Here is a 72,089-nt window from a genome sequence, read left to right on the forward strand (position 1 = left end):
TCGTTGTCTACCGCAGAGGCAAATTATGTGGCTGCAACCAGTTTTTGTTCTCAGGTTCTTTGGATGAAGACACAACTGATGGACTAAGGGTACCAGATGTTGCGGGTACCAATTTATTGTGACTCAGAGAGTGCCATTGCAATTTCTCACAATACAATCCAACACTCTAGGACGAAGCACATTGAATTATGGTACCATTTCATCAAAGACCACATACTTAAAGGTAACATCAAACTAATTTTTGTTCCCACACACGAGGAAATAGCTGATGTTTTCACAAATGCACTTGATGCCACTAAACTGAATAGTTTTCTAGAAATGTTAGGAATGATGAATCCTGACCTGCAATTCCTCTTGAATTGATAGCTACCGTAGTCCTGTGAAGAACTTGTCTTTTTTTTGTTCTTTTCAAAATTCTTGCAGCATTTTCTTCAATGCGGTTCTAGAACAAGATATTCATCATCTATGTACCGCAATCACATATGATCTATATATTCTTTGGGTCATTAATTCCTTTATTTCTAACTGTTTGATCATGTGTTTCCTCAGCTCAAGATACCTCAGCCATCCATGTGTCAGCCGTAGTTTCACTTCACTGCCTTCCACTACAGTCATCAGAATCCATCCGCATTCACATTAAATGATCACTTCATAAATTCCATGAACTCTATGTGCTATTTAAGGTTCTTCATTTAATAAAAATTCTTCATTAAATAAAAAAAAACGTTCATTTTGTAGCATACAACGTTTCAGTTGCTTTCAAAAATCACTTTTCTGTGTCAGGCCTATTTTGGACTATAAAACAAATAAATCTTTTTTACCATAAAAGAAATCTTTTAAGAAATTTTTTACCTTAAACGGTCACATCTCTTAGCCCCCAAGCTGTCTAATCCGTTTCAAATTCCCCCTTTATTCAACGGATTAATGACCCCTTACCACGCGTTCCTCTAACATGTGATACGCCTGACAGTCATTAAATGCCCCATTTTTGAAAATAAATATTTTCTTTTTGATTTAATTTTATGTGTGGCCTATAATGGTTAAAACCCAAGGGTTTTTTACCATTAACAGCTGTAAATAAGGTATATCGAAATCTTTTGAAATCCAGTGCTATATTACACTCTTTTCCCTCGCAAGAAAGCTTTACGCTTTCTGAACCCTTACGACGATCTTGAGCACTGGTTTTCTGCAAGTTCTAAAAACCTTTTTCAAAATGGTGAAATCTAGTATCTCCAAATAGCAATCCAAAGATTTTAGGTCTACTCGACCAACTGGTTCTGAATTAACAATTAGAAATCAATCCCCGACGATAGCGTCTAGCTATTTCAAGGCTGTGTTTGAAGATCATCCGTCATACAATGAGGCGATTCGTTTAATGATCAAGTACCTGTCATCTCACCCACTGTTTGGTGCGTTCAACTCCTTCACTGATGTCGTTCCTTTATCCATTTTGTTCAAATGTGCATTCTCCGCTTTTCGCCCAAGCAATAACCCTCAAGAAGTTCACTTGACCCCGATCAATGAATCTTTTAGTGATCCTGACTAAAGCCAAGTTTCTGGAAGCAATTAACCTTCTAGTTCTTCCTTCAACCGGAATTTACTAACCAAGCTTCAATGACATAACTTCAAACCTATACCAGATGGTTTATTAGAAGAAACTGAAGGGAATTGGGGAATTCAAGAAAAAACCAACTCCCTACGGTATGACAATATGTATGTCGCTTTGTCATCCGGAGTCTCTCTGGCAGACCCGGAGGCACATACAACATGAGACTCAAACAGCTTGAACTTGTATGGAGCATTTTTATAGGCAATGTAGTCAACTACGGCCAAATTCTCTAGGATGACTTCCTACAATATGTTCCCAAGGAAAATCCTAGAGAAGACCCAACTAAACTCACTTTTGCACACTTCTGGTCTGTCTGCATCTTAGATCTTCACAAATATGTGAAACTTGACATGTGTGCTGACATCAATCTCTTTGCTACCCGCGATTTAAAAAGGTACACTCTCTCCAAAGATCAATCAATTTTTGGACCTCTTAGGAGATTATATGGACACATTCTAAAGACTATTGGACTTGAAACTCGAGAAGTCACAGATCATATTAAGGCTACGAATGGTGTTGACCCATACCATTCCTCCTTACCTCGTCCCACTCATGCTGTTGTTGTTCCTACCAAATCCCAAGGTCCCTTTAGTAACGCAGTTCCCACTTCAACGTTAGTTCCTCATACTGAAGATCCATTTAGTCAACCAAAACCCAAACGCCGAAAGCAAATAGTCTTCTCCAAGAAGGCTCCCCGCAACATAGTCAGGAAGGGTGAAAAACCTTCCAAGAAAGGCAAACACAGGGTTGTTGAATCCTTAGTTGAAACTCCTCATTCTCCATCAGAAACTCATAACGAACCAATTAATGTTGATGAATCCAGTAGTGATGAATCAAAAGATCTCTTCAGATGCAAGAAGCTCAAGCTTACCCCCAACCATAGCCAAATGCATGACCGGACTAATATCGCAGTCCCTCAAAAGACTCCGATAGTCCTTGGAGCCCCTGCAGAATTATTCGCTTCTACCCTCTCCAGCTACTTAGATGCAACAAAAGCATCTGTTTTACTTGAAAATGGAGACACCACCTAGGTTAGATCCCAAGAGGATCCCATTAGTTCGAATCGCCCTAAGGTCTCCAGGGCAGGTCACCTTCACTACTTTGAGCCAGAGGAGTTACGATCCATCCTTCTTTCAGTAACCCATACACTACAAACACATAACCAACTACAGGGCAATTCTTCTGCCCTTTCCATAACCGAACTGAGGCCACACTTGATTACGCGTCAAGGAGACTGAGGAAGTTCAGGAAGTCCTACTCCGTTACCATTACACTTAAGTGGATTAGGCGTGGTGAGCACAATCGTGCCAGGATCCACAAACCTGGGGGACACCCCGGTGCATACACAAGGATTTGACGGTTACGGTTCAGATGACAGATGATTCATGGACTCGGTTTCAATCAAGCACTGAGTCCGAAATCAGGAAATATGAAGCTTTCCACGGGGCATTCCAGGCACGTAAGGCTCAATAAACAAAGAAACAACATCAGAAGGAACAAGAAATTCAGACTGTAGCCAAATACTGGGCAAATGCTTTCAACAACGCTAAGACTGCTCATGACCTTCTCCAGCTTCAAGAATGGATGTCCAGAATGGAAGCTATGGTGCAAAAAGATCAAACTCTTCACGGTGATGTTGGTCCATCTCAGCCTCCAAATGTTGAAAAACATGACTCCAACACTGATGGCACTGCAATTGAGATCAGTTCAAGTCCGATGTTTGGACTTGATGATCTAGATGTTGATGAAACCGATTAGCCTGCTCATTCATATGAATTTGTAATGATTTTTGATGAAGAAGAAGAGTCAAGTGGCACCTAACATTCCACCTCAAAGCCTAAAGAAAAGAAGGAAAAGAAGAAGTTGGCAGTATCTTGAAAGGAATTTCTCTCCGTACAGTCTAAATTCGACCAGATTCTGGCCGTAGTCACAACTACTCAACCACAACAGTTAGAAATTGTTGGACCGCAGTCCCTAGCCGAGCGAGTGGAAAGATTAGAAGCCAGAGAACGTCTGGCTGTAGAGAGAATCTCATTGAAGGTTGAGATGGGTATTCGAGCCCTTGACAATGCTCGTACTGCGGATCACAAACAGTTCCTTTCCACTGCTAAAACTCTTATTCAAGATGTGACAACAATCAAAGAAGAAATCAAATCCACTCTTGATTGTCAAGATACTAACTCTCAGAACCTTGTACAAGAAACGAACAATGCATATTAATCCGCTCTGGCAGTGCTTCAATCAACCATCAATGGCCTGAGACGTTCTCTCACGGCTAAGTGCAGTGTTGACGAGATCTTGCAGTTAACCAAAGAGATTTACAATTTACTGTTCAAAGCCGACGTTCCTTCCAATGCTCAAATCTCAGACCTGATCAAGTCTCAGTTTGATCAAACTTTTTCTAAGATTGATGGCCTCAGACAGTGGTTTGAGGAGCAACAAGTTGTTTCTTCCTCAAAAGGGGGAAATGAACACTCGAATCCTCAACAACATCAATTTACAACAACAATTCCTATTCCAAATTTTGGTCCATCTCAACAAAGGATTGAAACTCAGCAACCAACACCACAACCCTCTCCCAAATCAATAACTCCGGTGCAATCTCGTCATTCTCCTCCTCCACAAACTTCCCCGCAACAGACAACTATGGTTCATTCTCCACTTCACCAACAAACTCCAACTACGTCTCCAAACAATCCTCCTACTCCAGTGCAATCTCGTCATTCTCTTACTCCACAATAAAACTCCCCGGAACAAGTACAACATCAATCCCCTCCTCTTCAAGAAACTCCTCTACAGTTCAAATATTTGGAATCATCAATGTCATCAGTTCACTCAATTGACTCTCCTGCCACTCTTCAAAGGAAACAAGACTAGAGAGCTGCGAAGTTTGCTGAACAGATTTGGAGAGATTAAGGCTTTGACACGACTATGGATGAAACCCTGATTAACTCCTGGGTTAATCCTACAAGAAGATTGCTCGATGAAGACTATAGGCTAGTTTTGACATATTCAGAACCATCTTCAGATAGATATTAGGATATCCCGATATATCCCAATGCCAAATTCTTCACTGTCTTTGAAGCCTTCGACCGCAGTCTTCCTGATGACCAAAGGTTGCCTCTTGATTTTGAATGATTAAACAGATTCCACGCCAAGCATGGATATGCTTTTGAGAGCATATGGTCTAACGATAGACCCTCCGCAGTCAAGAGTTACAAGACAAGGAAATTTATGAGCACAGACTTCATCCAGTACACAGTGACAAGAAGAGGCGACGATTACATCAAGACACAAGCATATTTTCCCTGCATGAACCCTGAGGAAGTCTTTCTGATCGCTAGGGTGTTTCAAATCAAGTCGGAGAAACATCCAAAGATGAAAATTGCATATGAAAATGCTTGTGAATACCTTAAGTCCGCAGCGTGTGACTTCACCAAGATTGATGTGGACATTCATCCGGTTCTTGCTCAAAAATTCAATCTCCCAGCACTTGAACTAGCACCTGTCTTCACTGAAGGATATCAAGGTCGATCCTTAGGAGCAACCAACTTCCCAGAACTAGGATTTGTGTACAAGAGAGCCAATAACGATGTCAAATAATTCATCCCCATCACTGCTATGCACTGCCTAACCCGCAGACAACTTGAAGTCATCTTGACTTCGGTTCAGAGAACGAAGCATACAACAGATGAAGTAAAATTTGAGATTACAAGGAGGATCACATGGTTAGGTGAAGTAAGAAAGTTTTGGTGGTTGCTGATCAAGTTTCTGAAGCTCAACACTTAATGAATGTGAATTTGAAGAGGTCACTTAAGGGGAAAATGTTGAATCAAGGAAGTGACCCTCTTAAACTTATCAATCCGAAATCAACTCCTCTACTGCAACGAATCTTCTCTCTAGAATCACCTTCAGTCTACAACATCTTTTGGTACCACAACCTCTTTTGAAGATGTCATCCGCAACCTTCTCATCCGTAATGAAGACTTAGTTACATTATCTTACTTGTTACTTTACAATGTACTATCTAGTGAACTTTTCATAGTCACTATAAGTCAGAAGTTTATTAGTTGTTTATTCACAATGTAACCTTTTGAGACTCTATAAATAGAGTCCTCACCTTCATGAATCAAACACCTCCACATCTGAATTTCTCTATCTCTGAATTCTTATCTATTACTATCTTTCTTAACTTTCACCCAAATATTAAGATCAACTCTCATATCTCCTTCGGAGCAAGTCTTTGAGAATTCTTTCACTTTAAGCTGATCACATGAACTAACTTGGCTTGAATGCAAACCTTGTTAAGAATCAACTTAGTGTTTACTTGATATATAACTTGTTGTCATTTACATTTCCTTCATTTTTCTGCACTTACACTAAACCACGTCGTGGTTACTGTTCCCCGAACATCTTAATGGGATAAGTCGATTTCTTCGAGCTCAGGGGCTCTAAAGCCCTAATCTGGTCTATTCCGGGGTCTAAATGGATAAAGTTCGAACTTTATCCCTTAAGTCCCTCCAATGAGTAAGGATCTCAAATTCTAAGTTCAAAAAGAGCAAAAGTTCAACATGGCTTAAACATTAAGCTCCTAATCCCTAAAGTCATTTCGTCTAAAACTCAATTTTGATCCCAAATAAGATTTTATGTCATAAGGTTTCCAACTTTATGACTTTGCATAGCTATAAAGTGTCCAAATCATAAACCCAAACATTTCACAATGCTACAAGTCACCGAATGCATGCACGGAGGAAAGGAAAGGGTCAAGATTCTATTTTTATAACTCTAAACACCCGAAAACATCCAAAAAGGCAACTCATTTGGTCTTGAGTAGTCCATACTCGTATAGACCAAAAATATGGGACTAAAAGCACATAAATTATAACATTAGCAAGATCTAGAAAGATAATCATCAAGTTCAGAACTTTATACCTCCTAGGAGTTGCTCAAGAAGTGAACAACTCAGATCTACAAAGCTTGGAGCTCTCTTCTTGCTTTCCAATGGCTTCCTTCCCTCTACAATGGACACCAATCACCCAAATGAGCTCAAAACACCACCAATGGAGATTAGGGGTTGAAATAAGCGAAGTGGGCAATGGAGGTTGATGAGGGTAAAAAGTCTAGGGGTTAATGGTGTTTAAATAGGTTGCAAACCCTAAAAATTAGGGTTTTTCTCCAACAATGACTACCAAGCCGTGGCACTTATTGTCATGTCATTGTGGTCCATCAAAACCCCGTGACCCAAAAAGAATTTCCACGCCGTGGTGGAACTCCACCACACTGTGACCACCTAGAAAGAATTAAACATTTGTAATTTAGATTCATACTTGGAACAGGATGTTACATCAGGGGCATTGGAAATTGAATTGGTACAGGCGGATAAGGGGTGGTTATGAGCAAGAAAAACTGAATGATTTCGAATTTTTATTTCAAAATGTGGTGGTCTACAATAATCATGATCGATTTTGGTAGTCTTTAGATTCGGTGGAGGAATTCTTTGTTCGGGTCACTAGAAAACATATCGAAAATGTTTTAGTGGTGGACTGTAATATCGTTACTAGATGATGTAAGGCGATTCCAAGGTGGGGTTTTGGAGAATTTATTTGGATAGAATCCCAACAAGAATCAATCTATCAAAGAAAGGGATATAAATCCCAACTCTTAGTTGCCCGGTTTGTAAACCTGGAGTAGAATCTATGCATCATGTGTTTTTCCTCTGTCAGGTGGCGATAGACGTATGGAGGTTTGTGGCTATGCTGTGTGGGTTGACATGTCATGTGTTCTCATCTATAAAGGAGTGGTTATCTTGGATTGATGGTTGTAATCTTGCTAAGACTTAGAATCGAAGCTTAGAAGTGATTGTCTTATATGCGTTTTGGTTTCTGTGGCAGCTCTAGAATTCTTATATATTTGAAGATAGTCGGATCAACCTATTTTTATATCATGTGGAGAGATCATCAGTTTTAATCTAAATACGTTAACTGTATGTGAAGGGATTTATGTTAAAAACATCTCTTTATGGGACTTGAATACCTAAAATCATTTTTTCCGTTTATCTGCATGATTGGGAAAAGTAGATCAAGGATGTAAAAAAAAGGGACTTGAATACCTAAAATCATTTTTTCCGTTTATCTGCATGATTGGGAAAAGTAGACCAAGGATGTAAAAGAAAGCTAGATCAAGGATGTAAAAGAAAGCTTAAGTGTTGTTTGGTTAACAAAATGTTTATGAAAGAATTGTAATTTGAATTGAAAAATGAATCTCTCAATAATTTGAATCCAATTCCATATCTTATTTGGATGAGAGGCATGAAATCAGAATTAATTCCAAAGTATGTTTGGTTCGCAAGAAATGGAATTGAAATCTATGTAAAATGATAAAATTATCTTTTTTGTCTGTTTTGCTTAATTTTACTCTATTTTCTAACTTATATGTAAAAACACATTATATAAACTATAAAATAGTAAAATATCGGTCGTGGTGGCAGTAGCGTCAGTGGTGGCGGCGGTGGTGGTAGTTGTGTTGGGTGACGGTAGTGGTGGCGGCGACAGTAGTGCTAGTGTTGGTGGCAGCGATGGCGGTGGTGGCGGTGGCGGTGGCAGTGTGTGATGGTAATAGTGGCGGCGACGGTAGTAGTGGTGGTTGGTGATGGTAATAGTGGTGGCGACGATGATAGTGATGGTGGCGGCGACGATAGTTGTTGTTGCGGTGGTTGCAACGATGGTTGTGATGATAGTGGGGGTGACAACGATGGTAGTCGTGGTGACGACGATGGTGGTGGTGGCGGCGGTGGTGGTGGTGGGTGATGGTGGTGGTGGTGATGACGGTGGCTGTTGGTGGCTAGTAATGGTAGTGGTGACAGTGGCAATGACGATTGGTTGTCAGTAGCAATAATGATGGGTGTTGGTTTTCTGATAAGCAAGAATGTATTTTATAATTTGACACTTTTTTTTGATGAGAATAAATGCTTTCCATCCAACTTTGAAATGAATCTATTTTTCTCCATATTGTGGAAAATTTATTTTATTTAGGAATCCTTTTATCCCTTTAAGTCCAACCAAATCAATGAATTCGAAAGAATTAAAATCATTTCCTCTCAAATTTCATTTTTTTTAGTGATATATTTTTATACAACACAACTGCCTAAAGTAAACTGATAAATCGATAATCATCATGATATTTCAATTTTATGGTTTCATTTATGTTTATGCTATCAATTTCATCATTCATGTAGGTTTCATCGGATCTTTAATAAAGAACAACAAAATTATAAACAAACATCAATGCGCACTATCACTCGATTAATGATGGTATTTGAAAATGATCGGTATATTAAAATACAATTTAAATTAACAAATGTTATCATAGGATAAGTACAACCGAACATTGACCAAAATTTTCATTTTCATTAATATATAAATAATTAGTTAATTGAAATGGCAACTTGAGTCACTATATTGTAGTTATCAAAGTAATGTCAACGTATCACTCTTTTTAAAAATGATTTTATCAAGATAAGTTGAATATATGGTTATTGAATTTTTTAAAAACTCTGTTCGAGAAATTAAAATAATTATACCTATATTTTATTAAACATATCAAACGATTATCAATTAGTTAGGATAGAGAGAATGATATCATAAAAGTTGCACTCCCTTCACTACTACGTAAGTGATACGTTAACAATTACCATAAAAATGTGGTTTCATGTCATACCCAATAAGTGGTGCCACACTCAATTTAAAAGGTTGTAAATAAATATAAAAACATATTTTTAATAAGATCTGACCAATTAACGGTCAGTTGGAATGATAATAGGAAGAAATGTGAGCTCCTTGGTGTGCCACCTTGCCATCTCTACCGCATCAAAACCGCAAGGAAGGAACGGTATTCCAAGCTGATGTGGTAAGGGAGTGCACCCTCTACCGCATCCATTCATTTAAGCCTTATATTAAATGGATTAATAAAATAAGTAAATTAGAGACAAAATGATGAATAAAAAATTGTAAACAATTATTGAAGATGAGTCTAAGTTTTACTATTAGGTTTTCAAGAGTCTCGAAGTTTATTAAACATTTTACATATTAGTAGCACGTCGGAAGAGTTTTCATAGAACATTTTGTGTTATTATAGTATACATTTGTAAACGTTAAATTGTTAGGTGTGTGTCGCGATTTAGTAATAGTCATCATCAATGTAATTTCTATTTCGGTAATAATATAAGATTTTATTTGTGCTGTTGAACGTATGTTCAATAACTGTGATCATTAATTTACATCACACACCTCGGCGTTTCCGTCGGCAGCCGGAGGTATATCATATACCAATATAAACATAAAGTTTGGACGTTTTTGATACATTAGTAGGTATGAATTTAACACGATGGGAGCAATAGTGAAGAGAGTATCGGGGTTGCCGGATACTTTGCCTCCCCCAACAATTTTAAATTTTTATTCATTCATTCTATGAAGAGAAAACCTAGGTATTGAAGTCAATGGTTACCATTATTATAGGATATTATTTGTGGAAACTAATTATCAAATTACCTATTTACCCTTATTTATTTATTTACTTATTTATTTTTATTTTAAATTTTGATTGGCCCATATTTATGCATACAATAACACAATAATTACTTTAAATACACAATAACACAATATATATATATCTTTTGTTCCATGTAGGCTTGCATGTTTTTGTGCATTATTCCCATATACATTTAACACTTCTAAAACTCCATGCATATGTCTCAATAGTATGACACAACCATGTCTCCTGACATCATCAATAAGCGTAATTAAAATTTTGTACCCATTTATTGTTGGGGTAGTGAATCGATATGCCTGTATAATATCAAATAAGTTGCCAACTCTTTTTCTTTCATAAAAAGTAAGTCATCAAACATGTAGATTATCTAAACCATAGGAAGAGTGGCGGAGCCAGTATCAAAGTAAAAAGGTATCCTAATTTTATTTTCAAGATAACCTAAAATTTTTTCTGGTGTACTTGGGCTTCCCCGGTTCAATTTCAATTTTAAACCCAAACCTTAATCGAATCCTTAGCTAACCTCAAGTCTTGTTATATAAACATGAAGTTGAAGTATATTTTTATATTCGAATCGATGTGGGATTCAAAGTAGATATCAAATGAAGTATGAGGATAACAAACTTATATAATAGACAAAAATGGTTGAGTTTACATATGTTTGGCGATGTGTGATAAAATAGCTGGGAAAACAAAACAAAAATAAACAAAAAATATGCAAAGAGCAAGAATTGAACCTGAAAGCTTTACTTTAATAAGGCAATGCCTTAACCAATAACTCTACTATTTGTTTGTGTTTATAATTGAAGGGATACATATATATATATATATATATATATATATATATATATATATATATATATATATATATATATATATATATATATATATATACATTATACCGAAAAAAATTGAAGAATTCGTAAACAAAAATTACACTACCGAAAAAAATTCGAGGGGTATCCCAGGCTACCCGGGATCCCCTTGGATCCGCCTATGCATAGGAACCATTCGTGTAATTTACTCTTCCGTTTATTATTTATTTTACTTTGTTAATTAAATGAATTGAAATTTAATCTAAAAGTATGATGATAGATAAATAAGAAGATATGTATTTATGTTAAGTGTATATTGAAATTGCTCAAGATCCATCATAGGTATGTATAAGATATATGATCTTTTTTTGTCTCGTATGTAAAGATTATAACAACGAAAAACTTGCAAACCGATTTAAATATACAACGAGATCTCTCTAGTCTTAGTTTTAAAATCTACCCTAATAAATGAAAATGTTAGTGCCACTTGTCATTCTCTCATTTAATTGGCCACATGTCATTTTATCAAAATTTTGAAATATATTTATTTTTCACTTGTCAATTACTTCATTATTCATATTCATTTTCATTATATCATTAATTTAGTTTTCATAAATTAAACATATTATAATAACTATTAATTTCAAATTTCAAATTTGAAATTTCAATTTCAATTTCAAATAAATTTACACTTTAAACCTTTGTATTTAACATTTTATTATAAAAACTCGTTTAGTACACGGATCTAACAATTAAACATATAATTTTAATTAATTTATTTTTTGCATGTTTTTTTTCATAATTTTCACTTATTTCATATTTCAAATTCAAATAAAATTTTCATTTAATCGCTCATATTTAACATTATATTTTAATTAACACGTATAATATACGGGTTTTACAACTAGTATTGAGTAATCAACAAGAAAACTAACATGCATGATTGCATGCATCGAACAATGCGAGAACACGCATCTAAATGGTGCTTCAAATGATGATATTGTGCGTATAAGTATATAACATTTTATTATTTATCATGATTTGAATAATCGATTAATTGTTTATGGGGGTCTCACAGTTTGATAAAGACAAACAAATGTTGGCAGAAGATATGAAGTTTAAAAAGAGTTGGAAATTTGAACGGGTTTCGTAGTATTATTATATATTTTGAAAAATTTAATGATAGTAACACTCGTACACATGAAAAACCAAGAAATCCACCAGGGTCACAAAACCCCGTGCTCCTAAATAATCACAAACACCCCCTAAGTTGTCTTCTTTTTTAGTTTAGATGGAAATGACAAAAATAAATTATGCTTCTTCGTTTGAACAACCTTTGGGGATAAAAAAAAATTCAAACCGAAAAGGAAAACAAATGAGAAAATGTCAGAAGTTGTCACTAGTCTTAAGGAATGAAATAAACAACTTTTAGAGCATTTAAAATGACAACTGCACAAAGGAAACAACATTTAGATATCCAGTTAATGCCCGAAATATGTCTTGAAACAACTTAAAAAGGGAAAGTTAATATGGTTATAAGATGTGAACTCAATATCATAATATATATGGGCATATATTCAGGCTGAACAAACATGGATATTAGTAGAGAGGACTAGACAAGAATATCAACAACCTCATCCTACATCAACATCGTTTGGAGAACATTTCAATGATCTTGAAGGATTTGGATTTGGTACCGGGCTTTTAGATTATTAATAATGTAATATTATGATAGTAGTATTCTAATTGTGTTTGCTAATTTGAACTTTTTTAAAATATGTGTGTATGTCAATTTGAATTTTTGTAAATACGAGTGTATTTCAATTTGATGTTTTATTATATGTGTTATCGAATTATAAATTATTAAAATGTATTATTTGAAAATTTTATCACATTTAACATATAACAATGTAATTAAATATTTTTAAAATTATATAAAAACAAAATTTAAAACAAATTAAATACACTTGATATACAAAACCAAACTATATATATATATATATATATATATATATATATATATATATATATATATATATATATATATATATATATATATATATATATATATATATATATATATACTAGCCGTCTACCCGCGCAAAGCGGCGGACGGCGAATAATTTGATCTCTTTAGAGTTAAAACCATTTTGCGTTCACTTCGAGAAATGAATATTAAATGACATCTATTTTTCAAGAGCATTGCCATACCATACTAAGGGGGTGTTTGGATTAAAATAACTTATTCCGGTCGGGAACCTCTAATACGTCATTTTTTCATAAGTTACCCTATACTTACTTATTAACTTATAAGCTAATAAACTAATAAGCAATAAGCTTTTTTGCCAAACACCCCCTAAATGGTTATTACTTCCATTTATACATACCCAAACCACTTGTACGGTTTATCGTCCTCTTTTTTTTTTTTCGTTTTCCTTAATTCCTTTATTAATTTAATGTCCTACTAAGTAAAATGCTAAAATATATAAATAATAGTTTATAAAAATAAACCTTTATTATATCAGGTGTTGTGATTCAAAAGTCGATAAATAGGCATTTGAGAAGGCCAAAATACTCAGGTGTCAACTTATTCATTGTGATTTTAAACCAAGTTTGGTCACAAATTAAAACATTTTCAACGATGGTATGTAATTCAAGGATTCATATTGATTTAGGTTCTCGAAACCTTAAAATATTGAACAAAATCTATATAGAACCTTGATATTATAATAAGGACAATAATCACCGTAATCAGAAAGTCCATGTGATGAAACTTGATATTATAAGGACCAATGATGAAAAATGTTTCATTTTTAGACTAAACAAGATGAAAAATATACAAACTACCTTAATCATGTCAAATCTTGTGTTTTAACCGTTCTTTATTGCAAAAGTAAGATGCCAAAATATACAAACTAATGATAATACAATGCTCTAACTGGCCCTCTTGGTTGAGTTCTTTGAACCTGCAAAGGCAACACATTAAAGAAACATAGTAAAAACCTTTTTAGGAACAAATCTGATATAATAAAGCCTTCACCCAATATATTTATAAGATTAAAATAAAAGTTAAAAATAATGAAATCAATTACAAGTAAGGATTAAAATAAAAACCTGTTAAGAAAGAGCCATCTGCAAGAGAGATATTTGAATCAACATGTATTTTCTGATAGTTTCAAATTTTGAATTATCCGAAATTCAGGGAAGGAGATAGAATTTGTTGAGAAATATAAGGATTCAAAACACAGCTTAAAATTTAATATTATTTTATTGATGACTACTTGTACTATTAGCTTAATGATTTGAACGTCTTAAAAAAATAATATTATTATATTCAATCTATTTTTAGAAATAGTGAGATTTCTTTTATAAGATAGTAATATATATATATATATATATATATATATATATATATATATATATATATATATATATATAACCAAGATAAAACTGTAAAAAATTGTCCATATGATTTGCATTTTTGCGGGTTTTGGTCCAAACCTTGACAATTTTGGACAAATGGTCATTTTGAACATCTTTCGTTGTGGATTTGGTCTATTTCGACACTGAAATGACTAACTTTCCATGCTGATATGTTTTTTTTTATTTAATTAAATTTTATTAAATATAAATATGAGGCCCATACCTAACCTATCTATCTCACTTATCTCCCAAAAAATCAACCCACCGCCATCAAACCACATCATCGACTTTGTAAAGGGTTCAGAGCGGCGACGGTTCTCTCTAATTTTTCTTTTATATACTTTGTCTTCCTTCCCTCTTGGGAAAATCGACTTGTTGATGGCAATGGTGGTGGAAATTCAAGGCGAAATGTGGCTCTGGTGGAGGCTAGCGCACCCTCTAAAAGTTGTCTTCTTTTTTAGTTTAGATGGAAATGACAAAAATAAGTTATGCTTCTTCGTTTGAACAACCTTTGGAGATAAAAAAATCCAAAACCGAAAAGGAAAACAAATGAGAAAATGTCAGAAGTTGTCACTAGTCTTAAGGAATGAAATAAACAACTTTTAGAGCATTTAAAATGACAACTGCACAAAGGAAACAACATTTAGATATCCAGTTAATGCCCGAAATATGTCTTGAAACAACTTAAAAAGGGAAATTTAATATGGTTATAAGATGTGAACTCAATATCATAATATATATGAGCATATATTCAGGCTGAACAAACATGAATATTAGTAGAGAGGACTAGACAAGAATATCAACAACCTCATCCTACATCAACATCGTTTGGACAACATTTCAATGATCTTGAAGGATTTGGATTTGGTATCGGGCTTTTAGATTATTAATAATGTAATATTATGATAGTAGTATTCTAATTGTGTATGCTAATTTGAACTTTTTTAAAATATGTGTGTCTGTCAATTTGAATTTTTGTAAATATGAGTGTATTTCAATTTGATGTTTTATTATATGTGTTATCGAATTATAAATTATTAAAATGTATTATTTGAAAATTTTATCACATTTAACATATAACAATGTAATTAAATATTTTTTAAATTATATAAAAACAAAATTTAAAACAAATTAAATACACTTGATATACAAAACCAAACTATATATATATATATATATATATATATATATATATATATATATATATATATATATATATATATATAACCAAGATAAAACTGTAAAAAATTGTCCATATGATTTGTATTTTTGCGGGTTTTGGTCCAAACCTTGACAATTTTGGACAAATGGTCATTTTGAACATCTTTCGTTGTGGATTTGGTCTATTTCGACACTGAAATGACTAACTATCCATGCTGATATGTTTTTTTTTCTATTTAATTAAATTTTATTAAATATAAATATGAGGCCCATACCTAACCTATCTATCTCACCTATCTCCCAAAAAATCAACCCACCGCCGTCAAACCACATCATCGACTTTGTAAAGGGTTCAGAGCGGCGACGGTTCTCTCTAATTTTTCTTTTATATACTTTGTCTTCCTTCCCTCTTGGGAAAATCGACTTGTTGATGGCAATGGTGGTGGAAATTGAAGGCGAAATGTGGCTCTGGTGGAGGCTAGCACACCCTCTAAAAGTTGTCTTCTTTTTTAGTTTAGATGGAAATGACAAAAATAACTTATGCTTCTTCGTTTGAACAACCTTTGGGGATAAAAAAAAAATCCAAACAGAAAAGGAAAACAAATGAGAAAATGTCAGAAGTTGTCACTAGTCTTAAGGAATGAAATAAACAACTTTTAGAGCATTTAAAATGACAACTGCACAAAGGAAACAACATTTAGATATCCAGTTAATGCCCGAAATATGTCTTGAAACAACTTAAAAAGGGAAATTTAATATGGTTATAAGATGTGAACTCAATATCATAATATATATAGGCATATATTCAGGCTGAACAAACATGGATATTAGTAGAGAGGACTAGACAAGAATATCAACAACCTCATCCTACATCAACATCGTTTGGAGAACATTTCAATGATCTTGAAGGATTTGGATTTGGTACCGGGCTTTTAGATTATTAATAATGTAATATTATGATAGTAGTATTCTAATTGTGTATGCTAATTTGAACTTTTTTAAAATATGTGTGTATGTCAATTTGAATTTTTGTAAATATGAGTGTATTTCAATTTGATGTTTTATTATATGTGTTATCGAATTATAAATTATTAAAATGTATTATTTGAAAATTTTATCACATTTAACATATAACAATGTAATTAAATATTTTTTAAATTATATAAAAACAAAATTTGAAACAAATTAAATACACGTGATATACAAAACCAAACTATATATATATATATATATATATATATATATATATATATATATATATATATATATATATATATATATAAAACCAAGATAAAACTGTAAAAAATTGTCCATATGATTTGCATTTTTGCGGGTTTTGGTCCAAACCTTGACAATTTTGGACAAATGGTCATTTTGAACATCTTTCGTTGTGGATTTGGTCTATTTCGACACTGAAATGACTAACTTTCCATGCTGATATGTTTTTTTTCTATTTAATTAAATTTTATTAAATATAAATATGAGGCCCAAACCTAACCTATCTATCTCACCTATCTCCCAAAAAATCAACCCACCGCCGTCAAACCACATCATCGACTTTGTAAAGGGTTCAGAGCGGCGATGGTTCTCTCTAATTTTTCTTTTATATACTTTGTCTTCCTTCCCTCTTGGGAAAATCGACTTGTTGATGGCAATGGTGGTGGAAATTGAAGGCGAAATGTGGCTCTGGTGGAGGCTAGCGCACCCTCTAAAAGTTGTCTTCTTTTTTAGTTTAGAAGGAAATGACAAAAATAACTTATGCTTCTTCGTTTGAACAACCTTTGGGGATAAAAAAAAAATCCAAACCGAAAAGGAAAACAAATGAGAAAATGTCAGAAGTTGTCACTAGTCTTAAGGAATGAAATAAACAACTTTTAGAGCATTTAAAATGACAACTGCACAAAGAAAACATCATTTAGATATCCAGTTAAAACCCAAAATATGTCTTGAAACAACTTAAAAAGGGAAATTTAATATGGTTATAAGATGTGAACTCAATATCATAATATATATGGGCATATATTCAGGCTGAACAAACATGGATATTAGTAGAGAGGACTAGACAAGAATTTCAACAACCTCATCCTACATCAACATCGTTTGGACAACATTTCAATGATCTTGAAGGATTTGGATTTGGTAACGGGGTTTTAGATTATTAATAATGTAATATTATGATAGTAGTATTCTAATTGTGTATGCTAATTTGAACTTTTTTAAAATATGTGTGTATGTCAATTTGAATTTTTGTAAATATGAGTGTATTTCAATTTGATGTTTTATTATATGTGTTATCGAATTATAAATTATTAAAATGTATTATTTGAAAATTTTATCACATTTAACATATAACAATGTAATTAAATATTTTTTAAATTATATAAAAACAAAATTTAAAACAAATTAAATACACTAGATATACAAAACCAAACTATATATATATATATATATATATATATATATATATATATATATATATATATATATATCTTTACTATCTTATAAAAGAAATCCTACTATTTCTAAAAATAGATTGAATAAAATAATAATATTTTTTTAAGACGTCCAAATCATTAAGCTAATTGTACAACTAATCACTATTAAAATAATATTAAAATTTAAATAAACTCCTATAAATCTTCTCTTCTAAGGTTTTGACCAAATCTTTTTTCATCCAAATAAATACTCAACACCCTATAATTTGATCATTTCATGAATTTTCTTTATTTTTAATATGACATGTTTCCAAAAAAACTAATGATTGAATTGAAAATAATCATTCTCCATCGAAAAAAATTAATTGTCGAAACAAACTATTTGTCGCCCGCCGCTTTGCGCGGGTAAACGGCTAGTATATTATATATATATATATATATATATATATATATATATATATATATATATATATATATATATATATATATATCTATAACCAAGATAAAACTGTAAAAAATTGTCCATATGATTTGCATTTTTGCGGGTTTTGGTCCAAACCTTGACAATTTTGGACAAATGGTCATTTTGAACATCTTTCGTTGTGGATTTGGTCTATTTCGACACTGAAATGACTAACTTTCCATGCTGATATGTTTTTTTTTTCTATTTAATTAAATTTTATTAAATATAAATATGAGGCACATACCTAACCTATCTATCTCACCTATCTCCCAAAAAATCAACCCACCGCCGTCAAACCACATCATCGACTTTGTAAAGGGTTCAGAGCGGCGACGGTTCTCTCTAATTTTTCTTTTATATACTTTGTCTTCCTTCCCTCTTGGGAAAATTGACTTGTTGATGGCAATGGTGGTGGAAATTGAAGGCGAAATGTGGCTCTGATGGAGGCTAGCGCACCCTCTAAAATTGTCTTCTTTTTTAGTTTAGATGGAAATGACAAAAATAACTTATGCTTCTTCGTTTGAACAACCTTTGGGGATAAAAAAAATCCAAACCGAAAAGGAAAATAAATGAGAAAATGTCAGAAGTTGTCACTAGTCTTAAGGAATGAAATAAACAACTTTTAGAGCATTTAAAATGACAACTGCACAAAGGAAACAATATTTAGATATCCAGTTAATGCCCGAAATATGTCTTGAAACAACTTAAAAAGGGAAATTTAATATGGTTATAAGATGTGAACTCAATATCATAATATATATGGGCATATATTCAGGCTGAACAAACATGGATATTAGTAGAGAGGACTAGACAAGAATATCAACAACCTCATCCTACATCAACATCGTTTGGACAACATTTCAATGATCTTGAAGGATTTGGATTTTGTACCGGGCTTTTAGATTATTAATAATGTAATATTATGATAGTAGTATTCTAATTGTGTATGCTAATTTGAACTTTTTTAAAATATGTGTGTATGTCAATTTGAATTTTTGTAAATAGTGTATTTCAATTTGATGTTTTATTATATGTGTTATCAAATTATAAATTATTAAAATGTATTATTTGAAAATTTTATCACATTTAACATATAACAATGTAATTAAATATTTTTTAAATTATATAAAAACAAAATTTAAAACAAATTAAATACACTTGATATACAAAACCAAACTATATATATATATATATATATATATATATATATATATATATATATATATATATATATATATATATATATATATATATATATATATATATATATATATATATATAACCAAGATAAAACTGTAAAAAATTGTCCATATGATTTGTATTTTTGCGGGTTTTGGTCCAAACCTTGACAATTTTGGACAAATGGTCATTTTGAACATCTTTCGTTGTGGATTTGGTCTATTTCGACACTGAAATGACTAACTTTCCATGCTGATATGTTTTTTTTTCTATTTAATTAAATTTTATTAAATATAAATAAGAGGCCCATACCTAACCTATCTATCTCACCTATCTCCCAAAAAATCAACCCACCGCCGTCAAACCACATCATCGACTTTGTAAAGGGTTCAGAGCGGCGACGGTTCTCTCTAATTTTTCTTTTATATACTTTGTCTTCCTTCCCTCTTGGGAAAATCGACTTGTTGATGGCAATGGTGGTGGAAATTGAAGGCGAAATGTGGCTCTGGTAGAGGCTAGCGCACCCTCTAGATAATTTTTACAGCTTTATCCAAATTTGTCAAAATTTGGATTAAAACCATAAAAAAATGCATACCACATAGATAATTTTTACAGCTTTGTCTAAAACCAAACTAAAGGGATTAAATGTGACAATACAAACTTATCATCTACAAATAGAGAAAATGAATAGTAAAATTGAGGGTCAAAAATTAACCTTGCAACTAGCAAAAGTATAGGGTAAACATAAGGATCCTACTATCTACACACCATCTCTCATCTAAATTCTACTAATCACCATTTGAAGTGTATTTTTTTTTATCTCTTTTACCGATAATGATTAAAAAATACTTTTTAATTAAATGTCATTATTACAATAGTAATTAAGTAATGATTATTACTTTACTTTTAAATATTAATTATAATATAAAAAAATAATTGTTTTTTCTGGTAAATAACCATCATATTAAAACATATGATGTATTTCAATATCATTTATTTGTTTTGGATTAGTTTTATACTAAAAAAATATCATAAGTGTTTTTGGATTCAAATTTAGATAATATATCGTCAAAAACAAACTATACAACTCACATTTTTTTTTCTTTACTCACACTTCTTTTTTTTTACTTATTTTTTATGTTCATTTTATATCTAAAAGTAGTATATATATATATATATATATATATATATATATATATATATATATATATATATATATATATATATATAAAAGAAATCTTATTATTTCCATAAATAGATTGAATATAATAATAATATTTTTTTAAGACGTTCAAGTCTCTAAGCCTAAAATACAACTAACAACAAATAAAATAATATTAAATTTTAAACTTAACCCATATAACAGCTCTTATCATACGTATCCTTTGACTTGACTTTTTCTCTATGACTTTTTCTATTTGAATTGTCCCTTAATCCGCGACTTTGTTGATAGAACACCTAACAAGCATCATAAAATCGCCGCATATATATGTCAACCTGTAAATCGTCAATATATCGGGAGAAAACCTAAAATCACAATCATCGACATCACCGAATGGTCTGCCCAAACCACCGCCACTCAATCGGACCACCATCTCACCACAATATCTCCACTAATGCACAACATAAAACCCTGGCCTAGAGCTCATCGCTGCACACCTACTGCAAGAGGCTGAACTCTATCTAAGGTTGTTTTTAGGTTTGGAATGTCCCTCTCTAATCTGTTTTGGGCAAGGAACAGGTAATCTATGTTTATTGTTGCCTCCTTTCTCACGCAAGAAATCCCTAACGGATCACCGGTAACGACTGTGTGTTTGTTTGTGTATAGGCCCGAGTCTTGGCCATCTCCTCATTTCAATCTATATCTAGGCAAAAGGAATTGAATCTTGGCTATCACTTCTCAATGCGACGAAAGTTTGATAGTTTTTCTTAATATTTGTTACGGTTCGACGACGATGGATGGAGCTCACAGGCAAAAATTTAATCGGTTCAGGTATTCATGCTTTGTAGCTTCTATCTAGAATTTATATTCAAGAAATACGACGTAGCTTTAATGGTTTTGGTTGTTGTTATAGATATAGGAGAAGCCATCAAAGAGCCAGGGCTGATTGTGAACGTAAGTATAAAATTTAAGTGGTGAATCCATGAATCAATTTATGCTTTTTAGTGATTTAATGGGTTTAAGAACCTTGGATTTGTTATTTTTTTTTTTTGGCAAATTACAGATCATGCACCCCAGTTGTTCAGCATATTGCCTTAAATAATGTTTGGTTAAGTATGGTGAAATTTTCAGATAAAGTGGATGAAGTGGTTATAAGTCAAGAGATCTTAGAGCCGATCTGCCTATATCTTACGAACATGAAGAACTACGACCCTTTTCCTACTTCTGAATCCGAATCTTTGAAATCTCCCTTTCGGATCTGTATGCAGCATTGGTGATTTTGATTTTTATGTTATCAATGATTCATGTAAGGGATCTGATATATGATAATCTTTCTTCATTATTGTTGTATTTGCTATGCGTGAACTTAAACTTAGTAATAATGGCTAATTTATTTGTAAATTTGTTGTTTAATATGTATGATCAGGAATGGAGGGAGAAGAGCATACTAAAACTAGCCCAAGCAAAAGTCAATGTAACCCAGGAATGATGTTAGTCACAAGCAAATTGGCCTGGTGATGTTTAACAGCTCACACATCATGTTTGTTTCTTAGATGTGAGTCACTTTAAATTTAATAGAGTTTTTGTTTCAGTTTTTTTTTAATGAACACCAAGGATCTTATCTTATGAAGAGACTAGAGACAAAACATAAACAAATAGACTTTAAGGTAAAAAGAGGGTTGAGACACATGATTTTTCAAGTAATAAATATCTTTTACTTTTAAATTTAGTTATCATTTTGTGTATAAAAATATGATTTTTTGTTATTTATAATGCATTGTATCAAATATATAGATATAAGATAAAGGGTTTTTTTTTTTAATATCTAATCTAATAATAGCTTGCATTGTTCTTGACAATAATCTTGTAGGGGCTGAAGAGTTAGAAGTGCTTTGTGACGAAGTGTAATTTTTGCAGAAAAATGTTGGTTTCTAACGTAATTATTTTTGGCAAAATTTACCATTTGTAATCTACCTTTTTCACATACTATACTATTACTTGAGATCTTATTAACTTATACACTTAATATGTTTATGTTGTAATTGTTTGTACTGCAAAAAAAAACTTGATTAACAAGAATGATGTGTTCATAAGTGCTCCTGCATGTTGAATATTTTGGTGGTGTTTTGAAGAAAAATAAAAGATTTGCTGTCTTTGATACTTTTTATTTTACTAATTATTTTTGGCAAAATTTACCATTTGTAATCTACCTTTATAATATTTTTATAGTTTCAAAATCATAAATATTAAGTGTTCATGGTCTCTTGAATTTGAAATAAAATATAATATGATAATATTAAAGAATGAAATATTACAAAAGCCAGTGAATGATGTTTTATATAAAAGCAATTAATATGAATAGTTAAAGAAAAAAAAAACGCTAGCACTTAGCTTCACTATTTTCCAAAGAAAATTAATCACCGTTATGTAACTCCTTGCTCACAAGATTAATCACCGAAATGAAATTATTCCCTTCGTGCCAAAATTCAAGAAAAATATTGAATTTAAACAATTACAAATTTTGGAAAATGTTTTTTAGTTTAATTCTAAAATCTGATATTTGAATCCGAATGTACAAATTCTTTTCTACAGTTTTTTTATTTATTTTTAAATTTTACATAAATTAAGTAGGAAATTTTCATTTTCGTCATGATCAACTTAGTAACTCAAATAAGTTGGGGTATATATTTTTATATTATCAAATTTTGGATAGTTATTTTCATTTTAAAACCATATATTCCAACTCACCGTATAAAAATTTTAATTTGCATGATGAAACAAGAAGAACTACCCGATTGATATTAGTTTTTTTATTTTTTATTTTTATATTTTTTCATTGCAATGTATAACCCAAATAGTTATTACTTTTTTTAATCACAACAATAATGTATATTTATTTTTAAACCAAACCATTAACGTATTTTCTTAAAGGAAGGGATTGGATGACCATCAAAACGAAACAAATTTTTGGACGGAAACTAATCGTTGGAATCAAACAAATTTCGCCGCTGCATCGCACGGGTATCCTACTAGTATATATATATATATATATATATATATATATATATATATATATATATATATATATATAGCATCGTTCAACAATAAAAAATGATTTCTTTCTATTTCTTTTGCATGATTCTTAACGACACATTTCTTTTTTGACTTACATTTTATTTTCATTTAATATTTAAAAAAGGACAATCCAATAAATACAAATCAAATATATTTTTTAGTTTGCAAAATAAAAAACAACACAAGAAAAAACTAATAAAGGATATGGCATGCATTGGTATTTCTTATAAATTATAAAAAAAAGCAAAAAAATGAAAGATAAAGGATATGCATGCATTGGTATTTCTTATAAATTATAAAAATATCAAAAAAAATGAAGGATAAAAATTACATAGTGCATGTGTTGTCACATTTACATCGATAAAAAAATTGTCTCAAAGTATATATATATATATATATATATATATATATATATATATATATATATATATATATATATATATATATATATATATATATATATATATATTGCAGGTATTAAAGTTATAAAAATAAGAAAAAGAAAAACGATATTAAATCAGCAGAACAAAGGTAGCTCCAATTTCTAAACCATAAATTAAAAAGCAATGAGAAAATTGACGCACTTAATTGTAATTGAAAAATAAAAAAATATAAGAAAAATAACCAATTAATATTCACGGCTTTAAGTCTCAATATACAACCATGAATACCTAATCATGAAACTAGACTGATGTGCAATAGGTGTTTAATAGGATGATGCGTAAAAAGAAATAACCAAAACATAATTACAAGAGGATTCCGGAGTTCCTAAGGATTTATTTGATTGTGGAAAACTGTTTTCATTTTCTATGAAAATGTTTTTAGAAAATAGAGTGAGTTTTCATTTTCAATTTTCAATGAAAACGCGTTTGGTTGGAACCAGTGGAGTTTTCATTTTTCATCTTACAAATTTGGAAAACTTTGAAAAATTATAAAAATCACTTTTATAATTTACATACAATTTGGAAAACTAAAAATTCCATTTTTTCAGAAAACTTTGAAAACTGAACGAACCAAACTCGTTTTTAAAATGTTCGTTTTTCTTTGAAAATTTTTCTAGAAAGCTTGAAAATTTTCCCCAACCAAACGCCCCGTAAATTTCGCCAAACTAGAAAGATGAAATCTATAATTTAAGCAGTTATTGTTTTAAATATATTTTTACAATAAAATAATAATAATAAAATAAAAAATATTATTATTATTATTATTATTATTATTATTATTATTATTATTATTATTATTATTATTATTATTATTATTATCTTATAAATAATACTTTTATGAACTTTCAACCTATTTGATCCCTACCGTTTTTATTGGATCTTTTTGTAGGTCTGGCAATGGAGCGAGTTTTAACCATGATCCGATCCAAACCCTTAACAATTATATGGGTTTGGAACAGAGTTTTTGATCCGTTTACCCGTTAACGATCCGTACCCGCTAACCCTTTTATTAAAAGGGTAGGGTATGGATCATCATTGATCTGCTCCGTTTGTAACCCGCCCCATATAAATTCTAGAAATATAAATTTTATATTTTATATTACCTAAAGTTTACATTAAATTCCAATCAGAAGTCCAAAGAGAAAAGGCTAAAGATTAAATTGTTTTTACATAGGACTCGAGGACTCAACTTCTAGACTTCCAGTCTTCTCCCAAGAGTCATGATTTCAATTCATTTATATTTGATTATGTAATCACCAATTTCATTTATAAATCAATAAGGTCATTTATCAACCGAAAGAAAGTTTGTAATTGCTATTCTCTATCAATGCAATCGGCGATCAAAAACCAATTGGAAATAACTAAAATAATGATTTTAATTTCAATAGAAAGTCCTCGAGTACATAATGTGTTTTCTAAATCAAAACTTAGTTTTATTTAATGAATGTGATTTTATGATTTAAGTAAAATGTGTTTGATTATTCAAAAAACCTACGGGTTACGGGACGGGTTTGGATATCTGCTGATTCGGTTATGGGTTTGATTATTCAAAGCCCTGCGGGTTACGGAACGGGTTTGGATCGAATTTTAAAATTTGTTAAAAGGGTTTAGATCAAGGTTGATTCACTCCAAACCCGTCCCATTGACAAGTCTATCTTTTTGATTCTATCATTTAACTAAAAAATAACTTAAATCCACTTATTGGTAAGTAAACGAAACGAAACTGACACGCTAACTTTTATTTGTCATTGGCAGAAAACATTTTAAATACCTAACAAACAATAAAATAACTCTATTAAATTAAACGTTACTATTTTTTTTTCAAATGAAATGGTGTCTAGTCTACATTTTGCATAATCAATTTATGATGATTAAAGCAAAAGAGGGAAACATGAATGGGTTGGCAGTAAGTGGACGAGGTCAAACGTCAAAGCATTATAGAAAGAAAATGTCAACATGTTTGGGTTGGGCACTAACCACATATGTCGTACTACATACGTACGTATCAGGTATCCAGGTATCAGGTATCAACTATGAACTTAATTTCAAATATAGGAAACTTACATTTCAAACAGTAATTGAAAAAAAAAAAATCACTTTTATTAATATTAATGCACGCGCATCATCTATGAACTTAATTTCAAAATCATTTCATTTCATTATTATTTTGACTTAGAAAATTAGACTTTTTGTATTGGATATGAAATGGTCTACCAAGTAATAGTTAGTATTGCATAAGATACATATCATATGCTAGGTTTGAATCTGATTACATTCGTTAGCAAATAATTTACATCTTGAATCGAACATCTCTGGTAGATTCTCACTATACCATATGAAAAATAAATCTATCTTTTTTAATGTTTTTAGTAGTATGTTTGATTTTGACCAACTAAGTTTATTAGATTTGCCTAAACTCTTACATATATTTGAACTGGATTCTAATAAAAATAGTATTATTATAAGTCCAAACATATATGAAGTAAGTTGTCTCATAGAGGTAGGTTGAAACATAGATAGCAAGGAAATGAGTTTGTATATGAAATGTTTGGATGGCTATGTTGAAGGAAATAGTTGTTTATTAATTAAAACAATTATACAGTTTTTATAATCATGGATATTTTGGGGGAGACTTACAGTTTTATATATGTACTATGTAGTACAATTTTGAGTTGAAGGCACCTATCATGATGAATTGTTATAATGCATGCCTTTTTTTATATATATAGTTGAGCCGTCTATTTGAAACTTTTAAATAATCCACAAAACTTAGATTGCGGAACTACGAATTAGATCAAATCAAAACCAACAAAATTATTTAAAAAAAAAAGAAAAAGTAAACATGTTTAGCAGGGCCGGCTCTATGTATTGAAAATATAAGTTAGGGCTTAAGGCCCCATTTTGTAAAGGGCCCCACTTAACCCTAATCCGCTAATGTCGATTATTCCAATATTCCATACCTTCTCAACTTCTTAATCGTTTCTACATTCGCTCATACATTACACGCCTCAAATTAAAACGACGACTACACTTATATTCTTCTTCCTTCCTTCTCCATTCTCCTAGACTTGTACTTTGAACCTCTGATTGACTAGTTCTATGGAAAGATTCTAGGAGACCTCTCCAATCTTGTTCTTGAACTGTTGAAGAGTGAAAGAAAGGTTGCCTGATTCGGTGATTCCTGAACAACTCAAATAGCTTATGCCTTCTGTTCTTCTTCCTTATCTATTCTCGGCTTTTTTGTAGACTCTAATAATTTAAGGTATCTTCTCATATCTATGGGTTAATTGCAAATTTTTCCATTATTCGTTTCTGTTTTCACTTTATTCCTTTTATTCTCGATTTTTTTCAGTTTGATTTTTGATTTTTGAGTTAGTGTTTTCACTCATTTTTTGCGTTGTTGATATCTTTAGTAATATTATCGAATGTTAAAGGTTTCTAGCATCATTACAAGGTATTACAACTTATATGATACCTTAATCTCATTTCACTTGATACCTTAATTTGTTTACATCTTGTGTTTTTGTGAATTTGTGTTTACTGAATTGTTTGTAACTCCTATAATCCTGCAAGTTTAAGTTCTCCATTTAACTAAAAACTGAAAGTTTAAACTAAAAAAGAAAAAGTCAATCTTCACTTTTATATTTTTTCTATTACAGAATATAGAATTCGAGTTTTCCAATTTTGAGCTTTCCATTATCATCTATTCTCAAGGCAATGAGTATTTCTATTAATACATAATCCATTACTTCAAGTTTATAGTTTGTTCATTTGTAGATGTGTCGGTGATTATTTATTGTTCTTATTAATCAAATAACTAATAATCAAGTCTAAGAGAAAATACGAGCCAGGAGCATGGATTGACTTATAGACTAGTGTAAGTATAGTAAAGGCTAAAGAGCTCTAAATTTTTAGTTCGCTTAGAGCCTCCAAATTGTTTGAGCCGCCCCTGATGTTTAGGCTTTGACCAACCAATGTAATTAACAAAGCTTAATCTATAAAAAGTCAACAAGCATATGCTCTTACCGTAGTACTACATGCGCGTACTTACATAAATATCACATTTATAATACTAATCCAGTTGCAAAAAACGTATGAAAGTTAGCACATTAAATAAATAAATAAATAATAACGACCAACTATTAGTTTTATTTCAATTCCACAATGATAAAAGAATATATATATATATATATATATATATATATATATATATATATATATATATATATATATATATATATATATATATATATATATATATATATATATATATATATATATATATAGGGAAAAGTGAATATACTTTTAAGGGTATATAAGCTTAGGTACCCAAACCCACCATAATACAATGTTTTGTTTCATATATTCATTATAATGTTCTTAAACTTCAACCCCTAACTTGATTTACGTTCAACATTTCCAATATTTCTCCATTATCTTCCTCTTACATTACATCTTTTTGTCGAACATTACTAGGCTATATATATTATAGTTAAAAATGAAAATTATGTAAGAGAACAATAAATGTGAAATTTATAAATATCTTCGAAGTAAATCAAGTTAGAAGTTGAATTATAAGAACATTGAACAATTACAATGTATAGATATGATACAAAATGACGTAATATAGTGAGTTTGGGTACATATGCTTATATACCCTTAAGGGTATATTCACTTTTCCTATATATATATATATATATATATATATATATATATATATATATATATATATATATAAAAGAAGAATGAAGACAATAAAGCAAACCTATTGTTGTTATTGGATATTGTATTGTGAAATGACGTTGCCTCTTCTGCTCTACTACAGCCGCACTGCATAACTTTAATTTAACAAAACTTCAAAAATGGTCCCTGTGGTTTCCGAAAATATCAAGTTTAGTCCCTAAGTTCAAAAAACCTCACAGTTGGTCCATGTGGTTTCAAAACTTTTAACAAATGCTCCTTCCGCCTAACTCCGTCAGCTTTCTACCGTTAAGTGAGGGACATTTTCGTCATTTCAATACATAGGGACCATTTATGAGGTTTTCTCTATTTAAAAAAAAAGAAAAAAAAATTATTATTTAATTAAAGGGCCCCACCATCTCTCTCTCTCTCATAACTTCCCGTGGAACCGATGTACAGAAAACTCTTCGCCAACCAAACACCATTTCACACTCTACACGATTCCTTTTTCCGAAAATTGATTGAATCTGATGAATAATACCAAGTGTAAACAGGATTCGATTGAAAGAAGATGAAAAGCAAACAAATTACAGATTATAGAAAGGATAATTGATGAAATGTGTATGTGTATGTGTGTTGAATTTAGATTTTGAGTGGTGAGTGGAAGATGGAAATGGAAGCCAGAATATTGAAAAGAAGGATGAGTAATAAGTAGGAAAGGGAGAGTCTCTGCATCTTAAGTTTCTTGGGCAGAGTTTCTATTACGAGGTCAATGTATATATTTATTTATAGCAAAAATCGGTTGACAGTAATAGAAAATACTTAGTAACCCAGCAACATTCATGTATAGAAGATAAGATAATAAACACCAAACACATCAAACACAAAAAACAAGGTAAAATCTTATAATCAGCCAAACACCATATCAAAAGAACACTAACAGAGCTATCTATTTCAACTTACGGAGATCACCACCACGAAGACGAATAACAAGGTTCAAATTGGATTCCTTCTGGATCTTATAATCAGCCAAAGTTCACCCATCTTCCAATTGCTTCCCTACAAAGATCAACCTGTATTTGATCAGGTGGAATCCCGTCCTTATCTTGAATTTTGGTTTTAACGTTATCAATGGTGTCGGAGCTCTCAACCTCCAAGGTGATTGTCTTCCCTGTAAAGGTCTTAACGAAGATCTGCATACCCCCATGAAGACGGAGAACGAGATGAAGCATGGATCCCTTCTGGAGGAGACGAGATCGGGTGGGGAACTCACCGAATCTGCAATACGAACGACAACGGCAGGTGGAGCTATCGTATGCCGTGTTTGGGGATTTCGAAAGATCTAGATGTTTGGAGACTAGAATTGCAGATTCGGGAGAAATCCCACATGAACTGATGAGGTAAATGATTGTAAATGTATGTTGATTTAAGGAACCTGATGTTTTTGTTGTAAATGGGGACGACTTGGACGAGGAAGAGGATAAGAAGCCATAGCAGCGCAGTTCGTGGTTAATATGAGGTCTGGCATGGACTAAAAATTTTCTACGTACGAAATTAAACACCATTGCAACTCAGGATTAAGAATTTCAAAATAGCACCCTATATAATTGATCATTGGTGTACCAGGATGCGATGATATACGAACCTTGAGCACTAAACCCTATTCTTTCTTCTAGAGAGAGCTACTGAGGCTATGCTGAGAGAGAGAGAGGGTGGGGCCCTTTAATTAAATAATTTTTTTTTCTTTTTTTTTTTAAATAGAGAAAACCTCATAAATGGTCCCTGTGTATTGAAATGACAAAAATGCCCCTCACTTAACGGTAGAAAGCTGAAAGAGTTAGGCGGAAGGACCATTTGTTAAAAGTTTTGAAACCACAGGGACCATCTGTGAGGTTTTTTGAACTTAGGGACTAAACTTGATATTTTCGAAAACCATAGTGACCATTTTTGAAGTTTTGTCTTTTAATTTTTAATACCCCAAAACAAAACAAATATTCAATTTTTCATCAGTAGATGATATTTACATTTTGGTAATTTTGTTTACTTGTTCTTCTGATGGAGGTGGCGAGACGTATGAAGCAGCATCAATGATCACCTTCATATACCATTATATTCATTTCAATAAAATCATAATTTCTGTATTTTGTACAGAAAAACTAAATAAAAGATTATTGTTTTTGGTACCTGTAGTTTCTCCAAGGCATCCTCGATGTTACCCCTGAAGAGAAAAAAAAAGTTTAGGAATGAAAACTTGTTGTGAAAAAATACCATCGGATAGAATTTAGCTTTTTGGTGTTCTGGTCTTTGTGGAGGAAATCACAAGCTCCCCATCTTTGTTGATTCGATTCTTTTCCTGATCAAACAACATAAAAGGTATTTTTTTTAATAAATATTTTAGCTAGGCATGCCATGATTATAGATAGTACGAGAAAGAATAATAATGGAGTAGCAGTTCTAACACTAACCATTTGTAGAATTTTTTTTCTCTGACCATGATTATAGATAGTATGTGTGTGTGTGTTGTGTACTGCTCTTGCTTAAATAAAAAGTAAAAGCCATGGTTCTTAGAGCATAAGGCGCCAACAAATAAGCACAAAATGATCCCCTTTTAATAGCATCATATTCATATGATTTAGAATTAGATGCTCTCATGGACTTCCATTAAGAAGGCAAAAAGAAGTTAATCAAGGTGTCAAAATGATTAACCCATTTGAATACCTAATATTTAAAATACACAAATTTGTACATGCATCAAGTAAATAAAACTCGGCATAATTAATGTATATTTGTGTGTCCATATCCATTCATGACTACATTACATAAAGCCCAAGTCCAAATGTTTTGAAGTGGAACTACACTTCATGATGACATAGGTAATCATCCCTTCCCTTTACATCATGTGTGTAAATTGTAATACATTTTATGAATTGCATTATTAAGAAAATTTCTTCATCCTTACCCACTACAAGTCCGAACACATACCTAGGATGTTTATAAATGTGTTACAATCCTTAAGAATAAGTTATCCTCATTGAATTCAACTTGTATTGCCATATTAAAAAGAAAGCCATCAAAAACAATCTTTAATTCCCTAAATCACATGTCCACACTTGACATTGAAAACTTGGTTATAGGCCTTAACCAATGTGGTAGTAGTATCACAATGAATATATAGAGTTAGGTGCAATCGGTTTTGGCTAAAATGGTCTAAAAAGTATGCATGTCGGGATAGGGATGACTGAGATAGAGATGGGGGTTAAAGTCCTTGGTAAAGCTCGAAGATGAATTTCAAACAAAGGCAAGGCTGATTAAATTAATAGGTCACAATATATTTTTAATGATTAGAGCATTACCTAGAGAATTTCAAACAAATACGTGCTCCATGCGTTCATATAACATAAAGACAGAGCGCTAACATATAAAAGGAGAATACCAACATCATCCATGTAGTTGCATCCCTTGTAGCGGTTGCCTCACATTGACCCAATCACACGTTGTATTTGTATGTGCACTTTATGTAATCAGCTCCCGGATATCTCATCACAAGAACATAAGATTTATGTTTATGGATCAATCTTTCAGCATATTGCATCCTAGATGTAATTACTAACGAACAAAATACGCCTAAAATAGTTGGACAACTCAAACTAGTTGCTACTACCTCACTAATTACATCTTCGTAATCAACCTTTTCCAGTCATTCCATTTCATGAACCATTAAAACGTTCCGTTTTACATCAGCTGGTGAGGAGATATTTTTACAAAAATTAAGCTCATAACATAAACAGCAAAAATAATTTATCCGATTAGGAAATATAATTTAATTATTAGAGTAATCTTAGGGATAGGTTCATCGCCTCCAACAGCCCTCTCAATGGCTTCTTGCAATCGCTGTTGAACCTGAGACATTCGTGCGGACGGACGCCTTCTTATTATCATTGCCATCGGAATCCGAAGCCGCGGCACACCGGATCCAAGAGTAACTGATTGGACGGGAAATGAACCGAAGCGAAGTGGGAACGATGCAAACGAGTGTGTATCAGGTGCGGATAGAAGATTGTAACTGTGATGGCCGGAGAATCTCCCCGACAACAACTGTGGCGGTGATTCTAATTGCCGCCATCCAGAAAAACAGAATTTCAAATTGAACGTCAACATTTTTTCATAGACAGACGACAGTAGTCAGAGATTATCGGGGAACCTTACAAGCCACTAACCAGGTTTAAAAGATAGGGGTTTTTTGTGAACCGGTTTTACAAAACTACTTTAATTAGCAAACTTATTTGTTCTCACAAATGGTGATCATGAATTGTCCGTGAAGTTATTTAATTTTGCAAATTTTTTCGTTTTGAAAATATTGTCGCAAATTCTTTCAACTTGTTCTATGTTGTTCTTTCAATCGAGTTTAGAATAAATAGTATATAGTCATGGAGGGGTATGGGATGTTATGTTAGAATCTATAAGGCCTTTCTTGAACCTGTCATTAGATAGGGCGTTCATCAGTTCACATTCAATGCTTTTTATACAACCAATCCAATCCAACTGTCCATTGGATGTTTTGTAAACAAATCAAATCCAATTTTGCATAGTCAAATGAACCACTTCAATTGGATATTGAATTAGATCGGTTTTATTTGTTGGATATTTCTACACACCCATCCGTATAACCCTTTCTAGGTTGCTTAATTTGGTTGTGTGAAAATTCCCTTTAGGAGATCATTAGATCATGATATCTTGATTATGTAAAAAACTGTCTAGATATTGTTCATTACATGTATGATGTAACAACAAATGGTCACCCAATATCACACAAAATTGAGCTTTCCATATCAGATATACAATCATGTTTTAACTTGTTGCCAATTTATGCATACACAAAATGGTAATTTTTGTAACAAATTGAAACATTTGTATAAACAAGTAAGAAATCCACCCTTTGCAAGAAACAAACAGCATTGACTATGCCAGAATCACAAACATACTCAGATACAAGTTTCAACATATATATATATATATATATATATATATATATATATATATATATATATATATATATATATATATATATATATATATATATATATATATATATATATATCTAACATATAACACTTTATACCCAAAAACAACAACCTACTCAACGTCTCCGCCTAGGCTTTGATGACTGTGCATGCTCACCTACACCCAATCGTCTTCTCCCACTTGAACTTGAAGCCAGTGCCCAACCACCCCTTCCTTTCCAAGCCTCTTCAAACCCATTAACTTCATCTGCCAACCATATTTAATTATTTACATTTGGTTATCAATCATATTATAAAAAAAATGAATTACAAGAGATATACCTTCGTTGATGTTATGCAGTGTTTGCATTGTATCCACCTGTCCATCTGATTTTAGATGCCTTGAAACAGTGTGACCCTAACATCCCAAACACCTTATTATTACCTTCCCATGCATAATAATATAATATATATAAAAAAGACAATCACAATTGCAACAAATTAATAATACCTTATCATGGATTCCTCTTGAAATTCTATGAGCTGCCTCACCACTTACTGAGTCAGCTTCTTTATATTCTTCAAATCTCACCTGAACTCCCATATTAAGTATATAACAACACCATTAAAATATTAGAAAAAGGGTTACTTATAGTTTACTTACACCATCACTTCCAGCCCTTCTAATGGTAGATGAAGTATAATATGCTCCATTAGAACCTCCATATGTAACACTGGAGCTTTGAAAGGAAAAGCTATGAGCTTGTGGACGTGAGTGTGTATCACGCATCACACTCAACTGATTTCCATGCTGAGCTTCTAGTTGTTGTTCTTCTTCATCAGAGTTGAGTTCTTCAATGATTGGACCCCTGGAAGTGTTTGGCATGTGGTCATAAAGTGTAGGAGTGTGTGCATGTGCATCCATGAAAGGACTTGTTCCATTTGGAGGGAATAAGCTTGACCCAAATGGAGGTACACCCATGAATGGACTTGGCTGAAACATTCCATTTCCACCAAATGGTTGTGTGAAGAAAGGGTCATCAAATGGGTCTCTTCCCCCAGACCCAAATAGGCTAGGAAATGGCATACCCCCAAAACCAGAGAAAGAGAAAGGATCACCTCTTCCTCTTCCTCTCCCTCTCCCTCTCCCACCTTGCATCTTCTTTAAACTGTCTACCTGAAAAAGAACAACTTTCTTCAGATCTCTCCATCAAACAATACAATCACCTATGATGAAAGTGACGTGCTAAGACAAAACTGTTCATCTTCAACCTATTTTCGAATGTTTTTTGTTATCGATCAGGCACAAGCATTAAACAATCTAAGAACCCAAAGCGGAATTGTTAATTTTGCCTGATAACAAGTGTTTGCAGACGAAAACTGTTGATTGTTAATTTGTTTTTTTTTGTTATCAATTTAGCATGACTCATGAGAACCAAGTTTTTTAGTTTAATGAAGCAAAATTGATTGTGCGAAGGACAACTAACGATTTCTAATCTATAAATTTGATCATCGTGAAAGGTTTAACGCAAAGTCGAATTATGTAAAATCATGCATGCAAAGAATTAGAAAAGAAGCCATAGAACTATAGTAATCAAAACCCTAGAGAGATGATGATAACAAAAAAAGCATGCAATTAGTGGTTAGTACGAACGAAGGAGAAAGTTTGTGGTAGTAATCGGCTATGAAAATTAATAACTAACAGTTCGCTTCTGCGAATTTGAAAGAACAGCCTTTCTCTCCAACAATTGATCATCATAAAGCCATTACATAAATAGGAAAAATCACATAAAGAACACGTAATATTATCAATTAGCATACGGTTGATCTAAATCGCTTATTATCATTAAAAATACAAGTGACTGATCATAAAACCTATACCAAAAATGCAGATTGAAAGAGGCAATATATAAATGGAATCAAAACCATGGAGAGATACCTGCGGAATGAATTAAACACCAAAATTCAGTGATTATTAGGAAAGAAATTGGGAGTTAGCGATACATGAAGGCAATGCGTTTTGGGGTTTCTGCGAATCGAGCAAAACGGAGGTCAGGAATCGATGCGAAAGAAAAAGATGGAGAGCAGCCAACCCGGTTAACGTGACGCTAAGGTGTTTTCTGGATTTCTGGTAGTTCATAAAAGAGTAAATTTTTTTAATTTACTTAATTGTGAGCATATATATTGTTATATAAAATTATTATGTATACAAAAATCTTATAATTTGTTGTCAATAATGTGATTATAAAATGGGCAAATTTGAAATGACAAAACGAACACCTTAACGATATAAAAATTTTAATTAGGTCAAATTTTGAACATCATAGCCTCTAAATACAAAAATTTCACTTAAAAATTTCGACTATAAACAAATCAATAATTATTTTCAGGTGAGAATCGATCATTAAAGGTAATAAAAGTATGTATTATATATTACAAAAAAAATACCTCCAAATAAATTGCTTACTGATAAAACATCAAATAATCCTATCATTACTACCTCGACATGAATATACATATTTTTGTTAAATATTCAAAGACACAGGAGCCCAAAGCAAAGCGTCGAGTAAGGACAATTTGTCTTTTCTCTTTTTAAATTGGTATGTATACATGCAACCAGTGTTCTAAAAGGCGCGTCATGGCATGAGGCGTGGCTTCGTCGTTACGAAAAGCTTCATAAGGTTGCTGTTAGGCATGACGCGTGGCAAGGCGTGATATGATGTGTTATGACGTGTTATGACGCGTGTTTTTTCGTTTGAGACACAGTTTTTTACTCTTTGTTATGTCTTTTCAAATCGGAGATACAAGTATTGTGATTTTTGTTAACTTTTTGTTATTAGTTATTGATCTAACACTTCTAAAACGTAGTTATATTTAATATGAATTTATATTTATGTGGTAGTATAATTTTAAATTAATACAAAATCGTCGTCTTACATCACGCCTTGAAAAACGTCATGGCTCGCCATGACTCGTTAAGCTTGAGGCTTGGCCTTGCCGCCATGCCACGCCTCACACCATTTAGAACCTTGCATGCAACCATAGAATATAGTAGTCTACTACTCAATATGTTCGACTGTTTTCCATATAGTAGTCCACCGCCTCAAATCTTGGCCCATTAGTCTTTTTACTATAAACCTCGTTATTTGCATGTCAATACCGTTGTATGCTTCGAATTTCAGTTCCCGTTGACGCTGTGAGGAGTGGAACGACAAAGAGCATGGCAAAGAGGACGTAACAGTTGCACTTCGCTGATGTTAAGGCTCAAGAAATGTCTCAGGAATGATAGGGAAGTAGCATTCATAATCAATATGGACGTTGTGATATACTTTTCCCTTGGACAAGTCTTCCATGATTCATATCATGAGTATTATTGTAAGAGCGTGATTTTAAGTTTACGGTATAGGATTGGTTTAAGTAGACTAATAGAACTTTGTTATGGGCCTTATGGCTGACATGTAAATCATATATATGTCAGGTTTGAACAAAACTTTAGTAGACTAGAATATGCCATTGAATCTTACGAGGTTAGGACTAAACGTGACCGGTTTGACAATATTAGTCATGCAAAATGGGCAAGGCCCTTTTTCCCTAACATATGTTTCAATATAATGAACCTTGTTATTTCACATGTTATTGATTCATAAATGCAATTTGCCGATAATGACGCTCGTTGAGGTTATCCGTGAGACCGCTCAAACGACTTATATTTAACACACCGACTTTGGAGTTAAAATAGTCTACAAATAAGGAAATACTTTATAGTTGTTAAATGACCAAAATCAAAATATTATCTTTTTTAGGGGCACTCAGGTGAACTCACCTTTATGCAAATATGATGCTTCAAATGAGGATACATAAGTTTGTATGATAACATGCAAGGAAAATGTCGTCCTACGTGTATGAATTAAGAGATTTTACGAACACTGGTGTTGCAAATCTTCAACTTCAAACATGACATGTGGGAAATAACGTAGATGTTGTATACCATGTGGTCATGGTATGGAGGTAGTACGATCTTTAACATTCCCATACTTTTACTATATGGTTCAAAATTATTGGAGGCAGTGTATCGAACTGCATACCATCGGAAATTATACATCACATGCCACCTCCATCTAAATGAGAAATATTGCACCCAATAATGGTAGTTTTAACCCCTATGTAATTAAATAAATTGTGTTTAGATTCAGAATTACGAATAACATAAGTTATCATTACTTGTTATTACAGACTACAAATATTAAAAAAAAAAAAAACTACACATTAGAAATACATGACATGTTTTAGAATGTTCCAAGTGATTTTATGTTTTAGAATGTTGAATACTCAGATTAAAAATATAAAAATCTTAAAAAAGGTTTCAAAATTGCAAACAAACATTATAAAATGATGTATAGTACGTAGTGTTGGAAAATGACCAATTAGTTTGGTCATCTAACTATTATAATGATTTTATGTGATAGGTACAATTATATTATGTACCATAATATTTGTCATATAACATATCACGTACCTCAGATTAATTATATATAATATTATGGATATGACATTTCTCCATAAGTTGAGGGACAAAATTTGTGTGATTTTTGAACTTTCTCATAAGGTGTAATCGGTCAATAAGACACATACATATGTAAGGATGTGGGTTTTGGTAGAGAGCTTAACGGTTCTCCCTTTCCACATTCGTGTGTTATTTCATCCATCGAAATCGATCATGATAGATACTTAAGAGAAGAGGTGTATCAATTACATCCACATTGTGTGAGTATTGTTCACTGGCTGATGAAGATGTTGATCATATCTTGATGCGATGTCACCTTGCTGCCACAATTTGGGAATGGATATTTAAATGGTGTGCTATCATGGTCCCCCAATTTGCAAATATTGGTGAATTGATTCCATTTATAGGTAGATGGGGAAGCTGTGAGAAACGATGGAAGAATCTCATAAGTGTATGTTATGGCGTCATTTAGCTAATTTGGAAAGCTAGGTGTGATTGGGTATTCAAAAAAATCCGGATCTCCTCGACAAAGATAGTGGATAATGTCAAGTCTATAGTATACATATGGGTGAAACATAGGAGAACTAATTGCATGTATAAGTGGGTCGAGTGGTGTGTTTGCCCACTAAATTGTTTGTAATCTCCTAGAAAACTTTATCATGTTTCTTTCTTTTGTTTGCTCCGCCTAGTTATTTGCTAGGCGGCGACCCTTTATAAAATATTTGTCGATTCCAAAAAAATATGAAGTCAAAAGAATCAAAGTAAGACATCATCTTCAACACTATAGAATATATCAATTCCTTCAAGTAAGTATTCTTTGATTAATTTAGGGTTCATCATGTTTATACATAAATTGATCTTGGATTATGTCCATTAACGAGCATGGTTTAATTTAGATCATCCCTAATATCCCTTTGAAAATTTTAATGAGATGAGGGTTTTATTTTATTTTCCACATGAAACTGACAGACTTTGTGTGCCCTAATTTCATACCTTGCGTTTTTTTCTCTTGTGGTAATGGTTTAATATATTTTTTTTGCAAATAAAGGAGTTGTAATATGAAATTTGGAAACAAATTATTTTGTTTCCATCGCTTTTGTTTTGTTTTTTTTTTTTTTTTTCGGTTAATCTATGAGTCGCAAGTATAAACGAAAAGAAGCTTACATAGGAATATTACCAAAGCTATGGTATTTTTCAACCACTTCCTACATGATGCTTTACAAAAAAACATTGTATAAATCGTTCAACACCATATGATTAAATTTGTTATTTTAGTGGTTCTTTAATTGACCAATTATGCTTGAAATTATCTTCTAAGAATAATATGATATTGCAGACCGTGTTATGACTTTCTTTTCTGTAAAGGAACATTAAAGAAAAGGAAAATATAATTAGTTGAAATGTATGGAACCATATGTTTATTGGTTATTATGTATGTACCAAAAGACTTTTCTAGGTAATGACGTTTTCTAAGAACACACAAAAAAAAAAAAAAAAAAAAAAAAAAAAAAAAAATCCATTTTTACCATTTATGTTAGTAGAGACTGCATAAATTTAGCCTTACCCACTGAGTTATTTGTTATGCCTACAAAATGAAAAATCAATACATTTATCATAGCGTGAATTACTAATTCATATTCCTTAGATGGACTGTATGAATTCTAGTCGCTCAAGTCGTGTATGTGATTGATATTGCCAATGAACCACTAATGTATTATTTAATTTTTAAGGGATTTGAAAACCGAAAGAAAAGTATTATTGTTTTGAAGGGATAACAACGTTTATACACGTATGAACCTCTTCACTACTTATACTCAATGTTGCACAACTCAGCCGCGTACTCGGAATCGGCTCTCCACCAAGGTGAGTTATGTGAACTCGGCAAAAAAACTCGGATTAAGTCAAACTCGGTCAAAAATCAGTCAGCATCTCTCTAACTCGGGCCTACTTGGTATTACTCGGGCAACAAAGTCAAACTCGGCCAATTCGGTCAAAGGGTCATAATTGTCATAAAAGGAGAAAAAAAATCAAAAATTTCAAGATTAATATGTATAATAAACTTAATGATTTATTATTTGACACACACATATGATTTTACTACATATATATCTTCAATTTTTAGTAATTATTCATAAAGTGGGACAATTGTGTGTATTTCAATTTTTATGTATTCACATGTATCTAATTTCGTTATATATTTCAATCAAATTATGATTTTAACTTATGATTTGACATATATAATTTTCCTAAAAATATTTTCTAGATGAATTACCGAATCCGAGTACTCCCGAGTACTCGCTACTCGGCAGTCGGCCGAACAAGTTTCGAATAGTGAGTTCTACAACCTTTGTTTATAGTACCTAGGGGTGCAAATGAGCCAAGCTACTCGTGAGCTATTTGAGATCGAATCGTTAAAAGCTCGACTCGGAATCGATTTTAAACGAGCCCGAGCCAAGTTCGAGCTTAATATTAGGCTTGTTTATTAAACGAGTTCGAGCTCGAGCTTCTGTTACTTGGCTCGATTAGGCTCGCGAGCCTAAACGAGCCTACATATATATAATAAAAAAAATAGTTTTATTTTTATATATTAAAATAAATAATAATTTAATAAATACCATTTTAGGAAATTAGAGTATACCATATACGAGCCGAGCCCAAGCCCGTACAATTCTTAACGAGCCGATCTCGAGCTTTCGAAACGAACCGAGCTCGAGCTCGAGCCTATAAATATTTAAACGAACCGAGTCCGAACTTGGTTTGCAGCCCTAGTAGTACCCACTTATTTTATGGTTAAAGAATCATTTTTATTAATAAATTATTGTGTTCGATTAAATGCACACATAACCAAAACATGGATTTCTTAATCTTTGGGCTTCATGATACGTGTGACCCGCACATAATATACACAAATACCACTTCCAGGGTTAAATTTATTTGTCCACACTAGGTTATAACCTATGGAAACCACGGTTGATATATTGAAACAACGTTATATAAATATAGTAATTATCATTCATTCATATGAAAAGCAGTCAATTTAATCATGGCTCAATTTTGTTTAAGTAATTAAAAAGTATATTCTTTTTCTAAAATATATGTTTAAAATACAATTCTACCTTTACAACATATAATTTATGCGTCTCCATGACCCCAAGATGAGTATGTAATTTTCGTAAATAACGTAGAAGTACATTATCTTTTATTATGTGTTAAAACACCTCTGTAGTTTCAATTTATTCGTTATAAGATATCAGGATTGGAAGTAAAATAATGCACATGAAAACATTATTAAAAGTGCATATTAGACATTCATTCACTTTGACCAACTTCTGCCATTTAGAAATATAATAATTAAGAACCATATACCACATTTTCAAAAAAAAAAACTATTACATAACACTTTACAACTTCATTCTTCATAAACCAAATTGAAACGAAAAAAAGGATTGAAGGGCAAGATGGTCATTTGCCTTGAAAAAAATGTATAATGTTGAAGCCCTTGGGGTAATATACCAATAATAATGCCTACTAATGTAACTTTGACATCAACAAAGTCAAAGATCCTTTTTGAATAAATATAATATTAAATATACTATTAATTTACAAAAAAAAAAAAAAAAAAAAGGTGAACAGAAAAGTTTCGCCAGTTACATTTGTGCCACCAAACTTTTTTTAACTTTCTTTGCTTTCCTACATTTGCCACCGGTAGACTTAAAACTTAGTTATCCTTATCTTCTAATTTTGCCACCGCCCCTCTTCACCATCTTTCCTCACCAATCAGATGCAAAAAAAAAAAAAAAAAAAAACCCTTCTCTATCCTTCTTCTACCTTCCTTCCAATTTTCCTTCTTCTACCTTCCTTCTAATTTAGGGGGGGTTTTGGATAGGAAAAAAATAGGTGTTTATTGCTTATTCCCACAATAAACTAATTTGAGTGTTTGGATCAAATTCAGCTTATTAGGTTAAATAAGCTAATTTTAATAAGCATTCATTCTCATGCTTATTGCTTATTGCTTGCCACAAATAAGCTATAAGCTAAAAATCTAATCCAAACACCCCGTATTTCTCCGTCTTTCTTTTCTCCATTTGGACCTCCACCTTCCCGGTGATAGTGGTCTGCGAAACCCAACCTCCCAAAAACCCTTTTTCCTTTCACTTACTGTAATCGACTGGGAGTTTGTTTCATCCGCTTGACGCGTTCGACTGGGAAATCAAAAACACATACCGGTGCTGATGATGGTGGTGGTGCGATCGCGGTTGTTTCCGGTGGCGGTCCCGATAGATTAGAACAGAACTACAGGAGAGCAAAAGAAGGATCCGGGATTAATCGAAGAAAGTGATTCAATTTACATGAAAAAGGTAAAGATATTTATCAGCGAAAATATCATAAAATCAATCAATCAATCTTCGAATTAAACAGAACCCTAGTCGAAATTGATAGAATTTAGCAGCAACAGATTCGAATTTTAGCAACCCTAGTGATTTGTTTTCTGATGATATCAATCGGAATATGAACGACGTCGTATATGTGGTGAGTTGGAGAAGAACTGAGGAAATGTCGTCGGCAAGCATGGATGCGCTGCTTTGGACTCTCGGCAACAATCTTAATGACGAGTCCACGTTTCCTTCTTACTCCTCGTAAGCACACAATCATATTACTGTTTACTGAATTTTGTTTGCCATATTCGATCGTCATAAAAACACCCATAACACTTTCAACAATAATTGGATCCAAAGACTGACCTTCTTTCCTTTGTACTGCAGACTACCTATCCAGCGATGTAAAGCCAATGGAAACAGGATAAGAAGAAAACGGGAGCAATGGAGCAGAGATCAAAACATTGAAAGGAAGTGCGTTTTCTTTTATCTTTTAGCAGCAGAAGATGATTCACTCTTCTGTACCACTTCCTGTCGATGCTTTTATTGACAGATTAGATGATTTTTCTTTGGATTACTGCTCACGCTACAGTTCATCATTTATATCATCTCCTGATATTTTGCTCGACTGCCTAGAGAGATACATGTATGTTGACAAGGTATATCTCTCGATTCTTGCTGAAAGTAAATTATATTTTTTCTTTATAAATTCAACTTAATATGGTTGTGGAAGTGGAACATGGTGTTTGTAGGGTTTAAATGTGCATTTCATTGAAATTAGTGACAGGGTCTTTATTTTAGTTTTAGTTTTTAACTAGCTGCAACAAACTTTTTCTTTCTTATAATGGAAGATTGGATTTTATAACTTATTTATTATTATTATAATTAACATGATAAGATTTAAACCCTTATCAGTAGTCAATTGTCAAAATTTAACTACTTTAGGGAGAATATTTTTCTCGGTCTTTAAAGATACAATAACTTTAACTATCGATAGATGGATTATTAGTTGTTGTAATCAATAAAAGATAAAATCAATATGATTCATGATACAATTCCATTTTAATTATATATAAAAAAATCATAATATAATGGAAATGATGGAATCTATCTACATGAATCGAAAGAGACCCAAGTAACTTTACATCATCAGAAGTAGAGCACCAAGAAGGAAAATCTCCAAGAAGATCAAACCTCACGTTTTCATTAGATATATCCTAACCAGTTGAAAATGATGAAAAAAAATCCTGATAGAATCATCTACCTCTTTCTCCAAACACCTTGAGGGATCCAAAAAAGTTAACATTGCAGTGAGTTTGAAGGCAATAATATGTGTAGGCCATTGCCTTGATCCTTTTCTAATCATTTGGCTGAAAAGGTAAAAAACGACCAATGAAAATATATATATATATATATATATATATATATATATATATATATATATATATATATATATATATATATATATATATTATTAAGACAACGTTGTAACAAATATGCAAATCATTAGAAGAAAAAACAAAAACCTTTTCTATACTTTAGGAGGACGACTTGTAGACTCTTCTTCAAGTATAGCTTCAGAAAGTCTAGTACCATGTACACTTGGACACATCCCTAAATATATGAACACGTCATCAATAAAATATTAGTACTTACGAAAGCCTGGAAAGCTAGAATGCAAAAAATTGAAAGCTATCATTGTAGTTTTTTTCAAAAACGTATGTACGTAAAATTTCAGAAGAAATATCTACCTGAAAGATGACTTTGGGTGTCAATCTACAGTTTTTCAACAAAACTTCTAATAAAAACATAAACCAGAAAATATGAAATATGAAATCAAAATTAAAAAAAAAAAATAGAAAGTCCAGACCCAAAACAAAATCAACATGAAGTGTGTAAACGAAACAATTCAGTTCTGATTAGTTTTTGAATCCCTTTAGCGATGCTCTTTAAGCTCACCAGACTCTAGAGAATGAGAAAGTTGGAGATGCAGAGAGAGACGATGGCATTGATGAGTGGTGAATGAGTTGTTCTTTCAAAGCTAGTCGATCGATCAAGATAATGGTAGCAAGATGGTTATGGGAGCAAGATTAGTGACGATATATGTGGATGGGATTAAGGAAACCATATTTCAAGCCAATTTGTAGTAGACGGGCTTTCTCTTTGTGGTGTTTTGGTAATTGATATCTTTCTCAAAAAATTAGGGATTAAGTTATTATTAAAAACATAAATTATTTTGAATTTGATATGAGCATTAATTAGAACATGGGCGGGAAAATCATTTAGTGAATGTCTAGAAAAATGCCAATGTGGCAAAGAAGGAGGTAGAAAATGGACATGTGACAAATTTTAGTTTTGTTTATTAGAAGAGGTAGATTTCATGCATATAATGCAAAGACAATCACTACCATGCTTCATTCGAGTGTAGTTGCGTAATTTCCCATTACAAATGGTTAACATTTTGTGGATAGAATATAAATTCTTTTGCAACTATAATAACTTCAAAAATACTACTTTTTGTTGCTTTAAAAAAATTAATTCAAGTGCAATGTTGTTACTCAGAATGAATAAAAGAAAAGGAGGAAAACAGAAAAGAATGAAATACTATTGATATTCAATTATATTAACTAAATCAGACTTTTCCAAATCATACTCTCTTTAAATGACCAAATTAGGTTCAAGTGGAGTTTTAACTGGTTTACATGCAAGAATTCCAAATTCATGAAGCAATTTCATGCAATACTTCCTTTGATTAAGACAAATGCCACTCTCAATTCTTAACACTTCAATACCCAAGAAATATTTCATATCACTTAAGTCCTTGATTAAAAACTAGGACTTAAGGAAAATTTTAACATTATTTAATTCAGCTTCATTATTACCAGTTAAAATAATATCATCCACATAGAAAAGAAGCACAACAAAAGTAATTTGAAAATCTCTAACAAATAAGGAAGAATCATTTATACTTTGTTTAAAACCAAAACTGGAAAGAGAAGAGCACAACTTCTCATTCCACTTTCTTTGGGCTTGTTTAAGACCATGAAGAGACTTTAATAACCTGCAAACTCTGATATCATCCTTTGAATGATATCCTTAAGTTTGACTCATATATACACATTCAGACAAATTTTCATATAAAAAAGCATTGTTAATATCCAGTTGATAAAGGGGCCAAGAATTATAAACAGCTAATGAAATAACCACACGAATTGTTACTATTTTGGCCACAGGAGAAAAAGTCTCCTCATAATCTATACCTTCCCTTTGATTATAGCCTTTAGCCACAAGCTTGGCTTTATATCTTTCTATATCACCATTGGATTTATATTTGAATTTATAAATCCAAAGACATCCTTGCTTTTCTTCCTTTTGGAAGGTTAGTAATTTCCAAGTTATTGTTCCTATAGAGGGCTTCCATTTCCTCATTCATGGCTTTGATCCAATTTGGATCTAAAGTTGCATCTCTATAGGTTTTTGGCTCAACAGTTTTACTAAGACTAGAAATAAAACAAAAAGTATCATTATTAAGAGCTGAATAGTTTAAAGTCCTTTCAATTCCATATTTATACTTACCCTTGTAACGCCCTGATTCTCAGGTATCGATGTTATAAGAATTTTCTTGTTTGCAAGGCCTACTCGACGAGTTGGTTGCCCTACACGTCGAGTCGCAGCGGGTTGGTTCGCATGTTTTAGTGACCTACTCTCTGAGTCCAATAAGGGACTCAACGAGTAGGAGCTGACAGATGAAACCCTAAATTTCGGGGATTTGCACCCTATTTAAGGACCGCTTATTCCCCTAACCTCTCTTACTACCTCCCTTGAGTTCAGAAACCCTAATTTGTGGTTGGTCTCTATATTTATGTGCTTCTTAGCTTGGAAGAGGGATCTTTGGAGTAAAAAGTTGGAGTTCAAGAAGATTGAAGCAAGGGGCTATTGTAGATCCGGATTCTTCTCTATCTTGGCATTATTTTGGAGGTAACAAGTTGTTACCTTGGCTCTTTCTTAGTTAGATCTTTTCATTTATGGGTTTGGGATTTTAGGGTTTTGTGTGGTGGTTCTCCGATTTGGGTCAAGATCTGAGGTTGCAATCTTAGATATGGGCTCCTTTAGCCCCTCTTTGTCATAAAGTTTCAGTCCTTGTCGATTTATGACCTTTCCTTTACCTTAAGCCACTCCTTTAGCTTGTTTTGGGCCATTATCATCTTGCATGCACGTAAATTTTGCAACTTTACGTGATAAACATACCCTAGGAGCTTAGATCTGCAGTATGAAGCCTTTGCATGGCTTAAAAAGCATCTGTATGGATGAAGGATTGAAAGGACTCGGCGAGTCGTATGAAGATGATCATGAACTCGACGAGTTGGATGAACAACTCGGCAAGCCCGTTGAAGTTTGCCTTGGGATCTGCGAGTTAGTAAATGACTCGGCGAGTCGGCTAGGGTTTTCTAAACCTTTGGACACGTATGAACGCGACGAGTTGTAAGGGGAAAACTCGCAGAGTTGGCCAAGGAGTTACGACCAGTGACACTAGGAACTTGACGAGTCACTCAAGTGACTCAGCAAGTTGGTGAGTATGTAAGGAACTCGGCGAGTGGCAGGATGTACTCGACTAGTTGAGGTCAACATAGATTGTTAACCTTGGCAGATGACTTTGACTTTGACCAAGGGTTGACCATTGGACTTCTGGGACATTTTTGGAAATTGGCAAGTTACAAGCATGGTTCTATGGTGCATTTAGGTCGTGGAGTGGTACCGGCAATCCAAGAGCTTGAGTTTATCTTCGAGTCGACAATACGAGGTGATTTATCCTCACTATACCAATGGGTCCAAGGCACCAAGGCCGACCCTTTATATACTTGTATCCAGATTATGGCATGATATGTTTATTGATTACACCTTGGTAGTTAGGATGGTGGTATACTTATGCTTAGTGGTCTGGTTAGGTCAGTGTCTTGGTTATAGGGTGATGCTATGTTAGTGACCGGTTAGGTCTGTATCCCAGTTATTGGGATGTTGCTATGATTAGTGATATGTTCGATCGGTTTAACTGTTATGTGATATAAGCTAGCGTATGATATTATGTGCACATGTTTGTTCGATTGGGGGTTGGGATGAAGCGGTCCTGCTTTGTGCTGTAGGCCAACATACCCGGTGAGCGGTCCGGATAGGTTGTAGGCCCTGCGAGGTGGTCCAGTCATGGCAAAGGCTCGGGAGCGGTCCAGATCGGGTGTAGGCCCTGTGAGGCGGTCCAGTCAGGCTGAAGGCTCATTATGCATGTTGTTCTATAATTGTTATATGATGTGGTTATATTTGTATGGAATTGGTATTTTGGGGGAAACTCACTAAGCTTCCAGGCTTACAATTTCAGTTTATTGTTTCAGGTATGTCAGGGGATCGTGGCAAGGCGAAGGCATGATCGTACAGCTCCTCATGATTTGTTTTTGTTTCTAGGAAAACTCTGATATTAGATATTTTGAAAACAAGCTTTGTACTGATGCATGGTTTTAAATGTTTTGAAAAAGTTTTAATTTGGCATGAAATTTTTGGGTGTTACAACCCTCTACAACATAAGCACTAAATCTAACTGTCATGTGAACATTACGTCCAGATCTAGCGACCCTAGTTGACAAACTATCAGAATGATTAGAATTAATTGAATCATTTTCCTCAGTCAGTGTAGAGGAACTTGGAAACATCTCATCAGAAGGAGGCACATATGCCTCACTAGTCCAGTAGCTGACATTAGAGGGACAAGTCTCATCCAGGTCATGGTCTGCATTAGCTCCATCCACATGATGTTCACTTCTCAAGTTATCTAACCTAGTGTTATCTAGAATAAAACTAGAATCTAATGACTCGTCATAGGAAAATAGGTCATTTGAATTCACAATAACAACTGATCAATCAGCCAAAGATGAAGATTTAAGCTTGAAAGGAAACACTAACTCATAAAATTTTACATCCCTAGAAACAAAAATAAAATTGGAATCAAGACTAAGAACTATATAAATCTTTTTATTAGAAGAATAACCAAGAAAAATGCATTTATCAGCTTTTTAGAAAATTTATCAGAATTAGTCAACTTAGTGGCAAAACACAAACATCCAAACACTCTAAGTTTATCAAAAACAGGTATATTATTATAAACAAGTTCATAGGGAGAAAAACCATTTAAGACATAAATGGGTGTTCTATTAATCAGGAAAACTGAAGTTAAAATTGCATCTCCCCAGTACTTGATTGGTATACCAGATTGAAACATTAAAGACCTAGCAACATTTAAAATATGTCTAGGTTTCCTCTCCACAACTCCATTTTGTTGTGGAGTATGAACACAAGATGTTTGATGTAAAATTCCTTTTTGATTCAATCAATTGTCTCATTCTATTGTTTAAAAATTCAATACCATTCAGATCTAACAACCTTGATTTTAACACAAAACCGATTGAGCAAAATATTAAAGAAAATAAGAACACAATCATAAACTTCATCTTTAGACTTTAACAGATAAACCCAAGTTGCCCTAGTAAAGTCATCCACAATAGTCGAAAAATATCTAAATCCTTCTATAGTTGTCACTCTCTAGGGGCCCCAGACATGTAAATGAACTAACTCACCAATTTTAGAAGTAGTATGTTGACTAACAGGAAAGGGTTCTCTAGTTTGTTTAGCTTTATGACAAATATCACATGGTGGAAAAGCTTCATTTCCAATTTTAAGTTTGTGTTTTAAGGAACTCAAGGCTTAATCAGAAGGATGACCAAGTCTATTGTGCCAAGTTAGTTTAGACACACAAAAAACAGAAGAAGAAATAGAAGAACTAGATAGATTACCTGAAGGTACACTATTTATGTAATAGAGACCTCCAGACTCTCTACTATTCCCCACCATTACCTTTGACTGTAATTCCCTGTTGGCCTTCAGTCTATCCGGACCGCCCTAAGTCTGTTGAGCATCACTATGGATACATCCTGGTGCCCTCTACCATATAGCCATTTCTCCCCACTTGGGGTTTCAAACTCCTGATCTAATCCATAAACTATAATCTCGACCTAACTCCAGACCTCGTGTTGATCGCCCACCCTCTCGGGAAAACTGTGGTATGATCCCTGACCCGCGTATCCACCACATATGCTAAATAACCCGCACACCCGTGCTGAAAGTACTACCACCCTGGTAGCTAAACAAAACCCTCAATGGCTGATGCTTCATCTGAGAATTCCCAATATTCCCCCACTTGGGACACTAACCACTACCTACTAGTGGCGAAACCAAAACACCACTTAACCATCCCTACTAGGTATTACCATACTTAACCACATAATGATTAACCTTGGAATGAATAACCCACGCAAAACAAATCCTCCTAGAACGGAGCAACCGAACTTCAAGAGAAACCTGAATCCTAGCTGGATGCTTCTGAAACTCCAAACCATAACTACTGACCCTGGAATCGTGATTCTCTATCCGTACTTCTCATCCTCAATGCATCGCTGGATCCTAACCATCTATAACCCCTTCAATACTAAATTCCCCTGATCCTCCTATATCCTAACATCTTATGTAGAAGGTAATGGAAAGTTCACAATATAATCATAAACAGTAACATAAAAGGTAGAAACATACCAGAAATCGCATTTGGTGCTGTCCTGGCCTCCTTTGTTGCAAGCTAGAAAGCACATCTTTGAGCCCTCGGAGGCTCTTCTATACCCTGACCCCCGTCAGTAATCCTCGGTGTAGCCGGCGCTGGAGCCTACACCGTCCTGGTAGCGAGCTATGGACAGTTAGTCTTCACGTGACCAACCTGATGCCTGATGCCTGATGGCAGTGGTAGCAAATCCTCGTATCCTGAACCAGGGCTGTCTGGCAGCAATCCCTCACAAAGTGCCCCTCCTTTCCGCACTTGCGGTACGCACTACCAGATCTACAAACCCCGAGTGACCCTTCCCGCACTTGCCACATGTGCGGCCCTGCTGTCCTCCGGTCCTGGAATCAGCAGTCTTAGATCGCTTTAGCGCCGACTGTGACTGCTTCGGGGTCTGCCTCTGCCTCCATAACTGTAACTTGATCTCAAGCTCATGCTGCGTAGCGGCCTCTTGTAACTCCAGCAGTGTATAACAACGCTGGGTAGCAACAAACTGACGGATGTCAGTCTTGAGCATGCTCATATAATGTGTCATCTGAGCCTGCTCGGAAGCAAACTCTGGGCTGAACATCGCCCTCTCTATGAACATATGGGTGATCTCCATCACCGTCACACCATCCTGTCTCAACTCCAAGAAGTCCTAAGCTAACCACTCCCGCTCGACCCGCGGAATGTAGCGAGCGCGGAACATATCCCTAAACTGCTCCCAAGTAACCACAACTCTCTAATCATCAGTGTAAGACCCGGTCATCAAGCTCCACCAGTCCTTTTCCCCGGACCTCATCAGGTTCAGGGCACATCTGACCTTTTGGTCAACAGGACATACGAACGTGAAGAAACATCCCTCCACATCGGATATCCACCTCATGGCTACAATCGGGTCCTATTTCCCATCGAAAGTCGGGGGCTTCGTGTTATCGAAGTCCCGGTACTAAAAAGCCTTACTAGCTCCTCCCCATGTCGCCGTTACAGCTACTGAAGCAGTTACGGTAGCCGTCTCAGCAATGGCTGCATAGCGCTCGTCAAAGAACTCAAGCATGGCGGTCTTGATAGAACCAAACATCTCCAGTAACTATGCCCGGAACAGAGTAGCAACCTCATCATGCAGGATCTCTCAAATCCTGGCATCCAACTCATCCGACCTTATCTGACCAATTTCCTTGGGCACTGCTGGTCCTTCTTGATCGCCATCTCCTGATCCTGATCTGGATCCAGTCACAAATCATCTAACCACCATGCTGAAAATACACCAAGAAGATTTCAGACATTCCATATAATAATTCGAGAACCAACTCCCAACAAATTCGTACGGGTTGTGACTTCTTTGTTACGCGTACGGGTCATGTGCTTTCAGTAGTACGAGCCCATACTACCTTCCACACTTACTCATATTTGTCTCAAGTGTCATCACAACGCCCTAACAATATACATAAACATGGCGAGCGCTCCACCATCACTTCTAGAGGAATGCTAAATATCTCATAACTAGTCTACTGACCCCGCACAACCTACCCATGAAACTTCCCCCAACCCTGCACACTTGTGTATGCTAGCTATACATAACGCTGGACCCTATAGACTTTCGAATACCTGATCCTACCCTAAGCCCTTTATCAGACAAGAACAGAAAATAAGGCCAAACCACACATTCTCAGGTTATAAGATCTTAATTATGTACAGCCGTGATGCATACACTAAGCAACTATAGTAATTATGTCAATTTCATATAAGGAAAAACCCTAGGCTATCAAGAATCATATAATCAGGCAATTCCTGAAAATCCCTAGCCTAGTACTAGCATGTTGTTCTAACATATCGCAAAAATCAAATAATCCATAAGGTATTTTGGTGTCTACTTACTGGCTCTGGCTGATCGTACACTTGCATCCTCCTTTAGTATTTTGACAACCATTTGAAAAATCATTTTATAATCTTGTCCTTAGTTTGAGACTGGAGACACACGAGTGTTTCCTCTAATTCACTCAAACCAAGGCTCTGATACCAACTTGTAACACCCATAAAAATCATGCCAAATTAAAACATTTTAAATCATTCAAAAACCACTAATTATTACAAATTTGTTTTCAAAATGGTTTCATATCATAGTATCCCATAATCAAATCATAAAAACATAAGGAGGTGCACGATCACGCTTTCGCCTTCCCTCGATCATCAGAAGTATCTGCAAACAACATGTATGTTTGGCCCAATCAACATATCACGTAACCACTTGTACCAGGCCTAATCAGCCTCGGGCTGGAATACTAGGCACGCCTATAACGGGTCCAGTCATCCCTAGGATGGTATAACCTCGCATCCTCATGTATGTTTGGCCCAATCAACCCTCGGGTAACTGCTCGTACCAAGGCCAATCAGTCTCGGGCTGGAATACCAGGCACGCCTATAACGGGTCCAATCATCCCTAGGATGGTATACCCTCGTATCCTCATGTATGTTTGGCCCAATCAACCCTCGGGTTGGAATATACCAAACACACGAGGTCCAATCAATCATAGGGTCCGATCATCCTCATGATGGAATACCCTAGATTGGAATACCTCCACATACATAACTCAAACCTACAACCATGCTCGGGACCGAGGACCTTGTCCTTGCGTCACCCTCGAACCCTTTAGTTCGACACAACTGAGTGTAACCCACTCACACCTCCTCATCATGATTTCAAGGTCCTCGACCTCTGACTGTAATATCCTTATACAGTCTTCAGCACTGGTCCAGACTACTCCTGAGTCTGTTAACATGCTATCTCACTTTCCTCTGTCGAAATCTCCAATCTGGAACCACTATCCTCCTCCTCTTCCAAGGAGACTGAAAACATGCCTGCATATCATCCAACATTGCCACGACGACAAAACCTCGCTATACATCACCCCTTGGTGGCGCACACCGCTAACTCAGAACATGCATACTGATCGCATGGCTAGCAACCCATACATAGCCTGCTGAATTTCCTTGACATCTCCACCATTCGGGGACAACCCCACTAGCCGCTATCACATAACAACATCCTCTCTACTGGTTTAAAGATCCACGACACATTCAAAGCCCTTACTATAACCGAACCGCCTCATCGCACCACTCCAATAACCAACATTCAAATCACATCAGGCAACATTCTACAACCAACGGCTCATCCAATAACCAACATTCAAACCAACGCCATACAATCGTAATCATATCATATAAACAAACAACATGTATAATGAGCCATCAGCCTGACTGGACTGTCTGCACCGGGTCTACAGTCTATATGGACCGCTCTCCGATCCTTCGGCATGTCTGGACCATCTCTCAGGGCCTTTAGCCTATCCAGACCGCTCGTCGGGCATTCGGCCTGACTAGTATGCCCTTTTGGGTTTGTAGTCTATCCGGTCCGCCAAGCAGGTCCACCTCAACCCAACCACAATCAAACAAGCATGTGCACATAAATATCATACGTTAGCATGTATAGTACAGTCAAACTAATCTAACAGATCAATAATCATAGCAACATCCTATAACCAGGATATCGACCTAATCGGTCACTAACATAGCATTATCCTATTCCTATATACCAGGATACCGACCTAACCGGTCTCTAACATAAGATTATCCTATATACCAGGATACCGGCCTAACCAGGTCACTAAGCATATCACCATCCTGACTACCAAGATGTAAATCAATTAGCATATCATTCAATAAACCCAGATACAAATCTGAAAACGTTCGCCATTGATGCCTTCGACCCACCTCACAAGTAGCTCGGAGTGATAATGTCAAACCCCTCCAAATACAGCTCCAACTCCAACACCTACATCCACCAATGATCCACTTCCATTAATTCCCAAATTACTAAAATACCCCCATAAGTCAAACTGGTCAACACTTGGTCAAAGTCAAAGTTAACGGTCAAGGTCAACATTCCATGTTGACCTAACTCGTTGAGTGCAGCTCACTGACTCATCGAGTCCTTCTAGACCTCGAGAAATCTTGAAAACCCTAGTTGACTCGCCGAGTTTCCAGACAACTTCTCGAGTCCATGCGTGTCCAAATGTCGGGAAAACACTAACTGACTCATCGATTCGTCTCACTGACTCGCCAAGTCTATGTAGAAACCGACCACGACCAATTTTCATCTGACTCGTTGAGTTGACCATGCAACTCGTCGAGTCCCTTCAGTTCATTTCTCATTTAGACGATTTTAAGCTACCCCAAAGCTCCAAATTGCAGATCTAACCTCGTAGGGCATGGTTTCCACGTAAAGTTGCAAACTTTACGTACATGCATGGTCCTAAATGCCGAAACCAAGCTAAGGGAAAGGTTTAACCTAAAGAGAAAGGCCAAAGCTTGCTAAATCTGATAACTTTATGACTGTACAGATTTAGAGGAGTCCAGATCTGAAGTTACAACTTCAAATCATGCCCAATACTCGAAATAACCTACAACCATCTAGAAAATGGCCCTAAACCTTTACATGAAGAGATCTAGCTAAAGATAAGTCAAGGTAACTGTAACGACCAAAAATTTCAGCCAATTTAAAACATTTTATTTCATTCAAAAACCATTACATTCATACGCCTTCGCCTTGCCACGATCTCCTGAAGCACCTGAAACAATAAACCACAACTGTAAGCCCGAAATCTTAGTGAGTTCCCCCAAAGTACCCATACACACATAAACATACGCATACAGCAAAGAACAACATACTATGGGTCCAATCAACCTTCCGGCACAGACACAATCAGCAGCCAAGCAGGCAAAGCCTGCTGATTCGAGATCTAGGGGTCCGAAGGGCAGCACTTGTGGGAAGTGCGGCAAGAACCATGAGGGAGTGTGCAGAGCTGGGGTGTGTTACAAGTGTGGGAAGGAGGGGCACTGTGCGAGGTATTGTCCCCAGGGATTCACGGTTTGCTTACATTGCAACCAGACCATCCATCAGAAGGCCGAGTGCCCACAGCTGCAATAGGGATCGACACAGGGATCTGCACCTGCTGCCCAAGCTACTAAGGTTCGACTGGTGAAGGCCGAGGCACCAAAGGCTCGCGGGAGTGCCATCCAGTTGACAGTGGAGGAGGTCCGCGTAGCGCCCGATGCCGTAGCTGGTATGTATTCTTTCATTTATTTTTGCTGAGTTATGAGATATTGTGCTTATATTACGATATGCGTAGGTACTTTTCTTGTGAGTTATGTACCTGATTTGGTGTTATTTGACTCAGGTGCGAGTCGGTTATTTGTGTCTTTAGCGTTTAGTCAGCACATCAGTACACAGCAGGAGGCGTTGAGTCGACCTCTACGAGTTTCTATAGTTGACGAGCAAGCGGTGTATGCCACTAATGTGATTCGAGGATGTGTACTCGAGATTTTTGACGTTGAGTTTCCGATTTATTTGGTCCCGATTGCGATGGGAGATGTCTGTGTCATCCTGGGCATGGACTGGTTGAGCAGTTTTGGACCGTTTATCGACTGCGAGCGACAGCTGGTGACCATACAAGACCCTAGTGGGGGAGTTCTTACGGTTTATGGCGAGGGTACCCGTTCTAGGTCAGCATTTTGTTCGGTTGCCAGAGCGAGGCAGAGTTTACAGCAGGGTTGTAGTGGGTTTGTAGCCAATCACTACTAGAAAATAGCCCTTTAATGACGCGCAAACAATGACACTCGCTGATAGAGGACGCACATTTGTCCGTACCCTAAAAAATAATGTCAGTTTTGAAAATTTTGAAGGATAGAGGGCATACATTTGTGCGTGCCCTAAAATTAGTGTCCAACAAAAAAAATTAAAAACACGGAGGGCACCTATCATAAAAAAGCGCGTCATCTAAAACTGTCGCTTTATATTTTTCTTTAGGAAGGCGCGTTCTCTTAGGGGGAAATGAAATACCAAAAAATTAAACAGCCCGCCTCCGATGCATCTGCTTCTTCTTCTAAAATCCTCTACCAAAAAGCCCTAATAATCCTTTAAGCAGTTCGTCTCTCTCTCTCTCTCTCTCTCTCTCTCTCTCTCTCTCTGTGTGTGTAAGCCCTAATCCGCCATCACCAGCATCGAACCTCATAATCTTTAAAAGTTCAAAGTGCCTAAGCAAACACTTCCGCCATCTCAAGATGTCGGTTCAGGATCGGAACGTCACATCGCAGTACACGATGACATCATCATCTCCACAAACCACCGTCAACGGTGGAGAAAACGAATGCAACTGGGTTCTTTTCTATTACTTCCAAATCTAATCCAGACAACAAGCATTTGATGCTGCCCAACTCGGCTAACTGAAAAGTTATTCGAAAGTTTCACTAACTCATTTCTCAAATTTGCATTGTACGATCAAAGCTAGGGCTCTTTGCTAATATCAAATGATCACTTCTTCTTGAATTTCCCTCAAATTTGTTGTTTTAAGCTTGTGATTCAAATTTGCATTGTACGATCAAAGTTATTCCCAAATTTCTCCTTGTGATCCCCTGCTCTTGAATTGTTCTTGTTTTCAGAGCACTTGCAAATCTTACATTCATCAACCTTCCAAATCTATCCGACAATATCATATGCTTTTAGGGAAAATATGGATCTGAGCAGACACGATTTCTCTTAAAATTTGTGTTTAGTTTTTGCAATTGATGATTCGGACACTACGTTTTGTTGCTTGTCTCAAATTGTGTGATCTCAGGAGCAACTCCAAGAGGATGGATTATAGTGGCGGTGATGAATTTGAAGACGCTGGAACACGAACCTCTCTTTTTTCAATCACGGATGCATTTGAGGAAATTTTGAATCTGATTATAGATGGAAGAAATGGCTATTTTCCTGTTTTGAAATTAAATCCATTTTGTGATGCGTGTTCTTTCGTTTCTGTGCTCGTCATTCACAATCCTCTATTTGGTTTTCAGGTGCGTGATCTAGAAGAAGCATTAGAACGCTATGTGAGTTTAAGCAGTGTAGTTGATTATGATGTAAAATGGAAGACAGTGAAGTCACGTGGTAGCCATACTCATAATCTTCGCAGAGTTAGACGGGGTCTTGACCTAATTCGAGAATCATTCCAGGATTTTCTATAAAACAAGTATGTTCTTATGACTTTTTACACATGATTGTATTTATTAATTCTAGTGTTGTTATTTATTGCACATTCTTGTGGTATGATTCAACGATTATTCCCTAAAAGATGCAGCTTCATCAGCTTATCAACAAGTGTGTGCGCCATATCATTCATGGGCTGTTAGAACTGCATTTTCTGCATGAATATGTGCTCTTCCATCAAGGGAACAACTTTTGCTGAATTCAAATGAAACTGGTTAGTCATGGAAATCTTTTTATTTTTTAATACAATCTTGGGAAATGAGGTCAAATTTGATTCAGAAGTAAGACTGTTGTTGACCAGCCTAATGTTGCTGACATGGCACATGGAAATGAGATTGGTAAGTTGACTAAACTCTAAAGGCTCGTTTCTTTTTAACTAATGTCAAACAACTTAAACATAAAAAAGTAAAACTTTAATAAGTTTATAAGGCATATAAGATGTTTGATGAAATGCTTGAGAGAGAAGTCATCTCATATTTGTAAATTACAATTATCAAATGAGTGTTGTTGCTCATCTTAATTGATAATCCTTACTGTAATTTGTGATTGTGTCAGCAGGAAGCTCTGATATGCCTATTTCTTCAAAGAAATTAAATCTACCTTCGGTTGTTGACACTGGAATCAGAACTGTAAGGTTTGACTTTTAAGACTTTTTTTTTCAACCAGATTAGTTGATAAGTTATTACACTTATGACAAGGCTTCTATAAAATACAATGGGAGAGAAGCAAACAACTTTGCACCAGTTTCGTATGAGGGCGGAATGGCTCTTTTGACTGGTAGTAGAGGTACTAAATTACTATGTTAGACTAGCTCATATAAATATATAAATAAATTGCATCCTAATTACCATATTTATGTTTTATGTGTATGTTTTGTGTTTTTTGTCCCACACTCCCACTATTTAATTAGAACCTATTATTATATTTGTTTATGAAAATAAGACTCCTATTAAATCTAGATCCTTGGAATTTTATAAGTAATTGAAGTTAGTCAACTTTCCATGCTTTTTCATATTAGAAGTTTAAAACCAAATTAAAGCTACAATAAGAAATATTAAAGTTGTAACTTAATTAAAACTGAATCACTGTTTTGATTATAACTTTTGTGATAAAATTTGACATATTACTTATATATTAAGTATTTTCTTGAACTTTGATTTTGGACATGTGCATTCACTGATTGGAGGATTTTGTGCATCACCTGTTAACTTCCATGCTAAAAATAGATCAGGCTACAAGTTCTTAGGAGACCTTGTGCTGCAACTTGACAAACTGAACCCTTAGGTGTAAATGACTTAATTGCCCTTCTTTATCTTTCTTCATTTGAGTCGAACCAAAATCAGATTTTTAAAACACCCTTGTAAAGAATTTTGCAATAGGGCTGGATGCAAGATGTTGCAATTGCATCATTCTTGTATCTAACACTTTTACAATACGAATCTTCCGGGGTTGGTTGAAATTACCATTTTACCCTTTTCTTGATCCAGGTGGCGTCTAGGATGGTTTCAGCCTTTTCTAGATGGAAGAGGTATGATGATACCTACCAAAACCTTGCCAAGGTAACGAATCTTGATCTTTAATTATCATATGCTTTAATAAACAAAAAGAAATTGAAAGTATTACCCTTCAACCTTAGAGAGAATCTAGAAAGAGCCCAAAAGGAGACAAAGGAGCTTAGAGAGAATTTACCCTTGGTTTTTCATGAAACTGGAGTTCGAGGGAGAGCTATGGACGATTTGGTTAGATGATGATTTATACAGGCGATTCTTGAAAACTTTATATTGCATTTTTTAATCTAATTCTTTATAAGGGACTCATAAAATTCTTACTTTTGCAAGTGTGTTTTGGACATTTTTTAATCTAATTCTTTATGTATTTATCAAGTATTCGATTTTAATGAACTAAAATTTATTTATTTTTATATTTATTTTTGCACTTATATTGATATGTATATGTGCTTGTGTGTAGGCCGGTGTCAAAAAGCTTGCAAATGTTCACTTTCCCTCATTTGACCACTCACATTTTGCACAAGTATTTGCAACTAACATTCCTTGTTTTATTCTTCTATTAATTATATTAGCATATTAATTTTTTGGCTTTTATTTAATCAGGTCACAAGAATTATCGGAGCAGGGCTCATTAGTCTTAAAGAATTATGAAAGGCAAGATGCAACTCTACTTAGTTGGAATTTGATGTTTATCACCTTTGTGTATATCTTTTTAGTTTGTATAGCATTACTTTGCAGAAGGTCTCCCTTGATACGCAATGTAGTATTAGGTTATATAGTTAGGGAAAACCTCTTAATAACAATGTATAATTAGATCCCCTTAATATCAATGTACTATAATTTTTTGAGATGATGTTATTGGGTGAAATTGATTGTTTTGGCATATATTTGTTTAAATATTTTTGTATTATGCGTAAATTAGTATCATAAAGACGCATCGTAAATGCATATCGTAAATGGTTACTGAAGTTTATGACACGCAAATGCGTGTCATCTACATTTATGACAGGGGCTTTCTTGATACGCATTGCATGTCATAAAAGATGTCATAAACACGTGCATCGTAAGGTTACGACGTGCAAATGCGTGTCGTCTTCCTTTATGACAAGGGCTTCCTTGGTACGCATTGCGCGTCGTAAATGCACGTCGTGTATAGACGACGCGCAAAAGCGTGTCGTCTCACGTTATGATAGGGCCTTCCTTGACACGCATTGGCGCGTCGTCTGAGCGTTTTACGACACACATTACGGGTCGTAAAAGACTGTTTTTCTAGTAGAGAATGTAATGGATACACGAGTGGCCGCTGAGGGGCCGACTTCGATTGATGATGTTCCGATAGTGCGCGAGTTCCCGGATGTTTTTCCCGAGGAGTTGTCGGGTGTGCCTCCCGATAGGCAGGTAGAGTTCTGCATCGATTTGGTTATGGGGGCAACGCCTATCGCCAAGGCGCCTTATCGCCTTGCGCTGCCAGAGATACAGGAGTTATGCTCGTAGCTTCAGGAGCTGCTGGGGAAGGGGTTTATTAGACCGCGTAGGTCACCGTGGGGAGCGCCGATACATTTTGTCATGAAAAGGATGGTTCACACCGGATGTGTATTGATTACCGGGAGTTGAACAAGTTGACGGTCAAGAACCGTTACCCATTACCGAGGATCGACGATTTGTTCGATCAGTTGCAGGGAACGTCTTGGTTCTCCAAGATTGATCTGAGGTTTGGATATCATCAGATGAGAGTGCGTGATGAGGATATCTAGAAAACAACGTTCAAGACTCGTTATGGTCATTACGAGTTCGTGGTGATGACTTTCGGGCTCACCAATGCACCGACGGTGTTCATGGATCTCATGAACAGGGTGTACAGGCCGATGTTGGATCGTTCAGTGATCGTGTTCATTGATGATATATTGGTTTATTCGAGATCCAGAGAGCATCATGAGGAACATTTGAGGGAGATCCTTGGAGTTCTGAGATCAGAGAGGCTTTACGTCAAATTCGCCAAGTGCGATTTCTGGTTACGAGAGGTCCAGTTCCTAGGACACCTCGTCAACCAGAATGGGATATTGGTCGATCCGTCCAAGATTGAGGCGGTTATGAGGTGGGAGGTGCCGAGATCACCCACCGAGATCAGTAGTTTTCTAGGGTTGGCTGGCTATTATCGGAGATTTATCAGGGATTTCTCTAAGATCGCGGAGCCACTCACCAGGTTGAACCGGAAGGGTGTTTCTTTTTCATGGGGTCCAGAGCAGCAGACCTCGTTTGAGACACTTCGCCATAGATTATGCGAAGCCCCGGTGTTAGCCCTCCCGGAAGGGATGGAGGATTTTGTGGTGTACTGTGATGCATCGATATCGGGGTTGGGTGCGGTACTTATGTAGAGGGGGCATGTGATAGTGTATGCATCAAGGCAGCTGAAGCCTCATGAGACTAGGTATCCCACCCACGATCTGGAGTTGGGGGCAGTGGTGTTCACCCTCAAGATCTGACATTAGTATTTGTATGGGGTTCGGTGTACCATATACACGGACCACAAGAGCTTGAAGTATTTGATGGATCAGCCCAATCGGAACAAGCGCCAGAAGAGATGGTTGGACGTGGTAAAAGATTACGATTGTGAGATCTTGTACCACCCGGGCAAAGCTAATGTTGTAGCTGATTCCCTGAGTCGTAGGGTGGAGAGTGCCCTGATTCGAGACATTTGTGTGAGGTCGACGGTGATGACGCCGGTGTAGGACACCATTCGGGAGGCCCAGACAGAGGCTGTGAGACCGGAGAACCGTAAGAGAGAGTGGGTGATCGGGCAGATACCCGAGTTCGTTATCGATAGCCGTGGGCTAATGACCTTTCAGGGTCGGATATGGGTGTCGCATGCAGGCGGGGAACATGCCACATTGATAGAGGAGGCGCATAGATCGAGATTCTCGATCCATCCCGGGGCCACTAAGATGTGTTTGGGCCTGAAAAGACAGTAATGGTGGCCCTGTATGAAGAGGGGTGTAGCGTGGTTTGTTGAGAGGTGCTTGACTTGTCGTAGGCTTAAGGCCGAGCACCAGCGTCCGCATGGCAAGTTGCAGCCACTTCAGGTTCCCCAATGGAAGTGGGAACAGATTTCTAAGAATTTCATCCCCAAATTGCCGAGGAGCGCGAGGGGTGTCGATGCAATTTGGGTGATCATTGACGGCTGACGAAGAGCGCTCATTTTCTTTCTATCAGTGAGAGCTCTTCCGCTGAGAGGCTGGCAGAACTGTATGTGAGGGAGGTGGTATCGCGACATGGATTGCCGATCTTGATTGTGTCAGACCGAGATGTACGTTTCACTTCCAGATTCTGGAAGAAGTTCCTTGAGGAGTTGGGCATGAGGCTGCATTTCAGTGCCGCCTACCACCCACAGACGGACGGGCAGAGTGAGCGGACGATCCAGATGCTTGAGGACATGCTCCGAGCATGTGTGTTGGACTTCAGAGGAAGTTGGGACACACACTTGCCGTTGGCTGAGTTTTCCTATAACAACAGCCACCATTCAAGTATCGGTATGCCTCCCTTTGAGTTGTTGTATGGGAGGAGGTGTTGGACTCCCATCTGCTGGGGAGAGGTCAGGTAGCGAGTGTTGGGTAGCACTGAGTTAGTGCTTCAGACGACAGAGCAGATACAGCAGGTCGGGTAGTGGTTTTTGACCACTCAGAGTCGCTAGAAAAGTTACGCGGATAGGCGACGATTCGAGCTCGAGTTTTAGGTAGGACATTTTGTACTCTTGAAGGTGACTCCTTGGAAAGGAGTGATCCGATTTTGGAAGAGGGGCAAGTTGGGGCCCCGGTACATCGGTCCATTCAGATTGTCCGCGAAGGTGGGCATGGTAGCATATCGTTTGGAGCTACCTGCGGAGTTGATCCAGATTCATGATACCTTCCACGTGTCTCAGCTGAGGAAGTGTATAGCCGACGAGTCGGCAGTGGTACCGCTGGAGGATATTCAGGTGGATGCGAGCCTGAATTATGTTGAGAGACCGATCGCGATCTTGGACCGGAAGATCAAGGTTCTGAGGAATAAGGAGGTGCCTTTGGTTCAGGTCTAGTGGCAACATCGGAGAGGGTCCGAGCTGACTTGGGAGTTGGAGTCAGAGATGCGGGAGCAGCATCCGGAGTTGTTTGCGGCATGAGACTTCGAGGGCAAAGTATGGTTCTAGTGGGGGAGAATTGTAACATCCTGAATTCAGGTGCGTCTCTTAAACCCTTCTCCTTTTTCCAAGTTGTCAAGTTAAGCCCCTAAAATGAAATGTTAAGGAAAATGAGTACGCTGGGTGTACTGAAGAGTACGATGCGCGTACTCGCATGCTTAAGTTGGAAGCGGACTCGCCTAGATACGCTGGGCGTACCCAGGGTTACGCTGGGCGTAGCGGGCCCAGATGTGAACCCTAATTTGTGACTTGTGCACAATAAAAGGAATGCTAAGGCCTTATCCTCAGCCACCATTTCAGAGAGTGAAACCCTAATAGAGAGTCATCCTTCGTTATAGCTTGTGTGTTTGTGTTTTAAGCTTCAAATTTCCATTTCAAGGTGCTGAAAGATAAGAGGAGGCCATTTGGGAGCTAGAAGTTGGTGGATAAGAGTAGATCCAAGTTTTTCAGAGGTTGGAGCTTCTTTCTGAGGTAAAAAGCTCAAAACTTTCCTTGTCATTTGAGATTTTTGCTTCTTGGACCAATTTCTAGGGTTTTTAGTCCCAAGGTGGAGACTTTATGAGCAAATGGTCTCCGTTGGCCTAGATCTAGCATATTTCGGGATTATAAGAGTTGTATGTTCATAAAAATACAATCTTGGACGTGAATATTGAGCCATGCATGAGATCTAGACCTTTTGAGGAAGAAGGAAAGGTGTTAGAGTGATTAGGGACCTTTACAGCCATGCAAAGGCTTAAAGGTTCTGACTTTGTGGGATAAGAGGCTTAGGGAAAGTCAGATTTGAAAGTTGAATGAGTGTCTTAACCATTTAAGACCACAATCCAAGAAAAGACTGAAACTGACACTTACGTTGGCCGTAACTCTTAGTACGCACATCGTAAGGGGTTGAGACCCCGATTACAGTTCGCCGGCGTACGCCCCGCGTACAGAGAAGGTAAGCGCCGCGTACTGCCTCCTGTTGACTTTCGTTGACTTTCAGGGTTCTGGTCAATCTTTGGACTTTTGGGTCGTGGGGGGGGGGGGGGGGGGGTAAAATGGTATTTTACCCTTCCATGGGATTGTAAGAGTGGATTTAATCTAGCCTTGAGAGCCATTATTTATTTGAGAGTGTTATTTATGTGATTAGGCGGGGGCTAGATTAGTGTGTTCGTGGGAGAGATTATCCGAGATACCCGAGGTGAGTATTCTCACTATACATTACCTAGAGTGGTATTTATGTGTAGACCGAAGGGTCTTGTATGCTATGTGTATGTATTAGATTATGTGCATTTTGTTGCATGTATGCCATATGTTGAATAGACCGGACCGGAGGGTCCAACAATATAGACCGGATCGAAGGGTCCAACGATACAGACTGGACCGAAGGGTCCGACAAGCTATGACCGGACCAGAGGGTCCAACGAGCTACGGGGCTAGAGGGTCCCAATGAGAAACATCGACCGGAGGGTCGTACTGTAGCCTCAAGTGGCGTATGTGTTGTATGTGGTATTTTGAGGAACTCACTAAGCCTTTGTGCTTATAGTGTTTATGTTATGTGTTTCAAGTACCAGTGAGGATCGCGGGAAGGTGCCGACATGATCAGTACACACTATTGGAGTTTCATACATTTGATCTTGGGATGTGATTTTATGGATTTGTTATGTGATACATTGAGAATTGAGAATCTTTATGAATGAAATTATATTATTAAAAAGTGAAATATTGTTTTGAAATTTATGTTGTTACAAAACCTCGTGAGATTCTATGTTAGTGAACCAAGGTATCCGGGTATGACGTCCTTATTTCTAGATTATTCTGAGTTCTGAGTTGAGATCTGGCAACTGGTGTAGCAAGTATTTATGGTTCCAGTGGGAGCACATCGGCTATTTGATGTTAAACGAGATATTAAAGAATGAGGATTGCAGTGAGAGAAGGAGTTGGTCGTGTCGGTTAACGTTAGGAGTAGTGACGCATACTTTTGGATGGGTATGTATGCACCTATCGATGTTGGGCCGTGGAACTTGGGTTAATGGATGCATTGAGTGGCGTCGACTTGAGGTTGAAACCGTGGGTGGTAATGGAAAGTGTTGTAAGGCTGCAGGGAGCTGCAACATCCATGAGTTAGCAAAGGGGTGTGGTGATACTACGGGGAGCTGTAGTATTCACCGGCTAGTCAGTGAGAGGTTTTTGTGATGCTGCGTGGAGCCGTTGTACTCACTAGTCAATGAGAGGTTGTTGTGATGTTGCGGAGAGCCGTAGCACTCACTAGTCAGTGAGAGGTTGTTGTGATGCTGCGGGGAGCCGTAGTACTTACTAGTCAGCGAGAGGTTGTTGTGATGTTGCGGGGAGCCGTAGTACTCATTAGTCAGCGAGAGACTGTTGTGGTGCTGCGGGGAGCCGTAATACTCACTAGCCATCGAGAGGGTGTTGTGATGAGTACTCTCTGGTCAGAGCAAGACGAATGTAAGTTTTAGGCTTGGGTAGCCCTAATATTTTAATTTTTGGGAGCCTGGTGGTCGAACCAGAGGTGAGGCTGGGGTCTCTATAATTGTCGGGAATTGTTATACTCTGATTTGAGTTGGGGTTGTCGCAACCCAAGGGAATTGGAGAAGTAGTATACACGCGGGTTGCAGGTCGTGAGTCATGAGTTGAGTGCTTCATTGGGTCGAGTGGTTCCAACTCTGGGTCACACCAAACTCTCGAGTTTGAGTTTTGCTCTGGTAGTGCGATGGTAGGCAAGATGAGATTCTAGATTCTGAGGTGGGTTCCACTTTGAGGGGTAGTGTTTATCAGCTGATGTCTTAGACCTATGTAGGTTAGTACTTGGGTACGGGAGGTACCGCATGATGCATGGAATTATGAGCAGTAGACGGCAGAGGTCGGGGTTGAGTCGATCTTCAGTTGGGAGCGTAGCATTCGCTGGGGAAAGGCGAACTTTGTGATTTGTGTGTGACACTGGGTCAATATAGTTATTACGAGAAGGGACCCATTGGGATAATGTAATGGATAACCTTGGAAGTTCAACTATGGGGTCGAGATCGGACTTGGTACTCAGTGTTAAAGAGGAATATGAGAAATGGGGTTGAGGCTTATGATTTTTTAGATGATTGAGAACACTTCTGAACGAGCATGATTATTGTCTTGTGTTTGAGGGCAGAGTGTTGGGGATGTAATTTTTCAGATGGGTTCCAATGGGAGTTCAGTGGATGAGCCATGGTGGGAAGTGAACCCTTCCGTTTCTTGGGGTGTGGTTTGGATCGTTCCTATGTTTGGCATGAGAGATCGGTAGCCAATTGTTGGATTATGTCTGGAGAGAATCAGAGGGGTAGTGAGTTATCAGGGTTTGTTATTCGAGGAGAGAATAACATGGTGATATCTTGAGTGGGCGGTCTGGCAGCGAGCCAGGCCACTAGAGCATCCAAATTTTTAGGAAGCCGGAAAAGAGGGGTATCCTAGCGTCAGAAGGGTCGGCTTTGTTCCAGATTTGGGAGTTCTTGTTTGGATTCAAGTGTCCATAGAAAAGATATCGGTGGGGTTTGAGGCCTTTTCAGTGGTGCTTTCCAAGCTATAGGTTCGAGCTTGGTGTGGATAAAGAGAGATTTCGAGGGCGAAATCATATTAAGTGGGGGAGAATTGTAACATCCCGGAAATTCAATTATAGCTCTTTGATCCTTTTCTTTCCACAAGTTGTTAAAATTAGTCCTTGAAAAGAATGTAGGGCATTTGAGTACGTTGGGTGTAATGGAAAGTCCGCTGCGCATACTCATGAGCGTGTCCTTGATGCGGAGTCTACCCAGTACGCTGGTCATACCATAGTAAACGCTGGGCGTACTAGGTTCAGATTGAAACCCTAATTGTGGGGGTGAGCCCTATATAAGGAACATTATGGCCTCACTTTTAGCCACCATTTCTAGAGAGCAAAACCCTAAGAGTGCCCTAACCCTCGTTCTAGAGCTTGTGTGTGTGTGTGTGTGGTGGGGCTTGAAAGTGTTCTTGGTGCTTTTTAAGAGAAGAATGTGCCATGAAGAAGCTAGAGTTGGAGTGCAAGCCTTGGATCTGATCCTTTCTAAGGTTGGAGCATCATTTGGAGGTAAAAAGCTTGGAACTTTCTCAATCCTTTTGATTTGTGCATTATGGACCATTTCTAGGGTTTTTGTCCCAAAGGTGGAGACTTTATGAGTAAATGAGCTCCATAGACCTTGATCTGTCCATATTCAATGTATAAAGTGTTATAGATCCATAAAAATACCATCTTGGACGTTTTGAGTGAGCCATGCATGAGATATGAGCTCTTTAAGGTAGGAAGTGGTGTGTTTTGGGTGATAGTGACCTTTACAGCCATGCAAAGGCAAAAAGTCACTGACTTTATGGATTAAGAGGCATTAGAGTGACCAGATCTGGGATATGAGCTTATGTCTTAATTGATTAAGAACAAAATCATGAATATTATGAAACTGGGGTGTACGTTGGGTGTAATCCCAATACGCGCAGCGTAGGGGTCGAGCATCCCCGATTCTGTATAGCACTCGTGTACGCCCAACGTACAGAGTTGGTACACGCCGCGTACTCCCTATGGTTGACTTTTGTTGACTTTTAGGGTTTGGTCAAGAAGTGGGCTTTTGGACCATTGGAGGGGTAAAATGGTCTTTAGCCTTCTGAGAGAGAATAGAAAGGGAATAGTCTAGCCTTTGAGTGACCGGACCAGAGGGTCCAACGATTAGTATTATGTTATCCTGCCTTATGTGTTATGTTGTGCATTATTTCTTTGTGATTTATGCCATGCGGAGCTTTACAGACCGGACCAGAGGGTCGAATGATTTATGAGGCCAGAGGGTCCTTAACCAGACCGGATCGGAGGGTACAACGAGCTAGACCGGACCAGAGGGTCCACGAGCTATGGGACTGGAGGGTCCCGCTGAGACACATTGACCGGAGGGTCTTACAGAGTATAGCCTCGAGTGGCTAATTTGTTGTATGTGGTATTTTGGGGAACTCACTAAGCTTCGTGCTTACCATGTTATGTGTTATGTTTCAGGTTCTTATCAGGATCGCAGAAAGGCGGCAGATCGATTGTACACACAAGAGAAAACTGTCATGAACGAGGATCCTGGATTTGAATAATTACTTATGAAAACTATTTTGGAATATGTTATGACATCGACACTTGAGATTTTGAGAATTATTATATGTGAGTTTTAAAATTTAAAATTTTGTTTGAAAATTTACGTCGTTACACACCTCACAAGTAGTGTTGAACTAGACTGAAAGTCCCCGACCGCTGTCTCACCGATAATTCCGAACTATACAAAATAACAAATACTAAGTCAACAATTTGAATATCAATCTTGACTAAGGGTCCGACATAGGGTAATAGTCCATTGGTGCCCTTTCTCTAATTTGGGCCAAGGCCCAATACCAAATCCATGATCCAAAAGTCAAAATATACAAGGCCCATCATTGGCCAAATTTTCCCAATTGGGCCCAAATCTATAATTGGGCCTCACCCTAAGGTCCAATTCCTTATTAGGCCCAAAACACATATATTTAGAAAGTCTAACAAGTCCCATGTCAAACTGGCCCAAAAGTGGCCCAATACTGAAGCCCAAATCGCAAAAGCCCATCAGAGGGCGTACATGGGGTGTACTCCTCTGGTACACTGGGCGTACTCTGCCTTGCGTTGACCAACATCGGGGTGGTTGACTCAGTACGCCGGGCATACAAAACTTACGCGGGGCGTACACGAGTTTTTACCAAAAACTTAATAAGTGCTTAATGGCTTAAGCACTTGGGCCCAAATTCCAGATCCATGGACTAAATGTGTCTTAGAACAATAAAGTCTCAAACTTTAAGACTTTGGACATCCAGAAAGTTCTTAACGTATGGTCTTAATCCATTAAGACCTCTCTACCACTTACATGAGACACTTCTAGTCATTAGGACCTCATTTTTATCACTTAGGACCCTCCCTAGGGTCTGAAAGGACATCTTAACACGTCCAAAACACGTCATGCACAAACTTGGGACTTTTTGGGACAAGAAAGGTATCATAAAGATATTATGGCAAGATCTATATCATGTAAACATAAAGGCAGGAGCTTTTTACCTCTTGGAGCTTCTAGAGCACAAAGTAACCTCAAATCTACAAGCTTGCCTCACTTCTCCAACTCCTTGATGCAATACCTTCTTCTCCAACTACTCAAACCACACACTTTTATCTCACACACTCAAAAGAGGGGTTACAATTTGGGGAAAACGGCTCAAAGCTATGGAGGCTGAAATGTTAGAGGGTTATAAGCTCATAAGGACACTTATATAGCACCCAAACCCTAAATATTAGGGTTCCTATCTGACATGAGTACGTCCAGCGTACACAAGTGTACGTCCAGCGTACTAAGGTGCGTCTAGTACGCTCAACGTACCCTTATGTACGCTTAGCGTACTCCTATTGATTCCAAAGTTGCGACTTTAGCCCTTAGATTTCTCATAGCTTCACCTTTCCACCCCCAAGGACTAAAAATGACAAAATAATAATAAAAAGAGGGTTTGAAAATACCTGCAAATTTTGGGATGTTACAAATGTAGGCAATAATGAAACCTATAGTCCGTCGAACCATCACGTCAACGTTCGATCTAGATGTTGTTCTTATCCGGCCCCAACGGTTACTTAAAAAGTTTGAATTATTACTATAAACAAAAAGTAACAATCCAAATTGGCCCCCCTTGATGCGCCTATGGATTCGCCTTCCATAGATTATAAAGGTTGTTGCTTCCTTGTTACAGATAACCTAGAGACAAAAAACAAACTTTTAAGATGATTGACCGGGAGGGGATCTCGGGCCAACGCTCCAATAGTAAAGTCAGAAAAGGTTTACTTATAATAATGGTGATCTAGTGAACAGTGATGGAACGAAAGTATTTAGGATATAATTGAGTAAGAATGATCAGATCAATGTACGTACCTTGTAGAGTGTAGTTCGTTCCCTATTTATAGTCGATGTTGAGAGGCCATAATCTCTTCCAATACCGAGCAGGTCTGCCATCATGTCGCATTAATGGTTGTACCCTTGAAGGTACACTCGTATGTACTTGTTAGTCGTTTAACACCTGTACTTCGTTGGTTTAAGGACCCATCAGTCAAACATCCTTGTACATATTGTTTTTTTGTGAGTTCCTATGTACTGTTACACTGCTGTGACAGATTTTCATACTTTGTTCATTATTTCATATGGTTTGGTAGATTAAATGTTCGGTATATGACTGGTTTGGTATATACCTGGTTCGGTATATACCTAGTTCGGTGTGTGTGTGTGTGTGTGTTTGTGATATATATATATATATATATATATATATATATATATATATATATATATATATATATATATATATATATAGGTTTAGGTTATTCTATTCAAAGTAATTATTGTGTTATTGTATGCATAAATGTGGGCCAATCAAATTTACTTATTTTAAGAAAGTGATTAATATATATTATTGAATTAAATATATATAATTGAAAAATATTATCTTTATTAATTACAAGGGTAATTTAGTCAATTAATATAGATTTAATAGAGGAAAATTTTATTTTTTAAGGGATCATAGATTCTATTAATTTTAAAAATCCGATTTTACGAATTATAATTCTTTTAATTCGGTCATTCTGACAGAATATGTTTATGAGTATATTCACAAATAAAAATATTCTTGAACCATAAATAATAAAAATATTATTGAACCTATTTGTTGATCATGACTTTAAAAACTTCTTGTAGAATAACAAATTCTTGAACAATCAATTGAAGAATAAAAACAAAAAATACAATATTTCTTATAGAATACGGGTAGCAATTGTTAAGAATTACATTTACTGTTAAAGAATAAAACTAAAAAAACTTTCAAAATGGGAAAGAAAACATCAAAATCTAACAACGACACTAATACATTCTAAAAGAATAATGTTGCTTAGAATCACTTTCAATTTTGTGGTCCGTTCTTCAAGCAACAACTTCTGTGATTCCAACAAAATTGGAATTCGTGATTCCATTCCAACAGAATTGGAATTCGTGATTCCATTTCAATAGAGTTGGAATCTCACCAATATCATCCATTGAATCATCTACATAAACAAATTGATTTTTATCATATAAGAAGAAGTAAATTTGATATGAAAATAGTGACAAACTACCTTCACTTTTTACTTTACATATAAGAAGAAGGTCATTGACACAGGTGCTAGCTAGCGGAAGAAGAGAATAAGAAGAATGATGGCAGCGGACTTCGACCAATGGCAGCGGCTCCTCCACAGCTCCCTTCTCAGGCAAGATAGTCGCGACGTCCGACGATGGACGCGTCTCCGAGCGACAACAACTGCAGCGACAGGTAGTTGTGGTGCATTCCTCCTTACACACGACTGAAATGGCGCAACCCGTCGTCGGTCTCTGTCTTCAGCCTTCACGAAAAGATAGCAACAACAACCCTCGACAAGGCGGTGGATACGGTGGTCGGAGGAGCAAGAGGGTAGGGTGGCGGTCGGTGGTGGGAGGCATAAGGATGGAGGTGACGGCTGAAGATAGTTTGATTAGGGTTACGGTTTATATTGGATGTGGTTTTAAAAAGTCGACGATGGTGGAGAAAACATAGGTAGGTGAAGTCAATGGTTACCATAATTATAGGATATTATTTGTAGAAACTAATTATCAAATTACCTATTTACCCTTATTTATTTATTTAATAATTTATTTTTATTTTAAATTTTTATTGGCCCACAATAATTACTTTGAATTCCTAAACCTCTCTCTCTCTGTGTGTGTGTGTGTGTGTGTGTATATATATATATATATATATATAT

General features: G+C 35.8%; 3 protein-coding genes across 17 annotated transcripts; 1 reads left to right on the top strand and 2 right to left on the bottom strand.

Annotated features, from left to right (window-relative positions):
- Nucleotides 1-18,513: 18,513 nt before the first annotated feature.
- LOC111877650 (uncharacterized) lies at nucleotides 18,514-33,147 on the bottom strand. Its single transcript, XM_042900533.2, has 7 exons — nucleotides 32,847-33,147; nucleotides 31,455-31,525; nucleotides 31,278-31,342; nucleotides 31,174-31,207; nucleotides 31,014-31,084; nucleotides 29,075-29,139; nucleotides 18,514-18,979 (listed from the first exon to the last, which is right to left on the bottom strand). Exons 1-7 carry the CDS (start codon nucleotides 33,145-33,147, stop codon nucleotides 18,957-18,959), a joined length of 630 nt encoding a protein of 209 aa, XP_042756467.1. The 3' UTR covers nucleotides 18,514-18,956.
- Nucleotides 33,148-34,062: 915 nt separating this feature from the next.
- LOC111877647 (uncharacterized) lies at nucleotides 34,063-36,133 on the bottom strand. The gene is made up of 5 exons (XM_023874167.3): nucleotides 35,929-36,133; nucleotides 34,654-35,166; nucleotides 34,501-34,581; nucleotides 34,332-34,407; nucleotides 34,063-34,257 (listed from the first exon to the last, which is right to left on the bottom strand). The coding sequence occupies exons 2-5, from the start codon at nucleotides 35,146-35,148 to the stop codon at nucleotides 34,127-34,129; spliced, it is 783 nt and encodes a 260-aa protein (XP_023729935.1). The 5' UTR covers nucleotides 35,149-35,166; nucleotides 35,929-36,133; the 3' UTR covers nucleotides 34,063-34,126.
- Nucleotides 36,134-42,100: 5,967 nt separating this feature from the next.
- Nucleotides 42,101-59,974, top strand: LOC111877646 (uncharacterized). Of its 15 annotated transcripts, XR_008230637.1 has the most exons (12): nucleotides 42,101-43,130; nucleotides 43,257-43,528; nucleotides 46,745-46,847; nucleotides 48,254-55,622; nucleotides 57,394-57,566; nucleotides 57,669-57,797; nucleotides 57,885-57,921; nucleotides 58,142-58,212; nucleotides 58,282-58,369; nucleotides 59,071-59,142; nucleotides 59,552-59,614; nucleotides 59,695-59,974. XR_008230637.1 is itself a non-coding variant. In XM_052769139.1 (9 exons), the coding sequence occupies exons 4-9, from the start codon at nucleotides 57,789-57,791 to the stop codon at nucleotides 59,903-59,905; spliced, it is 471 nt and encodes a 156-aa protein (XP_052625099.1). In that variant the 5' UTR covers nucleotides 42,131-43,130; nucleotides 43,257-43,528; nucleotides 57,394-57,566; nucleotides 57,669-57,788; the 3' UTR covers nucleotides 59,906-59,974. The 15 variants fall into 15 exon arrangements, 1 of the variants encoding a protein (XP_052625099.1); XR_008230630.1 differs by lacking the exon at nucleotides 46,745-46,847 and having other exon boundaries at nucleotides 42,102-43,130; nucleotides 58,139-58,212; XR_008230627.1 differs by lacking the exon at nucleotides 46,745-46,847 and having other exon boundaries at nucleotides 42,102-43,130.
- The last annotated feature ends 12,115 nt before the right edge of the window (nucleotides 59,975-72,089 follow it).

The sequence above is a fragment of the Lactuca sativa genome, chromosome 3, assembly GCF_002870075.4.
Source record: "Lactuca sativa cultivar Salinas chromosome 3, Lsat_Salinas_v11, whole genome shotgun sequence".
NCBI lineage: Eukaryota > Viridiplantae > Streptophyta > Magnoliopsida > Asterales > Asteraceae > Lactuca > Lactuca sativa.

Excerpts from the sequence above, each read along its gene's own strand:
- LOC111877647 (XM_023874167.3), bottom strand. The coding sequence starts at position 35,148 with ATGCAAGGTGGGAGAGGGAGAGGGAGAGGAAGAGGAAGAGGTGATCCT. Across the intron at positions 34,582-34,653 it reads GAAGGGCTGGAAGTGATGGT|GTGAGATTTGAAGAATATAA; the intron begins GTAAGTAAACTA and ends ATGGGAGTTCAG. Across the intron at positions 34,258-34,331 it reads ACTGCATAACATCAACGAAG|ATGAAGTTAATGGGTTTGAA; the intron begins GTATATCTCTTG and ends TATGGTTGGCAG.
- LOC111877646 (XM_052769139.1), top strand. Across the intron at positions 58,218-59,070 it reads ACTGGAATCAGAACTGTAAG|GTGGCGTCTAGGATGGTTTC; the intron begins GTTTGACTTTTA and ends TTCTTGATCCAG. Across the intron at positions 59,143-59,551 it reads CCTACCAAAACCTTGCCAAG|GCCGGTGTCAAAAAGCTTGC; the intron begins GTAACGAATCTT and ends GCTTGTGTGTAG.
- LOC111877650 (XM_042900533.2), bottom strand. The coding sequence starts at position 33,147 with ATGTTGACGTTCAATTTGAAATTCTGTTTTTCTGGATGGCGGCAATTA. Across the intron at positions 31,526-32,846 it reads CATTGAGAGGGCTGTTGGAG|CAAGAGCAGTACACAACACA; the intron begins GCGATGAACCTA and ends TTTTTATTTAAG. Across the intron at positions 29,140-31,013 it reads GTAAACAAAATTACCAAAAT|TGCGGCTGTAGTAGAGCAGA; the intron begins GTAAATATCATC and ends AAAGTTATGCAG.